Source organism: Alligator mississippiensis, chromosome 4 (genome assembly GCF_030867095.1).
Source record: "Alligator mississippiensis isolate rAllMis1 chromosome 4, rAllMis1, whole genome shotgun sequence".
NCBI classification, from domain to species: domain Eukaryota; kingdom Metazoa; phylum Chordata; order Crocodylia; family Alligatoridae; genus Alligator; species Alligator mississippiensis.
In genome coordinates this window covers 181394775-181466390 of record NC_081827.1, presented here as the reverse complement: position 1 = coordinate 181466390, position 71616 = coordinate 181394775, and the positions used below count along the sequence as shown (strand labels likewise).

General features: G+C 44.9%; 2 protein-coding genes and 1 long non-coding RNA gene across 3 annotated transcripts; 2 read left to right on the top strand and 1 right to left on the bottom strand.

Moving 5' to 3' along the window:
- Positions 1–33553: 33553 nt before the first annotated feature.
- On the top strand, positions 33554–34654 carry LOC102569844 (insulin-like growth factor-binding protein complex acid labile subunit). Its single transcript, XM_019491984.2, has one exon. It carries the CDS (start codon positions 33567–33569, stop codon positions 34632–34634), a length of 1068 nt encoding a protein of 355 aa, XP_019347529.1. The 5' UTR covers positions 33554–33566; the 3' UTR covers positions 34635–34654.
- A 7346-nt stretch (positions 34655–42000) lies between these two features.
- On the bottom strand, positions 42001–55754 carry LOC102569370 (putative methyltransferase DDB_G0268948). The gene is made up of 6 exons (XM_006260336.4): positions 55586–55754; positions 54199–54359; positions 53186–53399; positions 51909–52009; positions 45448–45585; positions 42001–43791 (listed from the first exon to the last, which is right to left on the bottom strand). Exons 1-6 carry the CDS (start codon positions 55694–55696, stop codon positions 43701–43703), a joined length of 816 nt encoding a protein of 271 aa, XP_006260398.1. The 5' UTR covers positions 55697–55754; the 3' UTR covers positions 42001–43700.
- Positions 55510–66882, top strand: LOC132250363 (uncharacterized). Its single transcript, XR_009462040.1, has 2 exons — positions 55510–55597; positions 62831–66882. It is a non-coding gene; the product is annotated as an uncharacterized LOC132250363 (long non-coding RNA).
- The last annotated feature ends 4734 nt before the right edge of the window (positions 66883–71616 follow it).

Here is a 71616-nt window from a genome sequence, read left to right as displayed (position 1 = left end):
GCAGTAGAGAAAGAGACTCACCAAACTTGGCATTTTCAAAGTGTTCTTTTATAGGGATTGGCATCCTTTGTTTCAGTGCTTTGGGGTTTTTCCATACCCAGCTTCTGTTTTTGCTGCCCATCTGGTAGAGCTGCTTCTTCTGTTATCTCCTTTGTGCCTTCCAGCTTCAAAGGGATTCTTCAGCTGTTTGTTAGTTAGTTACTGGTTGGTAACTTACATTTGGTGCCTTGTTGCTTACATAAACAGTTGAATCTTCTTCTCCAGTCTCTATGCCATTCTCTCACCATTCACCCTTTTACACACAGTCATACATAAAGGCTATGCAGAGTTCATTCACTTATGTCAAGCAGAAGGATACAAAATGGAGTTTTCAAGTTGCTCACAGGACAAGACTTACGTGGTTACATTTCACTATTATTACACTCTATGTTAACATCAGCTACATTAGTTCAGTTCATGCTACACTTTGCAGTCCAGCTCATCCTCTTCTATGCTCTCAGCGCCAGCAGGAGGGACCATAGAGGTGGCCACTGGCATGCAGGACCCTGCAGGAGCAGCCTCAGCAGTTGGGGCTGCCCTTTCCCCTGCGGTACAGAGCAGGGATCAGGATGGGGAAGACAGTGGAAAGAGCAGGAAGAGCTTTATTTTTTTTTAAACAGTACATCTCAGCACTGGTATGACTTTCTCTGGCAGGGTAATCCAAAGGTATAACATATTGTAAAACTATACACACATCTTTTTCTGGTGTAAGGGTGAAGTGTATCACCAATTTTAATCCAGAAAAAAGTGTGCAACCGGGATAAAAAGTTTGGGAAACACTGGTCTAGAAACATGAAGAAGAGAGTGCTGAATTTTGACAGCTTAACTCTACAGCAAGACACTAATCCTGCAGCAAATCCTATGGCCATGGAATAAGTGGAAATTTAGATATAATACTGAAATATCAATGAGAAAGTTTCACATACTGCTGAGTGAATTTGCCATGTTTATTAGCTAAGCATCTCCAGTATCAACAAGAAGTGTAGACGACGGGTCCAGACAGACCTTTGGGTAAATGTAATATCTTTTATTAGACCAACTAAATAGTTGCAAAAATTACTTAGGCAATCAAGTTTAATAGATCTAAGACCATAAAAGACCAGTTCTTCTAGCCTGGCCCTTTGAATAACATAAAACTAGATTTTCATTCAGTTACCCCTGTAATGAACCCAGTAACTAAAGTTTATCTTCTGGATATCTGGTCTTGAGTTGAAGTTGAATGAGATGAGTATGGTAGAAATGGGCACATGCCTCTATCCCCATTCCTTATGCAAAGAGGTGGTTAGCTGTGTTGTCTGAAGTCAGGCAGGAGGTAGGGGAAGCTAGCACCTTTGGGTGCATACACATGTACTAACTTTCTGATAAGCTGACAGTTTACTTTTTAAAGTCGATTCAACTGTCAGGGTGTACATACATATGCGGCGCAGAGTTGACTTAAATACAACACAAGATGATATACCTCTAAGCTGTATTATCTTGAATCGCATTCATTAAGTTGACTGCCACAAGATGGCTGTCACCATATCAAGGAGTTGTACATGTGTGTGGTCCAACATGGCTTAATTTAAGTTGACTTAGTTAAGTCGCCTTATTTTAAGTTGACTTGGTACATATGTATGCACCCCTTTGAGACTAACTACTTCAGAGATAGGAGCTTTCATAGGCAACAACCTACATATACAGCAATAACTTTCACAATATTCACTGTCTGCTTTTCCCTCCTAAGCAGGATATTCCAATCCCATAGTCCTGTAAAATGGGCTGTATTCTTGCAATGATCCTTGGTCCTCTCACTGCATAAGGTATAGGATTAGTCTGCTCTTGCACGGAAACCTGAGCCCATGTTTACTTTACAGCACATTTACCTTCATGGGCTTGGTGGAATCCTCTTAGCAGCTAGAGATGCCAGAGCTGGCATAAGCTGCTTGTGATTTCAAACAAAAAGGAAGCATGCTGCTGAGACGCACATTCTTTTGAGGAATGTTGAGCCCAGAAGGAAAAAAAAGTCAAGTCTGATTGGGAGAATAATTCTGCACCGGTTATTGCTTCTCATTGTCACAGCGTGTATCACAAGTCACACATCCTTCTCATAGGGCGCGTCTATCTATAATGCCACCGCTACTGTGCAATAGCAACTGTGCAGTCAGGGCACATGTAGACGTGCCCATAGTGTATGAGTAGGAGGCACTGGTTCTATTGGGGCCAAAGCAGTCTGGAACAGCTGAAAGCATTAACTAGAGGCAGCCAGTATGGCGGCCTGTGCATAATGTGGTGTGCTGCCAGGCAGGTGATCAGAAATAGAGGCTGGCTGAGCTGCAGAGCAGCACTTTGATCATTTGTTTGAGGCAAGACACTGTAGTGAATAATACCATCAGGCAGCCTTACTAATGAAAAAGGATGGCTTATTTTGATGACCCAAATGGCAAACTGAAATGAAAACTTAAAAAAAAAAATCTCATGGGATGTAATAGAAGAGCTTATCCTTGCCAAGAGAATTGCTTCCTGCACTTACACTTAACACACTGCTCTGACCATCCATGAGTTGGAGGAAAGGATTCTGACTTGCTTTGCATCCTGACTTGATACATTCTGAAGCAAGCAACATTGCCTAGTGAATTAGGTACAAGAGACAAGGGCAGTCCTGCTTTCAAGCTTCTAGAGCTGCTATTTGCCATATACCATACAAAGAATCTGTTTCTAAGGCCTTGGTCCAGTGTGGGAGAGAAGGACTACAGTGGGCAGAGGAATACAATAGCAAGTACTGACAGCAGACTCGCACTCTGGGTAATACCAGTAGCTAATTAGCCAGCTGCAGGAAAGGAATGACAGACTGTTTAATCCTTTCTGAGTTTGAAATGCATGTACAAGGCTTTTTTGTTCCTCAAGGTAGTCTGTAAATAGTAGCAGCCTTTTGGCAGACTAGGGTACTGCACCATGCAACTTTCATTGAACACAGTAAGAACGGGAAGCGATGTTCTTTTCCTTTCATTTTGATGATGCCAACTTTGTGTGTAATCTAGTACAATGCCAGGTAAAGCTTTTTGTTTGGAAGGCTGGTGTTACTTTTTACTCTGAATGGAGGAAGATCTGACTACACAACTGCAATTCAGCCCAGTAAGAATTATATGAATTAGGCATGGTTGGTTTTAGCAGGAAAACTCTGGCTTTATCTTTAGAAACAGGCCAGCCAGTAGATTTTTAACTGGAAGAGCTCATGATTTGGGCTGGTTTAAAACCCAACTTCACACTTTTTGTGAAAATCACAAAATTTAGTGATTTTAATGAAAAATGTGATTTGCAATGAAGTACCATGATATGACCACTTGCTGGGGAGTTCCCCAGCAAACAGCCTTATCACAGCATTTTGTTGTAAATCACAACATCTCCATGTACTGCCATGCAGCACCCAGTCCTTGCCTCCACCCCCACCAGCCTGTGGCAGCAGCAGGGGTGCATTGCCAGATGGGACCAGGTGGGCACTGGGAAGGAAGTGCTTGGTGTTGCCCCAGCAGGGCTCCTGTGTGGGGAGCAGAGCTGGGGCAGGGGTGGGGGCAGTGGTGTGTGAAGCTGAGGGGCAGAGCCCCCTTCCCCACATGCAAGCAATGTTGCCTGCATTACACCACCTCCTCCTCCCCCTTATCCTCTGCTTCACAGCCCTTTGTTGGTGGTGGGCACCACTGAGACACCGCCACTGTGATGCTGGGCAAGTTTGGCCAGGCTGGGGTCTGCCAGGTGTTGTGTATGCTGCCAGGTGAGTCTGCCCCTCCACACCCTGATCACTAGTATCATGGCTTGATCGTGGTTGGGGGGGCACAATCTGGGCATGAAAATTGTGGCCCCTGCCATGATATTACCAAGCTGGGCCCATGAGGGTAGGGCTAGGTTTCAGAGTGACCTAGACAAATTGGAGGATTGGGCCAAAAGGAATTTCATGAGGTTCAACAAGGACAAGTGCAAAGTCCTGCACTTAGAATGGAACAATCCCCTACATCAGTACAGGCTGGTGGCTGACTGGCTGGGCAGCAGCTCTGCAGAAAAGGACTTGGGGGTTACAGTGAATATGAGCCAACAGTGTGCCCTTGTTGCCAAGAAGGCTCATGGCATACTGAGCTGCATTGGTGGGAGTGTTGCCAGTAGGTTCAGGGGAGTGATTATTCCCCTCAATTCAGGACTGGTGAGGCCACATCTGGAGTACTGTGTTCAGATTTGGGCCCCCCGCTACAGCAAGGATGTGGACAAATTGGAGAGAGTCCAGTGGAGGGTGACAAAAATGGTGAGAGGGCCGGGGGACATGACTTTTGAAGAAAAACTGGGTGAACTGGGCTTATTTAGTCTGCAGAAGAGAAGATTGAGAGGAGATCTAATAGTAGCTTTCAGCTACCTGAAGGGGGTTCAAAATTGGATGGAGCTAAACTATTCTCAGTGGTGGCAGATGACAGAACAAGGAGCAATGGTCTCAAGTTGCAGCAAGGGAAGTTTAGGTTAGATATTAGGAAGAATTTTCTCACTAGGAGGGTAGTAAAACCCTGGAAGAGGTTACCCAGAGAGGTGGTGGAGTCTCCATCCTTGGCGGTTCTTAAGACCTGGCTAGACAAAACTTTGGCTGGGATGATCTAGTTGGGGCTGGTCCTGCTTTGAGCAGGGGGTTGGACTAGATTACCTCATGAGGTCCCTTCCAACCCTAATTGTCTATGATTTAAACCAGGTCCTTCTCATAATACATCAGTGATTGGGATCTCAGACTAGTACATGTAATGAACCCATTCTGTAATGCTTTTCAGTGATGTAACACTCACCCATGTTTATGAAAGTCTGCACTGAAAGCACTAATGGGTTAATAAACATAAAAGCAAGCTACTTCTGTCTCTGGGAAGTTGTCCCAATTTATAAAATAGCAGAGCCTGATGAACCAGACTGAGCCTTGTGAACATCAAGGGATACTAATACAAGCTCTTGCCTACCACTGTGCGTGCACAACTATTTTTCCATGAAAATGGAGCACACACAAACCTAGTAAGCTAGAAGGGAAATTTCATTTCCCTATGCCAGGGGTGTCATACACATGGCCACAGGGCTCCCAGAGGGGCCAGGAACTTGGGGGTGGGCCAGCAGGGGTGGAACCTGCAGCCAGAACCTGGGACCCCTTTAGGCATGCATGTCGGCAGTGGGGGGCTGAGTGATTCCTGTGTTAACCCCCAGAGCTCCCTAATGCCACTCAGCTCCCTGCCATAGGTGGGTCTGGACCTGGTCTGTGATCCAGGCTTGTCTTGGGGGTGAAAACCAATTTGCCACCCCTACCCTAAGCAAGTGATGGATATACAAGCAAAAACAGACAAGTTAATTATTAAAGATTTTCAGTTAAAAAATGAGATGGGGGGGGAAATCTTCCCTCTGTCCCTCTTCCCTCCATTCCCCCCTAGACAGCAGCAGACTTCCCATGGATTTCATGCTAGAGGAACATTTTGCTTAAGCTAGAGATCCAGGAGCAATTTTTGTTAATTTATGTAAGGCTCAATAATGCTGGAAAGGGGAACCTGTAGCATTGCTTTTACTGTTGTGGGCAGCCTGCGGGACATTGTTCAGCAAGAAATGCAGCTAAATACCTATTGAAATTGTAGGTGCCAAATTCATGCTAAGACATTGCTGAAGGTAGGTGGGAGGCTTGACTGCTCTTAAGTCATACTTGATGAGCCCACCATTAGGGCCTTGTTACAGGGTAATTGTGGGGGGCTCCTGGAGCTCCTAAAACCTGGATTTTCCTTACAGTAACACCTGAAACTAGTTTTAAATGCTCATTATTCAGCTCAAAATTATTCCACTGCAGGGCAGGATTCTTTTTGAACTGTGTTACCCAGTTCCTATTACACTAAGGTGTAGCCACTCTCTGGGCTACATCTTACTGTAAACACCCCAGCCGTTCCCCCTCCCCTGCCGGCCCAGATCAGACCCACTGCCCCCCTGTCCACCCTCCTCAGCATCCCAGGTGGGATTCTTACCTTTCAGTCCTCCAGTCCCCTGCTGGCCTCAGGTATGACTGCTCCAAACTCAAACTAGCACTAACACCCATCAACACTTGTGCTGCTCAGCATAAGGTATAACAAGGCCCTTAGTTCTTCTTGTTACATGACTAATAAAGAAACCAGTTTACACTTGAATGGATCCATGAGGTCCAACGTTTGAAACAAAGGTGGGCAATGAAGCAGATGCGTTACTTTCTTTTATACAGTAAATGAGTTACTTGGATAAAGGAGAACAATGGGTTTGAACTGCCCTTGGGGTGGACCTGCTACCCCTCACTGGAGCACTAGTGACAAACTTGTAACTTGTGTCATTGTAACAGCACTGCATTCAATACAGGGTTGTGTGTGTGAGATGAAACAGGTAGTGGGTAATACAGAACCCAATACTGCCGAACAATCTTCTGTGTGCACTGGGAAAGATGGGTGTTGAGTTAGAGACCTGTGCCTCTCTACTTAGTCCAAGCCTAGGGCCTTGACAGAGTGTGGCCAGCAACTACTTCTAAGGTTACCATATTTTGAAGTCCAAAAAGAGGATACCTGTCATGGGGGAAGGGGAAATATGATAGTGTGGGGGCAGTGACATCCCGGTGCCCTGCCTCTGCCCATTCTGTTGCCCTTCACTGCCAAGCCACAGTGCCTCCCTCCTTGCTGCTGCTCCTCACCCCCGACCCACCGACTCTAGCCCTACCAGTGCCTCTCACTCCCAAACCGCAGTAACCTGCCCCTCTGGGCCATGGTGGTGACCCTCACTCCCAACCCACAGTTTCCTGGCATTGCCAGTGCCCCTCACTCCCAACCTGCAGCCCCCTGCCTCCCTAGCCATGCTGAGGGGGCCCCAGCTGTCTCCATTCTGACCGGGCCAGAGCACAGTGCCTCTGATTCATGCAGGCAGTGGCAGAGTGTGTCTGGCCCCAGTGCGGGCTGGAGGAAGAAGTAGGGAGGCTTGTGGCCCTCCCACCCTGGGATGAGTCTGCCGCTTTCCCCCACTGAGGAAGCAGGCAACTCCCCCACCCCTACTGCCCTGTCGCAGCCCCCTCTCCCCTTCCCTTGACCAAATGTCCAGGTACGTCCACAGATATACCTGCCTGCAACTGTGGAGGCGCGTGCAGACCTATGTGGTGCTTCCTGCTGCCTCCAATTGCCCTCCCCCAGCTCCCACCAATGGAGCAAAGCAAAATCCTGGACATTTGATCAGATTTAAAAAACTGACCCAGATGGAAATCAGAGAGCTCAAAAAGAGGACATGTCCAGGAAAACCTGGATGTATGGTAACCCTAAGCTACTTTGAACTACTTTTCCATCTCCTGATTTTACTGGCACAATCAGTACTCCTTTGGTCTCGCCTCTTGCTATTGTGACATTGGCTGCAATGTACACTAGTTCCTCTTGTTTTCGCTTCTGCTTCAGAGGTTCCAACCCAGAGCTCCTCTCATTCTCAGAGCTTCCTTCTGAGTGCTCAGGGCTTCCTTTATTTTCTGCTAGGAGATAACCTTGCCCCTTGATTAATTTCCTGGGCAGCTCTAGTTATCATAGGATCCTTGTTTCCCTACGACTCCCATTTCACCCTTTCCCTCCTGAGAGGTTTATAAATCCTTCCCTTTGCTTTTCACATCTTACTATTCAGGGTCTCACAGGCCATATTTTGTAAATCAGTAGTAAACAATTGCACTTCATACTTCTTTAGCTTCCTCCGTCCATCACTCAAGGCATTTAGGTGCAGCTACAATACTACTAAAGTCCCCGGTGGGAGCAGAGCCCCTTGTTCTGGGCATTCTACAAATGAGGCCCTAACCCACAGGTTTGCCAGATGGGAGCCTGGGAGAAGAAAGAGATGCATTGTAACTTATGCAAATGGGATTTTATGCACTCAGCCCTATCAGTTAGTGTCCCCATTCAATATCATATTTCCTAGGGAGCCAGTACAAGTCCACAACATTAGCAGCAGCTCAGATACTGCTCTAAGTTACGTTCTTGGGGTCAATGTGGTAGAAATTCAGCTTCCTCCCCACACACCTGCTTCAGTACACCAGAGGAGTCAACCTAGACTAGGGGTAGGCAATTATTTCGGGCGGAGGGCTGCTTACTGAGTTTTGTCAAGCCATCGAGGGCCACATGACAGGCAGCCAGAGGCAGATATATATTAATTTTCTAAAATTTTTAGGGGCCCCACAGGCTGGATAGAATGGCCTGGTGGGCCACATCTGGCCTGCTGGCTGCATTTTGCCCCCCCCCCCCCGACCTAGACGGATCAACCAAATTGCGCAGAATCAGACATCAAGTCACAGAGGAGACATTTAATCCTGGAGAACCCCTGAGTTTCAGTCTAAGGAAGCCTGGGGCTGGCAGGAATCCCATACATAGAAGTGGAAGGTCAGGAAAGATCACACAGATTCATTGCTGGGCTCCAGCTTTCACTTTCATGAGGACTGCATACACTTGCCTCATTAAAGTGCATGCCATCCGTTCCCCTTGTTATGGTCTGTTCACTCATGCTGAAAAGTTCTTCTTAGACTCATGCTGAAGTTAGTGTGCTGGTGGCATGCAGTCCTCTTTGGTTATTGCTTCTGACATGATGCTACATCTGCCCATACTGCTAGTGCCATAGTGTTACTCTGTTAGGATCACAATGTTCTGCTTCTGGCAAACTGCTGCTATAAGTTCTTGGTGAAAAATATCCAATCAGCCTGTGATTTCCTTCCAGTTTTCCCCCTTTCCTCCATGTGTTTTGCCTTATTTTCAGAGCTCAAAGTACCTTGTTCTCTTCTCCTGCCTTTTCTAATTCAGTATAGATGCTCACAGGGCTAGCTTATACAAACTGGGCAGCTGGCTGGAGCAGCAGAATTGCATGGATGGTATTTCCAGAGCCGATCAGCCATCAGCAGCTGTTGATTGACTGGCACAGTTTAGCTGGGTGAATGTGGGACAGCAAAATTCATGTTACTCAGAACTGCAAAATAGCTTGGATTGGCCCTTCTACACCTCCCACACCATGCATGAGTCCAGCCAATCAGACACCAGGATTCTGCTGTGATGACAACATTCTCCTAGCTAACACCCTCTTTTACCCCTTTTGTAAGTGCAAGCTCTAAAGCAGGGGTAGGCAAAATGCTGCCCGCGGGCTGGGTGCACCTGCCAGGCCATTCTATCCGGCCTGTGGGCCCCTAATTTAGAAAATTAATAGTTATCTGCCTCTGGCTGCCTGTCATGTGGCCCTCGATGGCTTGCCAAACCTCAGTTAGCGGCCCTCCACCCGAAATAATTGCCTGCCCCTGCTTTATAGACTGTGTGAGGACATGTCTAGTTCACAAATATTCCCCCATGGTTATACAGTTGTCAGGCACTACAGATTTCATTGCTGCCCAGAAATGCAAGTTTGCTGTTAAGAATTGCTCTCTGCTTAGAAAACCACACCATGCATAGATTTGGGTAGAAGGGCAAAGACTAACACAAAATAGATGCCAACAAACCTGTGTCCATTTACTGTGCAAGCTGTTGTGCAAAACTAGAAATGAAGGTTAGGTGAAAACATGCCCCTAGAAAGTTTGGCACAAATCTACAGCTGTCCCACAAATTAAGTCTTGGGACAGATGTGGACTATTAGAATAGGCACTCATAGTGTCAGGCTACTTCTTCAAGACTGCACTGCCATCTTCTGGAAAAGAGAAGAGAATTGCAGCTTGGTTTTAGTTACTTTACAAAAAAAATGATTAATATAAATAGTTATTTTCACATTTTCATAGCATTATTTAAATCTCCAAGAGTTAACCTATGTTCTCCTGGAAAGTATTATAGCATTATCAACTCTCATTTTTTGTCATGTCTTATGCCCCAGATCTAGAAATCATGGGGAACTCTTAGCATTCATCTTATAAAGCAAATTTCTTGCTGTCATAGCAGGAGTAAAGTTTGAAATTTTGAATGCTAAAGCTTGGAAACTAAAAAGGCAATACTTAAATGAACTCTGAAACCTAAAATTGGGCATGAAACTAAGTGACTTGATTTTCAGAAAAGCTGAATATCTACAATTCCCATGACTTTTTCCAAATATTGCAACTGGTTAGCAGTGAAGGTGAGCATATGGTCTTAGGGGTTTCTTCTTCTCCATGTACATTCAGTCCTGTAGACTATGTTGTCTTTTAGAGACATAAAATATGCCAAAAGACACAAATTGAAGGGACTTTACTTACAAAGTATATGCATTACCCAGAGTGTCAGATTGACACACCTGCAGACTGAACGCCGTCTACACAGACGAAGTGTTAGACGGACAGCAGCAGGGCAGATTTCCTTATCAGCATGTTATTTCCCATCTGTCTAGGGTTCTTTCATGATATAGTTCAAATGCCATTTGGTCTCTCTTTACCTGACTGCCATGGTTTGTGCTGCTGACCAAGTGCTTGGGAAACAAGGGGCAAATAATCTATCTAGTTATAAAATGGAGTTTGATTAGTGCATGAACAAGACTATATGACATAATACCAGCAGGTTCCTTCCAGTCCTATGTCTGTTGGAGGTATCTCAAGGGAGTGATCTTTGGGGCTCAAAAGGAGTCTATCCCATTACGTAGGAAGGGAGGTAAGGGGGCAAAAAAGCCCCCTTGGCTGAACAGGGAACTCCAGGAGAGTTTGGGGGCAAAGAGATGTATAGGCAATGGAAGCTGGGAGCAGCCACCAAGGAGGAATATATTTCCCTGGCACGCTATTGCAGGGAATCAGTTAGACAGGCCAAGGGAGGGATTGAGCTCAGCTGGCTTCAACAATCAAGGACAATAAAAAGTCCTCCTTCAGGTATATAGCGGGCAAAAGGAAAGCTCAGAGCAACATAGGGCCCCTGCAGGACAAATCAGGACACTTAGAGGTTGACACGGGGAAAAAAGCAGAGCTTGTCAATGAGTTCTTTGTTTCAGTATTTCTATGTACCGACCAAGCCAATTCCCCCACCTCGATCATTGACGGATGTCCACATGGCACCAGTCCGCCTACGGTTAGTTCTGAAATAGTTAAGGAGCTCCTGGAGGAGCTGGATGGATACGAGACAGCAGGCCCGGATGACCTCCATCCGCAGCTGCTGAAAGAATTGGCGAGTGTCATAGCTGAGCTGCTGACACAGCTGTTCAAGCACTCATGGTACTCCAGCCAGGTCCCTGAGGACTGGAGAAGGGCCAATGTGGTGCACATTTTCAAGAAAGGGAGAAGGGATGAGCCAGGTAACTTTAGACCAGTCAGTCTTACCTCTATTTCTGGGAAAATGCTAGAGAAAATAATCAAAGAACACATTTGTGCAGGCCCAGCAGGGGAAACGATGCTGAGGGGAAACCAGCATGGGTTTGTCACAGGTAGATCTTGCCTGACAAACCTTGTAGCCTTCTATGACCGGGTCACACACTGCCTGGACGTGGGAGCCGAGGCTGATGTCATCTTCCTGGACTTTAGGAAGGCCTTTGACACAGTTTCACACCCTATCCTCATTGGGAAGCTAGCAGACTGCGGAGTGGATGCCTACACAGTCAGGTGGGTGGCCAACTGGCTTAGGGACCGCACCCAGAGAGTGGTGGTGGATGGTTCCTTCTTGGCCTGGAGGGAGGTGAGCAGTGGGGTCCCACAGGGTTTGGTCCTCAGACTGATATTATTCAATATCTTCATCAGCGATTTGGACGAGGGCGTGGAAAGCACCCCCTCCAAGTTCACTGATGATACCAAGTTATGGGGCAAAGTTAGTACACTGGAGGGAAGGGAGCAGATTCAGGCTGATCTGGACAGGTTGGATCAATGGGCAGAGAGAAATAGGATGCAATTTAGTAAAGATAAATGTAAGGTACTCCACCTGGGAAGGAGGAACCCCCAGCACACCTATCGGTTGGGGAGTGTCCTTCTCAGCAGCTCGGAGGCAGAGAGCGATCTTGGAGTCATAATTGACTCCAAGATGAACATGAGCCGGCAGTGTAACGAGGCCATCAACAAGGCCAATAGCACCTTGTTGTGCATTAGCAGGTGCATGACTAATAGAACAAAGGAGGCGATGCTCCCCCTCTATGCTGCACTGGTCAGGCCGCAGTTGGAGTACCTTGTCCAGTTTTGGGCACCACACTTCAAGAGGGATGCGGGGAATCTCAAGAGGGTCCAGAGGAAGGCCACTCACATGATTAGTGGCCTTCATGATAGACCCTACGGGGGGAGGTTGAGAGAGCTGAATCTCTTCAGCCTTCACAAGAAACGGCTGAGGGGAGTTCTTGTGGCCGCCTATAAATTTATTACGGGAGGTCAATGGGGAATAGGGGAAGTGCTGTTTACTAAGGCACCCCAGGGAGTGACTAGGAATAACGGGTGTAAACTAGTTGAGAGTGGATTTAGGTTAGATATTAGGAAGAAATTTTTCACAGTAAGGGTGGCCAGGATCTGAAATGGGCTTCCAAGAGGGGTGGTGCTATCACCTAGCTTGGAGGTCTTCAAGAGGAGGCTTGATAGTCACCTGGCTGGGATCATCTGACCTCGGTCCTCTTTCCTGCCAGGAGCAGGGGGTTGGACACGATGATCCATTGTGGTCCCTCCCGACTCTACAATCTATGAATCTATGAACAGTTGGAAACACTGTCTGAATATGCGGGGAAAAAAAGATCCTCCCATACCAGAAGAAATGGGGGTTGATACAGGTATGTATGGGGAAGTGACATTGGCTAAGGTAGGTGATGTACGCAAGGTCATGCTGCAAGTTTGTAGCTAAGCCAGGAAGTGACTCTAGGCCTCCTGAATCCTCATACATTGACCTACCCAGAACCCATCATTGCTGTGCTACCTACCATCTCACATGCAGCACTGCAGGAAAGAGATAGTTAGTTCCTGATCTTCAAGAATAAAATTCTTCAGAGCCTAGCCACAGCAGAGGATCCAGTCAAGCTGGTTATCAGTGCCCCACACTAATACACACCTTTGTAGCACACATGCCTTATTCACTCTGCTTATAGTCTCCATTTTGGCTAAGTGCAATGGCTGAGTGACTACAAGACTGGACCGGAAATTCAAAGGCGTTTCCCTGCACAAAATCAAATTCTTCTATGTTAAGTGACTGCTCTCTGTTCTCCACAGTGGCTGCTGCTGGTGTTCCAAAAAAACGGTCTTCCTTTTTTAAGAAGATACTGAATGCTCTGTCCAGAGTGAACTCTCTTCTCTCAAGTTGCCTGCCACATCACAGGAAATTTTGGAAGGTCACACCAGAGGTTGTACCTACATGTTAAATTGTTTCAGGAAAAATATAAACAGAGTTAGGAAAAATTGTGGTCTGATGGAGGCTGCTAATTGTACTTTGTGATCGTTTGCAACTTCATTCTCATGTAGTTAAACTCAAGAAAGAGGGCAGACACAGAAGGCAGACAGGAGGCCTATTCCACAGGGAGGAGGGAGGCTCCTTTTAGGATGCATCATTCAAGAGTTAAGGTGCACTCTCAAGCAGTTGGCTGTGCCACAGGAGGGGTGTTGGAGAGAGAGGTCCGGAGCCAGCCCAACCAGCAGGTAGTGCCACAAACTCTTTGAGATAACTTGGAGGTGCCACCTAGCAAGGGTGGGGAGTTAAAGCCAACAGATAATGCCATTTGTAGATGGCAGCAGTCTCCACCTGCAATCACAGGGTAATCAGAAAGCCCCTGGAATCGCAGGTGCCGACACGTCATTCTCAGTGCCAGTCGAGGGAACAACTTCCTGAGTCTTTTGCTGCAGTGACTGGGGGTTAACCCGAGCACTCTAAGCAGCAGAGCAGCATGGCACAGCTGTCTGAGGGGAGCAAACACCCAGGACTGAGGACCAGTCTGTCTTGGCCTGGCAGCAGGGAGAGGTGAAGGGAGCATTGGTGTCCCTGAGCCTTGCCCCACCTTGGGAGCTCAGGGCCATCAGCGAGTTACTGCACAGTAGCGTCACGGTTAGTGCCCACCCATGCTACATTGCCATAGTGATAAGCTATGTTGCTGTAGCTCATTGCTATGGTGACGTAGCCTCTCATGTAGACGTGCCCAGGGAGTGGCTGCTGGAAAGGAGAGTGAACAGGGTATGACTAGAGTTTTTTCTATTGTTTCTCTCTTACTTACAGCCTCCAGCATTTAAGGTCTAGGCAGTTGTAGTTCAGAGGCTGTACCCCTAACTCCAGTGTCTGCCACTTGGTTTTGTCATTTGGGGTACCTATAGACATGCTGCAAGGCTGCTCCAGCCCACTGTCACTAAAGCATGTGGGAGCAGACTCCAGCAGTGGCGATGCATAGGCGGTGCATGAGGGTGCACATGCACCCCCTGAGAGCGCTGGTGCACCCCCTGTCAGGCCGCGCTCCCTGTTTAGGAGATGGGCAGGGGGGCAGGCTGGAGCGCTGGTGCCCCCCCTGCGAGTGCTGGCTGGGAAGCGGAGCCATCAGCAAAAGCGGCCATGCCACTTCCAGAAGTGGCAGCAGGACTTCCGGAAGTGGCACAGCCACTTTTCACTTTTTGGTGAGTGAGATTGGCTGTGGTCTGCAAGATCGGCCATGGGGGTACCCCCCTGCCCCCCTCCGGTTGCTGACTCAAGAGGCACCAGTTGCCTGTGGACTCCAGCATCACATTTATCAGTGTCCCTACGGTGAAAAATGGTGGCAGGGGCGCTTTAACTAAAGGTCTGTCAACAAGCTGTAGCTAAAGTCCCCCCACCACCATTTTTTAGTGCGGGAACACTGATGCACATGATACTCCAGGAGTTTTAATTACAGGGGCTCTTGGAGCCATTCTAACTGAAGCATGCCCCCTCCCGGCAAATGTGTATAAACACCCTTGGTTTTGTCACTAGCACTGCTGGGCAGCTTGCACCCACCACATGGACTTGGGCAGAACTGTCCCCTCTCTGGCCAGACTAGTCTCCCATTATCCAGGATGGGGTTCTCTTGTCCTGTTCTCTCCAGCCTCGGGCATTGGGCAGTGTCAGGGATGGGATACAGGATATGCTAGACTATACGGTAAAGGGGCTGCTATGGGTAGGGGATGAGCCTGGCTGGGTGGGGCAGAAAGTGAGCTCATAGAGATGCATTAGGAGAAAATCAGGCATTGGGCCAGAGAGACCGTGACCTCATAGAGGGCTGACATCAGCCTGCAGGGCAAGTTCCAGAACCCCAGGCCAGAGGCTCAGACCTGAACAGACCTTCATGGTGGCAGGTCTCTCTGGCTGAAGCTCATGCAGATGAGGGAGAAGCTGATTCCTGTTTCTGGTCCCAGGGCCATCTCTTTTATCTGCCCATCCCTCCTGCCCCACAGGAAACTCTCAGGTTTGGGCCAAGTGGTGCAGTTAGGTCCCTCTCTCTGCCTGGACCCCAACCCTTCCTTGTGGTTAGTGAGTTTAGAGTTGTGGCCCTTCACAGTCACAGTCTGTAATTTAGGCCCAGGTCACAGGGCCCTAGCGTGTAACAACATGATGGTAACTTTGGTGTAAAAGCCAATTGTGAGCTCTGCCAAATCTCAGCCAGTTCAGGCCCCTGGGAATGTTTGGGCTTGGGGCAAAATACCCAGTTGTGCCCTTTCAGTGGGCAGGGAGCTTTGATCCCCATATTCCCCTGTAGCTCTGTCTGTCACACTGACTTGGGTGCTGCTGCATTGCAAACAAAGGGGCTGCTCCAAGTCTCAGCTACTGGGGATCAAGCACAGACTGCTGCAGCCCCAGCAAGAGCTTCTCCCACCACTCCTCTGACTTCCACAGGGGCCTTTCCTCCCTGCTCTAGTTCTTCCTTCCCTTCTCCTGCCATTTCCCTATTCCTACACCTGTTTCTGCAGGGCAGCTGAGCTGTGCCTGAAGGGATCTGGGGGGAGGCAGTAAAGGACAGGGATTTTCCTTGGGTTCCTTCCAGGGAGGGCTGAGTGAGTGGCAGAGACTCAGGGTCAGGAAGGAGAAGGGTGGGACAGAAGAAAGAGGGGGTTGAAGAAGTCAAAGGGATGAGGACTCTGTGTGTCTGCCTGACAAAGACAGTACAAGTGAGAAGTAAAGGGGGACTTTTGGGGGTGTCTTTTATTGGACTAGGTGTAAAATTTGGGAGCAATGTTAGACAAGGGCACAGAAGAAGGGCATCTGGTATCCAGAAACTTCTCTAACTAAGCAAAAAGACTGACTGGGAAAAAAACATGACAGATAAAATAGAAATTGCAGTGGGGAACGCCTTCCCACCTATACAGTTGGTCCTAGAAAAGATGTTCCTAAAATCACCTTGATCCTTGCATATTTCCCAGCCCATCATGGCTACAACAATACTCCAACCCTACTGGGAGGAAGGATGTGGCTTTTATTCAAATTAGACAGACATAGCCTATCCTGGGACAGAGCATTTGATGCCAGGAGACAATGGCCAGGTGGTTGCTTGGCACAAGGTGATTGTGATCCAATTACATTCCATACTGCCAAGAGGAGAGATTAAACCTGTAATTTTATGGCCATGACATCACATCACATGATCAGTGTTTCTAATCATTTAATCCCCTCAAGTTGAAGATAATGAAGAGTACAACTTATAGGAGGAAAACATTACAAAAAAATACAAATGGAAGTGGAGAATCCTAGAGGAATAGTTCATCATCTGGCCAAAGAGCCATGACTCCACATTCAAGAAGGAGAAATCTTTGCCTCTAAGCCCCTCTGCGTTCAGCAAGAAAGGGAGGCTGCAAATAAGGACCAAGCAGCAGTATATGGCAAGAAGAAAAGGGGGCAATAAATGGCACTTGGTAGAAATTAGGAGGAGTGGGTTCTGCCATTTGAGTTGACTCAGGAACTGACAGCAACATTGGGTTGTCTATCTCTCTGTCCACCAGTCTAGAGAGAGAGGGGAAGACAGAGAGAAAGGGGAAGCGGGGAGGTGCGGCGGGTCACAGAAATTTGCTGACGGCAGAAGAGTCGGGAGATTCATGGATATTCGGGTCTATCCCAGGATCTGGACGGGGTGCACTCTAGTGACCCCAGGGCCCTGTGCCCATTCTTTCTCCTCAACAAGTCTGACCTCTGCTTTTGGGTCCCCTCCAACTTGGTCTTCTCCCAGTTCCATTTTTCCTCATTTTTGGCTCCTTGCCAAGCACCCAAGCACTCAATTGGATATCTAACATCCTACGTCAAGGCCTTACTATAAAATGTGTGGAGAAGGTGACTTAGAACGTCTCATAAAAAAGAGAGATATGGAGCACAGTCCCCTTCCTGGCTCATAAGGGAAAGGTGCATCCTTCCACTCTCATTGCACCTTAAAGACAGGATGTGGCCTGTGTTCATTCATCAGCAATACACTTCACTGAAACAGTTTGCAAACCTCCAAGCTATAGCTCACAAATGGTTTTAGCAACTTCTTGGAATCCGTTAAAAAATACTACTAGCGCTTTAGCAAAAAGAAACCCAGGTAAAGGAAGGGGGTGGAGCAGAAATTGATTGCAGCAGAAGTGATATTAACCAACCATTTACATGTTTTTTAGGAGATTTAGCCAGAATTTACATGGAATACAAAAAACTCAAAGCTTCTTAGAAGAAAAACATCAGATGGATGGACAGCGAAAGCGACAGAACAAAAAGAAACAACATGTGCTTCATAAAGCAATGCAGGTTAGAAACAAAGCCACAGTACAATTTATATATATCAATATAAATATATATAGCATATATATATATATATAGCATAACAAGATAATCAGTAAATGGCCAGAGTCAATATTAGTCAATGCATTTGTTGGCAATTCGATCTAGAATTCCATAAAGAATTTGATGACTACAGCCCCAATCTAACAACGTGTACTTGCTTTATTTCAATAACGTCTGTGTTCCCAGGGAGCTCAAAAGGACTGCGCAAATGATTATTTCTTACTGAGTTGCATCAATGTTTGCAGGATCCGGGTATAACACAGAAGGAAACTGGACTCTGTCAGTTTTTAAACGTGATGAGCAGAGTTCTATAATGCTTGAAGGTCCTGATCTCCAGGTATTATCTCCACTGTTGTATCTGTCTTTTCACCATATTTCCATTAAAATGGTTGTGTACCTCAGGCAAAACTCTGGCTACACTGAAGTCAATGTCAAAACTCCCTTTTAATTCAATAGGGCCAAGCTTTTACCCTTACTCCCCCCAGAGTTGTTTTTTTATAACAGAGTCTGGGACACAGACTCCTAGACCTGCAAGCAGTTTACACTCAACATTTAGGACTATCCTAGAATGTATTGTTTTTCATGTCAGGTAATCAGCAGCCTAGATTTGTGCCAATTGCCAATAAAGGCACAAACAAAAAAAGATGATCCTCTCAGGTAAGAAGTCAGGGCACGGGGAGATGTCAAAAGTGGAAGCTGATGATGACAAAACTGAAAGATAAAGTGTACCCTGCCATGATGTGTATTGTTGTGCAGGAGTCACCAAGTGGCATTGTTCCACACAATCTTGCACATTATTTTCGGAAACAAGTGACCAGGATATCATGCTGGAAGATCTGTTGTATTGTGATTGGTTGTGTGACAGATACTCTTTTCTTAACACCAAGGGAAACAACAGTGACAAAACTACAGAAAGCACTACAGCCCAGTGTCTACAGATTAGTAGATAGTAGCCTTGACCCAGCTCCGCTATGTGTAAAATGGGGGGCAAACTCTTTACATCCTGCACTAAGGGGTAGGGTGTTAATTAGTAAAAGCCTGCGCAGTCCTTGAAAAACATAAAACCTGCACAGCAGACAGAGTATTTAAATACCTCATCCTGAGAAAGAGCAGGGAGCAGCACTGCCCAGGGAGAACACAGCTTTTGAGTCTTGGTGCAAGATGGAGAAAATGTCTGCAAATTAATTGATTTATTTCCGTAAGGAGAAGTGAGCTAGTTGATAAGTGCTTTCTTGGGGGAGGGTTAGAGGTGGTCCCAATGTCAGGCCTCAGCACCTGTTCAAATATGCAACATGAAAGTGAGATTTGCTGTTGTTTCCCGCTCCACATGTGGCAGTCTCTGGACATAGGGCCCATTCCACAGAGTGTGTCCAGAGGTGTATCCAACTCCTAGCCCCTGACACTTGTAATTTGTTAAACTGGCAAAATTAGGTCATCTTTAGACTCATGGGGGGGAATCCTGGCCCTGCTGAAATTGGGGACAAACCTCCTCTGGGCTTCAACATGGTCAGAGTTATCTTCCATGGTCTTCAGACTACATGCCAGCCCTTCAGAAACAAACTCAAGGAGAAGCAATGCTTATCTTAGTTTGTCTTTCACTGACCTTTCCTGAACTGGCTGTTTCTTTATTTCCTATAATTATTCTGTTTGATTTATATCCCACCCTATGCATCATGATACATGTCACTTTTCATGGGGGCCTGTTCTTGTTTATCCTAAAAGCTTGAATTGCATCTTGTAGACAGCTGTTGCCATGTACAGAAGGGAGAATGCAGGAATTAATTAACACATTTATTGTCCTTTGTCATTTGTTCCTACTACAGAAAAACAAGACCAAAGAAATGACTGATGAAGTTACAAATATAATGATGTGGTTTGTGGCCGAGGTAACACATCATATATCCAGCAATAATACAGTATGAAGAGGGGAAAAAATAGCTGAGAGAGGCATGAGAGATGAAAAGACCAATGCCAAAAAGTTTGTCTTCACAGGCAAAAAGAGACCACCCAGCAGATCACCAGGATATGAGAAGAGGGGGAGTAGAGGGAAACTAACCCCACTGTTTTCTCAACAGTCACCTGGCCTGTCTCCAGCAAGCAGCAGGCCACTGTCTCTAGCCAGAAAGTTTTGGGAAGAAAGTCTTTCAGAGGCTGAACCAGCAGTGGTAGCTCCTCATCAGGCTGACAGTATTTCTAGTTTGTGCAGGGAGAGCCTGTGCATGGGAGATCTGCTTGAGCATCCCACGCAGACTATCAAAACTGAGAAGTTTCCTTGTAGCCAACTTACCTTAAATACGAATGAACAAGAAAAGATGGCACAGTACAAAATTGTCTCTTTAAGGGAAGATAAACAAAATTGCCCTAAAACAGGCAAGTTTAGAAAATTATTTTCACAGATCAATGTCCAGGGAAGAGACTCTGAGGAACAAGTACAAAGAGAAGGGCAAATGCCAAGGCAGCTTCAGGTCCCTGAGCTTGTACAACCCACATCAGGAGACATCAGGAAACTGAGTTACTGCACAGGAGCTCTGGGGCTCAAACCATCTACATCCCCCCTGGACACACTAACCAAGCCAAAGACAGTCCGCTTCAGAATAACTCTACCCCAGATTGGCAGGCAACTTGCAAGGAAGCCCTTCTTTTCATCACTCAGAAAGATATTTCCCGAAGAGGAAGTACCACATAAGGCAGTGGCAGGGAACTCGCAGCAAGCCCCTGACAATATATGCAATTGAGCCTCAGCCCTTGCAGTCACCAACCAGTATTTATGCTGATTCTTTTTTGAAAGAAATATGTGATGAACTAATGAGCAAATTGGTCCCTTCACAAAACCTACATGCTCAGGACAGCACAATCCCTGGAAGTGATCCTTTATATATCAGCACAGATGTAGCTGATTCGGTGTTAAATGAGCTTTCCATATGTCAGGCCACAGACCTGCCACCTTCTAAAGATCAGGGTCTCTCCCCTGACATAGACACATTGATGGCCAAAATTATTCACTCCAGTTTATCTGACCTTCCACAAGAAAGTGCTTCCAAAGTCTCAGTTTATGCAAACATGAAAAGCAACAAAAGTGTGTCACCAGAGAGCGTAGGTGTTTTGATAAGGAGAGAAATTACTGATTACCAACAGGAAGATCCCTTAGCAAAAGCACCCTCTTCAGCTCCGCATATATCTCTACAACCTGGGGAAATTGATGAGAAGCTTTTCGAAGATGCTACCAAAAGCAACACCTGATGCCAAAGTTCCACACCATCTACTCTGGGGGTATGCCACAGATTTTTGGAAGATATAATCAGCAGGCTTTTATTTAACATTCTCCATGCCACCAGCAGCACATCTTCCTCTACAGGAAAGAAAAAAGAACTTGCAGAATTTGACTTAATTCACATGAAGGTAATCAGTAATGTTATGGCAAAAATCTCTGAAGATGAGAACTTTTTAGCCACCATATTGAACATCCGCATGCCAAGGAAGATATGATTTGAACAATTGCTGATTCGGTCTATAACAAGCTTTTGACAACTTTCAGTTTAAATTCAACATGCAGAATTGTTTAAGAAGTGGGTGCATGATTATTTCTGAAGCTCTTTGTGACTTGGTCTTCCAAGAGATTTTTGGGAATCCATGGCAGAACTCTTTCTGGTGAATTACCACTTCACCACTGTGCTGAACTTGACAATATTGTTGAAAATACACTAAGAGACATTACTGAGCCTTTGGATAACCCAAACAGTTTATCATCAGATCTTAGTAAAATAATTCCTCTCATCATAGAAAAACTAGCAGCAAATCTTTTGTCAACATTTTCTTCCCTCTTTCCCATTGTGAATTTGGATGCAGAAAAGACTTTGTTACTGAATGATGCAACTAGAAAAATACAACTTGCTTTGCAAGTACTCCTGTCAAAACATCAGATGAACATGAATGAACATGTCAATGAAAGAGAATTTTTATACACTGAAGACAGCCAAGCTATGGGAGACCTGCTCCATTCAGCTTGCACAAGCACTGGAGACCATGCTGATTCTGACATTTTTGTTTGCAGAGACCTAACAAATAGGAAAGATATTTTAGCTCATAGAATAGCTTCTTCAATAGCAAAAGATGTGGCCGAACCTGAATTTCAAGCCAGTTCAAAGGCGGAAACATTGCCTACTTCATCTTCAACAGCAGAAGGTGTTAGGATTGTTGAAAAACTGCCTACTGATCTTGGCATGATAAAGAAGATCCCAAAACCAACTTTAAGGACAAAGGAGATAACAGAGGAAGAAATTCTGCCAGACAGGCAACAAAAACACTCCAAGGCTAAGATAAGATGAAGACAAAAGAAGAACAACTGCAAAAACAGAAGCTGGGTTTGAAAAAACCCCAAAGCACTGAAACAAAGGATGCCAATCCCTATAAAAGAACACTTTGAAAATGCCAAGTTGGATGAGTTTCTTTCTCTACTGCTGTTTCATTGGAGCACAGATGCATCTGTTCACCCCACTCCAGCTGCTATCTTTAAATCTACTATCTTCAAATCATCATCATCTACTCAATAAGCCCACAAGCCTGATATTGAGCAACTATTGCTGTTAACTATATCTGATGTATGTGTGGATGAAATGGTTGGTTTGTGTATGTGTATGCCTGCGTGTAATGTTGTGTATGATGATTTGTTTGCGTTTGTATGAACGGTGTGCCTGAAACTCTATGTCTAACTCGTAATCAATAAACGCGGCACCTTGCCTTATCCCCCTTTATAAAGTCTCGCTCGTAATTTGAGCAATTGGCAATTTGTGTAACAACAGCAGAGGATCCAGCCAAGCTGGTTATCAGTGCTCCACACAAATACACACCTTCATAGCTCACATCGTTTATTCACTCTCCTTGTAGACTCCATTTTGGCTAAGTGCAATGGCTGGGTGACTACAAGACTGGACCGGAAATTCAAAGGCGTTTCCCTGCACAAAATCAAATTCTTCTATGTTAAGTGACTGCTCTCTGTTCTCCACAGTGGCTGCTGCTGGTGTTCCAAAAAAACGGTCTTCCTTTTTTAAGAAGATACTGAATGCTCTGTCCAGAGTGAACTCTCTTCTCTCAAGTTGCCTGACACTTCACAGGAAATTCTGGAAAGTCACACCAGAGGTTGTATCTATATGTTATATTGTTTCAGGAAAAATATAAACAGAGTTAGGAAAAAATGTGGTCTGATGGAGGCTGCTAATTGTACTTTGTGATCGTTTGCAACTTCATTCTCATGTAGTTAAACTCAAGAAAGAGGGCAGACACAGAAGGCAGACAGGAGGCCTATTTCACAGGGAGGAAGGAGACTCCATTAAGGATGCATCATTCAGGAGTTAAGGTGCACTCTCAAGCAGTTGGCTGTGCCACAGGATGGGTGTTGGAGAGAGCAGTCAGGAGCCAGCCTAACCAGCAGGTAGTGCCACAAACTCCTTGAGATAACTTAAAGGTGCCACCTAGCAAGGGTGGGGAGTTAAAGCCAACAGGTAATGCCATTTGTAGATGGCAGCAGTCTCCACCTGCAATCACAGGGTAATCAGAAGGCCGCTGGAATCGCAGGTGCCGACGTCATTCTCAGTGCCAGTCGAGGGAACAACTTCCTGACTCTTTAGCTGCAGTGACTGGGGGTTAACCCGAGCACTCTAAGCAGCAGAGCAGCATGGCACAGCTGTCTGAGGGGAGCAAACACCCAGGACTGAGGACCAGTCTGTCTTGGCCTGGCAGCAGGGAGAGGTGAAGGGAGCGTTGGTGTCCCTGAGCCTTGCCCCACCTTGGGAGCTCAGAGCCATGAGGGGATCCTTCAGACTCACTCCTATGAAGGCCTGAATCATTTCTGACCCATCTCTAATTTGTGCCACTTTTCCCTCAAGGGCTGGAATTACTCTGGTGATGGGGGAGGCGGTACTGCCAAGGTCACTGTTGCCCACCCCCAAAATTTAAAGCTTTGGGGGAAGAGCCCCAAGTTAGAGCTGGCCCCCAAATAATGAAGATTTCTTTAATAGGGCTGCCTATACACATGTTCACTGGTGGTTCAATTCTAATGCATTGGAGCAGATGTGATTTATCACGTCCGCTCCATGTTCTCATTAGAATGCTGAGGCATCGCCACCGCGTCACATATATTAAGCCGCCATGCATTTTAAAATGGCCACAGGGTGCTTTAACTAAACCACATCGAATGAAGTTTAGATAAAGCATCCCGGAGCCATTTTTAAACATGCAGGGGCTTAATGCAGTGATGGTGAGGCATTTTAATTAAAGTGGATGCCCAGGAATGACTCTAATGAAAATGCCTCCCTCTCTCACCTTTAAGCACGTGTATAGGCAGCCATGATTTCTTTAAGCCCTTGCTTTTTGATCTCCTCCCTTCATATATGAGGACAATTTCGAGGCTGCTGGCTGCCATTCAGGCAGAACAGGAAACTCTGATGCCCGCTCCCACCTGGAGCTTGCACTGCCTGCCTGACGACACAGCTTCTCCACAATGATGTTGTAGTGTAAGCCACAGGCTGTGGGCTGCTGAGGCCTCCACCAGTGAGTCTAGTTTCTGCTCTCTGCTGTTCCTCCTGCACTTCTAGCTTCAGGACTGTTTCCCATCCTTCCCCAGGCCAGAAAGGGCTCCACTGAAACCCCCCATACTCATTCTCAGGCCTCTTAGCAAGAATGGGCCAGCCTGACCTAGCGCTTACAGGATGGGAGAAGATCGGGGAGTGGTGGTGTCTGCACTGGAGTTCTCCATCATCCTTCCATGTGAGGCATGTTGGGTTACCAGAGTGAGGAGGGAGACCTGTTGCCTCCTGAGGAGCCTAGGATTACCATTCGTCTGGGTTTTCCTGGACATGTCCTCTTTTTTGGCCTCCTGTCCTTGTGTCCGGATGGCTTTTCAAAATGCAAGCAAATGTCTGGGTTTTTGCTTTGTCTCTGCTTTTCCCAGGAAGAGGCAGCTTGGATGCTTGGGGCTGGGAGCAGCAGGCAAGGTGATTGGCTGTCGGGGGTCATGTGCTCTGCACACAGACCTGGCAAGAGTGTGTGTGTATGTGTGTGTGTGCACACGGGCAGCAGGGCTGGAGGGACAGGTGTCTCTGGGTTGGTAGTGAAGAGCACCATCAGTGCCCGGGGGGCAAGGGGCTTCAGGTCGGAAGTGAGGGGCACTGGCAAAGCTGGGGGGGCAGGGGCTTAGGAGTGAGGGGCAGAGGCAGGGCACAGGCATATCAGTGCCCCCCCCCCCGCAATCATATACCCGTCTGCCTGCTGTCTCCTCCCCACAGGTGTCCTCTTTTTTTGATCCTGGAAATATGGCAACCCTAATGTCCCTGGAGAATTGGATTTTATCCCATCTCTGCCACAGAATTCCTGTGTGAGTTCTGCCAAGTTGCTTAAACCCAGCTTGTTTCCAGGTCTGCTCCCCATGTATTTCTGGCTTCTTGACTTCAGAGCAGGGGGATGATTTGCAGAAGTGCCAGCCACTTGCTACTGTAGCTAAAGTCCTTAGTGACTGTCCTACGAATGTACAAAGTGATTTATAATGTTACATATTCTGAAAAAAAAATCAGGTGCTCATTGCCAAATAGGAGGTCCCAAATTAGTTAATCTTTCAGGTCCCCATCTAAAAACAGGGATAATACTTCCTCCCTGAATCCTTACAAATCACATAGATATGATGGTGGCATGTACCATAGAAACCCCAGGAACATATTATTAAATCTGTCTTCAAAGGCAGCTTTGAATAGTGGGGAGTAAATACAGTTTGGGATTACACACTGAAGAGCAAAGAGAAAATAAAGCATTGTATAGTTTTTCATTCAGGGCATGTTGTCTAATCCGTGCACACAGTGAGGGAAGAGTCCTGTGGAAAAAGTGTGTGATGATCATTTAAATAATGATTATATTATAATGTGTATGTGCCTAGGAACAGAATTAAGACAGAATTAAATTTGCAGAGACTGGCTAACTTTGACATTTCCTAACTCTGGACTGTTTGACTATGCAGTTATGTGCTCTTAATGTAAAAACAAAGAAGCAAGCAAAAAAACCCAACTATGTGAAACTTTACATGGATATTACTGGTAGGCTTGATAACCATTGGAATCCAGTGCAGAAAGGATGAGCTGGATCAGGATGGAGGAAAAGGAGAGAATTGGGACAGGGTCTTGTGAGACTAGGACCAACGTGATGCCCAGTGGGAAAAAACTGGGAGCCAGTGAGGAAAAAGGGAGGACTGGGAACAATATGGCTGGGATGGAGAAAACTACTGTGTGAGGAGGGTATGGGGAAAGCTGGGGGAATGAAAGAGACTGGGGCTGTTAAGACACTTGTGCCACTGTTAGTGTTCTCAAAGGAGTCGAAATGTTCTCATTGTGGCCTCAGGCCATCACACTTCATTGCATCCTCTTTTTGATAGTTCAAGGACCTGTCATTTTCACCTGGGCTGGCACATGAATATGACTAGGAGGACACCCAGGTTTGTGTGTTGTCTGGTGCCTCAGTGCAGAATGGCATTTTAACATCAGCGGGGAGGAGGACTTGCCATGCGGCATTTACCTAGATATGTTAAAACCTTTCCAATCTGCATTAGACGTGCTTCTCCTGCCTAGCTTAACAGCTGGGACCTCTCACAGCTGTTGCACCCAGAGAGAGTCCCTTATAGTCCAGCTCTGATGATAGCACAGAGCAAAAGGAGGCCTCCATATAGATGAACCTGTCCTCTGGCAGATCTGCGGGATCCACACAGATCCAAATTTGTGATTTTGAATGGACTATTTAAGTTCATCCTTCTTCCACACGTCATTCTTTGCGTTAGTGTCTCTAGATTAAATGTTCCACTTTAGTATTTGTGTCCAATATATTATAGTTATGGACTTGAGGAAGCTCAAAATAGTGTCTTGTTATATGTACCATTAAAATCCCTGTGGAGATGGGACTTTTTGAAAACAGAGTCTTTTACTTAAAAAAAAGAAAAGAAAAGAAATTAAAAGGGCGTGTTATCTGCAGTGTGTTACCTGATTTTTGTCATCTATCTCTAAACAGCACTGGAACTAGCTAAAAATGACTGTGTAATGATTTTAGCCCATCCCTGAAAGCAACTAAAATGCCAGACAAACTTCAAAAAGTTACTAGATGTTGCTAGGCAGTGGCACCTTTTAAAGTAATCAGAAATGTCACTGGACAATTTACCAAGTATTACGCACAGTAAGCCGATACAAGATTCTTCATACATATATTTTGTCAGCAATAACTCCCCCAAAATCACTAGGGGAACCCACAAAATCATTCAATTTAGCAACCACATCACTTTTTAATGTTTTAAATCCTGTAAATTATTGTCCTTGGTGATATCTTTTTGCAATGAATTAATTTATTTCTTGTGTAATAAAAGTGGCTTATTTGTGAGATCTACTTATGCTATCCTATGTCATGCTACACGCACCATCATTTTACTAAATAACTATGAATCCAGCCCATCATCTTCAGTGAAAAGCAATGATTAAATGGAAGCATTGATTTTTTGTGGAGCTTAGGTGCCTTAATATTTCTTTGGGATCTTGAACTGAATGTATGCTCATTATTCTGCCATGACCCTTTGTATCTGGTTTCTCTTTAAGTGAAAATAACCCAATCTTTTCATTCTTGCCACGTGTGGAATTCTTTTCATGTTATTAATCATTTTATGTTGTCTGGACCACTTCTGTATCTGTCACTCACTCGGAGGCTGAAAGGTATATGCAGCAGGTAACCTGGCTCTGTCCCCAGCGTACTACTGAGAATGTGTCGAAAGCTCTTAATCTGTAAAGTGAGAAATGTAACCAAGGCAGCTTCACATCCTAACAAGATGAATAAAACAGTTCAGATTAAGGGTGGTGTAGTGAGGCTAAATGAACCAAATTCTTTCCTGGTGTAATCTATTGTGCCTAAACTAAAGAGTATAACTGAAGTAAAGAAAGGAAAGGTAAACCTAGGAGGCTAGATAGGATGCTTTTTAATTATCCTGTTAGAGACAGGGGGGTGGTAAAGGTCTTGAACTTCAGGGCAGCACTGTGCTTTCATATAAACAATTGATGGATGTCTTGTGATTATACAACACTCTGCAGATGATGAATCCTAAGACCCAAAGTGTAGACATGGTAAGGAAAATGTGTTTTGCCAAGTCCCCATGGTGTGGCTTTTGTCTTTCAGTTAGCTTGGTGTGATCTAGTACAGTTTGCTCAGCATCACTTATTCTCAGTACAAGGGCATCCTGTGTACAGAAGGTAGTTTTGAGAAGGTATGAGGTAATATTCAGCAATAAGTCAGTGAGAACCCTAAATTAAATGCAGCTTTATGGGTAGCAACAATTCTAAATTCAGACCTGTGTCATTTATTGCTAACTTATTTCAGGACCAGAATGTGATCTATTATACATATCTATATAGGTCCCCAAGGTACTTATTTATGCCCATGTGCAGTACGGACAGCATGGAGGGTAGAAATGGGCCCTGCAGAATTACTATTTGCATGTAGATGGGTGGAAAGCAGGCATGAGTCTTTTCTCCCATGTGTGTCATTCTGCTTTGAGTTGATGTAAACTGCCAGGGTATTGTGGTTTGCTACTTCCCAGGGCAAGGGAAAAAGGAGAAGCAGCTTCTGTCTCCAATTCAAAACCTGCTTTCCAGTTCCACTGTCCTGGGGGCAGTGTAACATGCACTGTCATCTATGCCTGGTTTGTGGCAAAGCTGCTCTTTAGTCTCCAGTAATTACCTCTTACCCATGACTCTGCTCTGTATGGAGTCCACTCTTTTGGTGTTTAAATTAATTTAAATAATCTGTTGTATAAATTACTAGCAACTGTACTGCTGAGCTATGGATTTGACACACATTCCCTCCAATATTGGCTAGGAGGGAACTGTGCAATGTGCAAATATTTTGCAAAGCTAATTGTAGAGGATATTCTTTGCATTCAGAATGGTGCCAAGGACTTTACCCTGCCATTTTCACATGCCAGACACATTTCCAAAGGAGGGTTTCCAGCAATAAAGTATTTCATATCAGATGCTTTGATTCAGAAATTGCACTCAACTTTTTGCTGTGAAATAGAATCTAGCCACAATATATATGTTTATCTGCACTCCTTTGCTTTATGCTTCCTGGTACATCCTTGGCCCCTGAGTGAAATCTGTTGAAGTTAATGAGTCCCTTCCTACCATGCCCCGTCCCCCTTTTTCTCCCTCCTGCACTTCCTATCAACTTTGAATCCAGGCATGTTTTACATAATACAGACGTTTTTCAATATGAATCTGGGCATGTTTTACATAATACAGATGTTTCTCAATATGTTTCAAAGGCTTAGGAAGTCATTGTGTGTGTGCACACCAGCTATTTAGGCTTGTATTCACTTTAGCAATGTTTGCATATACACTACATTCATTTTTTAAATTAGACTGAAGTCTAGGAGCTGTTTCTGTGACCCAAATTATGAAGAAACATGTCCCGTATTGTAAGGGAGAGTGGCTAGTTGGTAGCCCTATGCATAGTTGGTACCATCTCACCTGTCTGGCAAGGAGATGAAAACTGTTTGCAGAGAAGGCAGGTGGCAAGCGTCATCTTGTTGGTTTCCTGCCTCCAGGTGTCTGAATTATTAACACTTTCCTTACTGAGCCCACCCCCTCTGCCGCATATGCACACATACATTTCAACAGGTCTCTTTGAATACAATAGCACTCAACATTTCCACCTCTGTTTATTTTCCATCACGCCCTGATAAGGGGGAAAGTCACCTGTGGAGGGCACAGTGGTCAGAGTATCAGACAGCTAGGAAGGTAAGAACACCTTCTGTTTCCAGGTTGTGGAAAAATTGGGTAGAAATGATGTCTGTCAGTAAAGGTAAATCCAGATGATGAGAACTGATCATTTTGACTGAATTCTGTGCTGTCTTAGATATGAAATATTTATTTACTTTCAGCTGATAAAATTTAATAGGTACCACAAAGCCTCAAAAGGCACTTGAAAGGAAAATGAAGTGTGTGTGTGTGTGTGTTATCTTGCAAATTATTTACAATATATAAGTGTAAATATTGGTTCTTTTCAGTTGGTGATCTACTAAGACTTATTGGAGTGACCATGCACGTATACTATTTTCTCTAAGGCTTGGGGGTTGTTTGGCTTCATGACATATATGGCTTGAAGAAACCAGATGATATTTGGACCTTTTGTACTAGGTGCTGTAGAGGCACAGAATGAGAAATAAGGAGTCTGCAGTGAGCTTGCAGTCTAATTAAGCCTATAATAGTGTCCATCTCTTTTGGTTTCTCTTTTCCAAAACCCTTTGAAATGTCAAACCTGGAAAAGAAGTTTGTCTTTCAGTTTAAAATACAGCTGGAACTTGGAGTGCTATATAAAACATCATAGCTTTAATTACTCAAAAATAGGGTAGTGCAGTTCAGTGTGGTGCTACCAGCCTGTTTCTTTATAGAGCGAAATAAGGTGAAGTGTGAAGGCTGTAAAAGAGATAATATAAAGATCAGGGGAGAACACATCAAACTAATTCTAACACCTAACAAATCCAGAGCATAAATCACTGGATATCATCTTGAAATGACTTTTTTATGGTAGGATCATCATTTAATGAGGAGGAAGACGGATCTTGCTTGCATTTCTCATTTTATTTTTAGTCTCGCTGCTAGGGAATAAGAGAGCTATAACCTTAATCCTTCTGCTTTTCCACAGATCATACAATCATAAAAATTAGATATGGAAAAGACCTATTAGGTTGTCTTGCCCTGTCCTGTCTTCTTGAGGATTCTATTCTCTGATACAAATTTAAAGCCTTGTCTGGTAAAGTCTTAAACATCTGGGGTTTCATTCAGGAGGCTATCCCATGATATAACAACATAAAGGTTTGAAGTGATTTTTTGCCTTTAGAGAATCTCTTCATGATTGTTTGGAAAATGCTTATCATAGTGTGGTAAATAATATAGAGCAAAATATTTGTTAGGAAAGTATTTAGCTGCTACTGAAAACAATGCAGCTCCAAAACTCAGAACGTCTTTCCAAAATCCCTTCTGCTTAACTCTGCAAAACCTAGTAGCTGCATTTAATCCTTCAGAGACAGCTGGATGAGACTTTGAAAATAGCAGAATAACAGTCACATATCCCATCTACTCAGGATGCCAAACAAAGCAGATGGTTTTGTGTATGAAAGATTGCGGCCGTCAAAATGGAAATGACTTGTTTGCTCAGCTCTTTAATCTATTTTTTCTTTCTGGGTTAACAGAAATAGTTTCTTTTCTGTTTTGTTTAGCAATTTCCTTCCAAACAAAACAGCATTCTTCACCCAACTGTTTATAGAGTTTTATGAAATCATTGCAAATTCACTGTGAAATCACAAATCACTGTAAATTGTGAAATATTGAGCTCTAAGCCCAGGGGATCGGATCTCATTTACAGTAAAGCCTCTTATGCTAGCAGCATAACAGCACCTTGAAATGGGCATAGAATAGCTAGCATTGCCATATTGTTAAGATTTCCTTTAAATCTAGCCAGTCCTGGGACCAGGCAGGTTGTCACAAGGCAAGAATGAAGAAGGAAAAGAAAAACTAATTGTCCTAATTATCTTTAAATGGTTCACAAGATCTCTAGGTAATCTTCTGAAACTCTGTTTGGCTTTGACTTCTCCCATCTTTACAAAAACACAGGGGAGGAGGGAAAATGAACAGTTGTTGCAAAGTGTGGAGAGATCTTCTGGTTTTAATTGCAGGTGATAAAATAGATCACAATGATTACAGCCCTGGTGTTAGCAGATATTTTAAAATTAATAATTAAATGTAAATATGATGTCTTTGCTATGTGCTAAATAATGTTTCTCTGCAGGCACACGAGGCTGTAGCTCAGCTAGACAAACACTGTTGATGTCCTGAACAAGAGGACCTCCATTTAAATTATTTCTGATAAACAGATTGCTTAGAAATCTCCTACACTGGATGGTTCCTTGCAAGAAAATTTTGACTGTAATTCAGTCTTGTAGATAATATATTGCAAAAGATGCATTTTTGGGAATAGCTGTATTGCTTATTTCAGATCCTTAAGGCTTGACTATGTTGCTTCTCAATTAGCTTGAGGAGCTGCCATGATCAAGTGACACAAAACATTTCCCCTCTGGGTTTCAACACTGCGTCTGAAGCATCACTCCATCCTAGTAACCAGGGGAGTGAGAGGAGTTTCACTTCCCTAAGCCAGAGTGGCAAGCACATTAAGTTGGAGCTGTGGCAGTCAGGCTGCCAGCCCAAAGGTGAAGCTTTTTCACAAGGGCTAGGGACAGGCATTCAAAAAGTCTGAGCCTGAATTAATTCAGTCTTTGCAGGTTAGTCTAACCTGCAAAGCTTGAACAAATTTGGAGGTAGATAGACATTCCCTTTTCATTCCAGAAATCCAAAACAGCTCAGGCTAGAAGCTGGGGGGCGCTAAAGCAGCCCTCCCTTCCCTTGCACAGAGCTGAGCTGAGGGGGGTATGACCAGGCCCCAGCAGGATGCTATGATTAGGGAGGGTTTCCCCCAGTTCTGAGCAGCCCAGCAGGGAATTTTTATCACCCCTAACTCAGTGTTTGTCAACCCATTATGAAAACAACAGAAAGACGTTACCAGCTACCTGTTGATTCTATCTTTGTCTGAGTGTGCCACAGCTTGGAGGCAGCCAGCATGTGATCTGCTACTTAATGCTGAGAGGTGTCTGTGTGGGACAGGGGAATGCCTGCTTAGCAGAGAGTGGGGAGGAGACGGGATGAGCAGAACCCAGGCAGAGCCTGCAGTCTCTGCCGCATCTGCAGCCAGGGAGCAGAGGGGAGGGGCCAGCCCTGCTGTGAAGCAGAAAGCCCCGCCCAGCCAGAGAGCATGCTGGGATGCTGGGGGAGTCTGACTTAACTTAAATCAGCAAGGGGTCTGGGACAGACATTGCATAAACTGGTTTGAGCCAAATCAGTTAAGTCTGATACTACATTCAACCAGGCTTATCTCAAACCAGTTTCAGACATTTTCAAACTGGTTTATTGGCACTGAACATCTGTTCTGTTACAGGTTTAAACCAGTTTCTGATCACTTAAACTGGTTTATGTGTAATGTCTGTAACTAGCCAAAGTGTATACCTGATTGTCCAAGACTGTTTCTCACACAGGGAACCGGAGTTCTTATGGTAACAATTGTCATCATAGTCTCTCTTTCTTAAAATGCATTTGTATTCTTTAAAAGGCACCTAAAATATATCACTGGCCTCCTGAATACATTAAATGTCCTGTTATTTTCTGTCAGCAATAGTTGTAGTGGCCACTGCAAAGAAGTCTAGTCCTTACATTTATGGAGATGTGGAGATGATCTCTGTACAATAGCAACTGGGAGGGGCCACACTGAGATAACAATTAAGAATTGTCAAAAGTACTGTTGTCTTATACTTCAATGTGGAGCAACAACTCAACTAGGCCAACTTGTTCTTACTCCCTTGTTCTCTTTGTAGCTGTTTATAGGCATTGGTGTGGGAAAAATCTTAACAAGAAGTAAAGCTAGGCGCCACTGAAAAGAGGATGGTATAAGCCAGAAATAAATTTAAACATCCCTAGCATATAACTCAGAACTAAGGATTTCTCTCTGTTTCTCCCCTTTCTTTAAGTAGAAAAGCTTAAATAGATCCCTTTTAAAACCCACTGTGTGTGGCTCTTACTGAAAAATATTTTATGTATTCATTAGCATCACTATTTTTCACCTAGTTATCAAATAGGAGTCATAAATTATATCCTATAAACAGTAATAGAAAGCTTATGCATCTGTTAGCACTGTAACTGTCCTTTTTTTTTTATTATGCTCTACACGTAGCATACATTTTTACAATAAATGTCCTCTTATTCCTCTCTCACAGTACGCAGAAGGAGGCAGATGATGCATGCTCACTACTTTATTTGGATTTGGATTCACTTTTCCTTTGGAGCCTCTGAATTTTATCACCCATGTCAAAAAATCTGCCTCTGCAAAGAAGGGGCCAAGTTTGTAAACTGCTCTGGAGCCAACGTGACTGCTGCCCTCACCTTTCCTCCTGAGACAGAGCACTTGGATTTGTCCAGCAGTAACTTGTATTCTGTCCCAAGCAAAGCTCTGGACTCACTGTGGAAGTTACAAGTTCTTCTTCTCAGTGGGAACTACATTAGCAGGATTGAAGCGAGAGCATTTAGTTCCCTAGAGAGACTCCAGAAGCTTGACATTCAAAGAAATGAGATTACAGTGCTTGGAAGCAGCTTTTCAACAGGGCTCAACTCCCTCAGAGATCTCATTTTGTCCTACAACAGGCTCCAGAAACTTTACTACAGAAACTTTCAGAACTTTGAGAACCTCCAGAAACTCAACTTCCAGAACAACAACATCTCCTCCATAGAAACAGGGGCTTTTCGGAGTCTGACCCGCTTGAGGCAGCTTCATCTTCAAAATAATCACCTCCTCAGCCTCCATAATGGGGTCTTCTCCATGCTACAGCATTTAGAGGTTTTGAACTTGGAGGGCAACAGGATAAAGACCATTGCTCCTGGGATCTTTACTTCCTTGAACAGCCTCACAGTACTTAACTTGGTACATAATGAAATAGAGCATATCCGGTTCAAAACCTTCCTAACTATCCAAACTCCTGGGACTCATATCTTGCTCTCCTTCAATCCATGGTTTTGTGACTGTGACTTGCAGAGGGTCTTTGCAAAGTTGCACAGTGTCAGGAGGCTGATCTTGGATGACTATGACAACATGACATGCATGGAACCACACGTCCTAAGAAACCTGCCCCTGTCCTCTGTGGACACTCAGCTCTGCATTGCAGAGACTGTGACGGTTCTTGTCATTACTTTCACAGTATTCATTACTGTGGTGGCTGCCATTGTGATGGCTGAACGGAACAGGAAGAAAAGGACAGGAAAGCACTGGAGTGAGGAGAGCGAAATGTCTTATGAATCACAAGACTGACCTTGTCATTGTGAGCTTTCTCCAAAGCCTATGTTACTCAGGCATGTAATGAGCATGTTTGCTCAGACTTTGCTATTATAAGAAAACACTGGAAATTTTACCATGACTCTCAGCAGCTGGTGAAATGCCTCACCTGAAAAGAAAGGAACTGTTTAGAAACACGTCTTTAGAAAGGGGTTATTGGACAGGCTGTTTCTACCTCTAGGAAGAATTTGGCATTGTTTGTTTCTTGTGAATTTAGCATATGCTCTGGTGAAGAGGATGTTTGTACTACTGTTGTGCTACTGACTGCTGTTGCTGGAGATCATCGAAACAGATTAATTTAAATATCTAATTGTTTTTCATCATTTGGGGTGTTCTCTTGTTGCTTTTGACTCAGCCTGGATGGTGAAAGCAACTTTGCATGCTTCATTTGCTGGTCCAGGTTCTCATCCCTGGTGAGGAGGGCTTGGCACAGATGGGAAAACAAAGCATGGGGATGGGAATGGAAAGCAGAAAGATCAATTCAACACATCACTGATTTGGGAACCACTCAGTACTCAGCCATTCCCTTTGCACATTCTCCTAACATCCACTGGCTACCTACCACCTTCAGTTCGACTAGTTGGGGGGTCACCAGGGAACAGAGATGTCAAATATGTCCTCTATTCCTCCACCCACGCCTCCTACCCCATCTCTAGGGAGGGATTGCTCTAGAAACAGCTGTAGAGACTATGCAGGGGAGACTGCCCACCAGTGAAGTAAGTTGGCTTTGGGTAGCTTTGATTCACCAGAGCACAACAGAATTGGCTTAAAGCAAGGAGGATCTTGTCCTTGGTTTAATCGGAGACCTTTTCTGCTTGTTCCTCTCTAGCCCGGTGATGAAGTGTCTTGGTTTCTAACAATGCAGAATAAAGATTTTTTTTTAAATCCCTGATTTTGACATTTTTAAAGTCCTAAAAACATTTATCTTCCTATTTGGCCTTGTAGATAGCCCAACCTTTTAGAAAAGCCTAACCTGAAGTGCTGGGCTGCCTTGTGGCATCCTTTTCATTTATTGCATGAAATAATTTGCCAGAATTATTTCATGCAATAAATCTTACACACTCTCAAAATGTATTTACAGCTAAGCTTAATAGGTTTTGCAACAGTGACATATTTTATAAATGTTTTATGCTGCAAATAATATATGAACTGTGTGCTAAGAAATGAATGAGCTTTCCCAAATGTTCACTTTTTTGGTGTACACTAACAGAAATGACTGATTAAGAAAATTATAGAATTAGAGCTAGGGCTTTATCTGGGACAGTTCAGCGTAATGAGGATGACTTCAGAATGGCTATGCCAGTCTACTGCAGCTGACGAACAGTATATATTCACTGAAATGTTAATTTTAATGACCAGCAGTCAAGTTACTCCTCTTCATGTGGCCTGGTTCAACTGAGAGCAGCCAGACTGTGAAACAACACTTGAGTTGCTCTGTCTACACTGGCGCTGTACTTACCTGTGACTGGCAGTAAGATTACTGAGGGAACTGGCAGGTCCCCTCAGTATCCCATGATTTTTAGTGTTGTGGTAAATAGAGTTCCTCAACAAAATCTTTCCTAGGAACAGTGAGAGAATGTGTCTGTCTTGTGTGGATACAGAGAAGAAACTGTAAGAAGGCATTTACCCTATGGAGTGCTTATGTTAGCATCATCTGTGCTAAGCTCCAGAGAGTCACCCCACACTGTTTTTCTCTTTCAGTTTTCCAAACACACTAAATTATTAAATATTTGCTAAGTGTTTCAGTATCCTTGGGGAGAAGGTATTCTACATGTGCAAAGTGTTATTGTGTTATATGATGCCACAATGGCAGTGGGAGAAAGGCAGAAGGCATGGTAGACTTGCAGCGTATGCATTTGATGAAGTAAGCCTGCTGCTTGTGAAAGCTTATGCTATCTATCTCTGATTTAGTTTAAGGCCTTGTCTTCAAGGGGGAAAATTGACTGCAATTTTCATAGAAGTTAGCTACCATATTTACTCAAATCAAAGATAACTCTGAGTTCAAGAGGACTCTCCAATAATTAGATTCCATATGTGGAAAATGTATATATTTGTTATAATTGTCCATGTATACAACCTAATTATTGGAGGATCATTTTAAATTCATCCCCCACATCACTGCAGGGGGGCAGGTGGTGTGGGGAGGTCAAGCAGCTTGCCTCCTGCTTGTGTCTGCCCCACTCCCACCTGCCTTCCCCCTCTCCCTTTATTCCCATTCCTCCTCCTCTCCAACCTGTCTCCCTCTCCCCCCAACCTTTATTCTGCACCAGCAGGCTCTGTGCAGGGTGCCTGGGGAACTGAACATGGCCCCAGCCCAGCCCCATAGCATGTGAGCTGCTATGATGCTGCTATGGGGCTGGGCTGGGACTGTGCTCAGTGCCCCAGGCACCCTGTGGACAGAGCCTGCCAGCATGGAGCAAGGGCAAAGAGGGAGAGGGACAAGCAGAGGCTGTGTATCAGGGAGTTGGGGTGGGGAAAGGGCTACATGGGGGACAGGCAGGGTGCAGAGACAATGGGGGTGGTGGTATGAAGCTATGACCCTGACCCTAGGAAGGGGCTGGAGCCTGAGCCACAGCAACCCCCTACCCCTTCTTCCCTCTGCCTTTGTACTCAATTATAAGATGAGGAGCTTTTCCCCCCATGTTAAATGGGACAAAAATATCTTCTCTTAGGATCAAGTAAATATGGGCTATTTCAGAATAACTGCCCCATATACTGTTCTTGCATAAGAGAAATGTATTCTACAATACTTATCCTGCTTTCTGAGCACGGTAATTATTTCAGAATAGTTATTTATCCCTGAATAATGTACCCCCACAGGGGAGCTATTCCAGATTGGAGTTTTGGCAGGTTCTGGGTGGAGGGAGATGTTGAGGGATCAGGGGAGGCTGGCAGGTCTGCAAGGTTGGTAGGCAGGCTAGCAGGGGCTGCCCAGTCAGGAGAGGAGAGGTCAGGGGGCTAAAAACAGCCCAGTCAGGGTTGGGGGAGTGGGAATAGTGCAGCCCTGGGGCCAGGGTGAGCCACTGGACTTTCCCAGCCCAAGGCCATGCTGTGAACATGTACAGACATGTTCCAGAGATCAAGGTAACCCTTTCTTAGATTGGGTTAACCCAATCTTGGTCTAAGTTAGCACACCTACTCAGATGAACTAATTTAGATTGGGCACACCATTTTTGGACGATTTAAGTTGTCTGCATGCCTGTACAATTAAGCATTTAGATCCCTAACCCTGGTTAGGTCAATCTAAATGTAATGAAATATGTTGCTCTGAAATAGCAGGGTCAGCCAGTTTCCTCATTTAGACATGGTGTAATTGAAATTTATTATTTTTTTTGCTACTTGGGTTCTACCATTGGCAGGAATCTTGACCTTCAGACTGAATTGACTAATAGAATCAGAAACGCAGGTAAGAATTTCAAGCTGTTGCAGAAAAGTGCGTGGAATAACAGCAAGCTGTCAGCTAAGGTGAAGGTACAAATCTATGAGACCTGTGCTCTGTTATCCCTGTTTAATGGTTCAGAAAAGTGGACTACATACGCTAGGCATATCAAGAGACTAAATAGCTTGCACATCAGATGTCTGTGTAAGATCCTGGAAATAAAATGGGAAGACAGAATATCAAACACAGAGGTACTAGAGCATGGAGGATTTACACACTTGGAAAGCACTATCAAGAAGAAAAGGTTGCAATGCATTGGCCACATCTGGAGAATGGAAGACAGTATCCCCACAAATATTTTGTATAGTGAGATTCAAGATCACTCTAGGAAGTGGAGTTGCCCTCTATGGTGGTACCATGATGTGTGAAAAAATGATATGAAATCGTTCAACACCAATGTAGAAAGCTGGGAGGAGCACACAGAATCCCATCAGATCTGGAGGGAACATCTGGCACTGGGTGCAGCTCAACATGGAGTGGCTTTGATCCAGATGATGGAAGCAAAGCAAGGGAAAAAAAAAAGCAGCATGCTGTAAATTTTTGGAGTCCAATTCGGACAACATATGGATTTGTGAAACTTGTAACAAGCTGTGCCACTAACATTGGGCTTCTCAGCTACAAATGGATCCATCAGGCATCTACCTAGACCTCTTACAGATACACTGTGATCGAGGATTGACAGTTGCCTTCTAATTGAAAATGGATAGAAAATCATCCCCACATATTAGTGATGTGTTGTAGACAAATTCTTCAGTGGAACTTGGATACCTGTTGTAAAAAATATTATCCAGGGGTATTTGTTGTAGTTGCAAAAATTATATAAGCATCCATATTTTACTTCATGTACAACACAGTTGTTCTCCTTATGAGAACAACTCTCTTTTCTTTCAGTGTTCTGCTTTTTGTTTCAACTACTGAACCTGTAAACCTATTTAGGTGCATATGCATTTTCAATGTTTTGTGGTGTAGCAGACATAATAGTTTGAATACAGGCACTCCTCACTTAACGACCGAGTTCCGTTCCTGCGACTAGGTCGTTAAGCGAATTGGTCGATAAGCGAGGAGCCGCCCCTTGATACTGCGTGCCTTGGCTTGAGACGCCGCGCTGCCGTTTCCACAATACGTTTCGTACAATACCAACTGCTCGGAGAGCTGGTCGTAAGTCCGCGCGGTCGTTAAACAGGTAGGTCGTTAAGTGAGGAGTACCTGTATACCAGATCTGACTACAATAAAGCATATGGCAAGACATACTGTCAAAAGGATTGGAGACTTAGACATTTTTACACACACTCGATCCATCTAAGCCATTCGCAGCTCCCTGCCTTCTTCATCCTACATCTATTTCCTGTGCATTCTGATGTGTGCAGACCTAGCCTTATGAATTTATCTCTTCAGCAATCCCTTGTGGTCAAGGATAATTGTCTTCCGTGATGGTTTTATCTGAGGGTCCAAAGATGGCTGATGAGGCCAATCCGGAATTGACAGACTCTGGTGGAACTTGGTCACGTGTCTCCATGGGGGGTGAGTGGCTCCAGATTCTTGATTCTGTCCACGAACCACTTTTTCTGTAGCTCCTACTTTTTCTTCTCCTGTTGTTGTTGTATGGTTTCAAATTACTGAGATCCTTGCAACAGACTTCCTCTGTTTGGGGTGGTACTGGGTAGTCTACTACGAGTTGGTGTCAATGTTGCATTTTTTCAAGTGGGCCTTGAGGACATCCTTGAAGTGCTTTCTCTGTCCTCCTCTTAAGCGTACGCCTTGACTGAGCTGGGTGAATAAAACTTGCTTCAAGAGTCTAGAGATGGACATCTGGATCACGTGGCTGGCACAGCAAAGTTGATGTTGAATGATCATTGCCTCTGCTCATGGTGTTTGATTGCGAGAGGACACTAATATTGGTGCATCTATCTTCCTATTGGATTCGAAGGATCATCTGTACAATACAGAAGACACTGACCCTTAACTCAGGAATGGCAGGTGGTCTATATTCTTTTCTTTCTGCCTTCTTGAGATTCAGTACGTCTAAGAAGCAAGCTTGTTAAGTTCTGGAACCTGGGAAATTAGATGCATTTTGTAATGCTCTGTAATTGCAATTTAAGGTTTTTCCCAAATACATGAAAGATTTGGTCCCATAAAACATGAAATAGCTACCTATTTCTATCTTGCCCTCATCCCTCCTATCACTAGAGTATTCAAACTACTTGAGTGCCTTAATGTGCTCTTATTTCCTTTTATCAACTCACAGAACGCCTTTAGAGTGTTGCAGGAAGTGATTTCTGAGCTTCTTGATATTTTTTTTAGATCTTCTGCCTGTCTTTTCCATTCAAACCTTTTTACCTCCCCCTGAGTGCACTTAGTTAAACAGCCAGGACAAGATTTATACCAGATACCTGACTCAGTGGCTTGTTTTAACTGCTTTTGTTCCTTTTCCTGGTAAATCTTCCCGTAGTGCTTTTTTCCCTTGGGTGGTGTTATTAAGAACCAGACATTTCATCTCTAAGCTTCCTCAGACAGACAGGATCCCAGGGATTATCTTCATCTAAATGGGAAGATCCACCTGCTTTGTCTATTGCATGTTGAATGACAAACTCTTGAGTTTGCTGCTTCCCTTTTATGTTTGCCATGGTTTTTATCCTTTTCAGTGTTTTGTTATGACTTACCTTTACAAAGCATTTCCCCCGAACTATGCTATTCTGAATTGTTCAGCTAGTCCATCCCACTGTGAATGGTGCTTGGGACCCTATGCATCCTGTAACCAGTCTTCCAGCCTCTCCACAATCAGTCTGTACCCATTTAATAGGGGTTATGGACTGTTTGATACTGACTACTGGTTTCCTAGCTGTCTCACCAATTTGTGGATGTATGGCCAACATGTATTAAATACATCCAAGGTTAATATTGAAACCATTCAGAACTTCAGCTAAGCAAGCCCAATTAGTTTATGAATAAAAGACAAAGAAAGGCCTATTGCCTCCTTGGAGAGCAGGGTCACCCTGTTACCTCAGGTAAGAAATCTACCAAAACATGAATGCCCACTTAATTTTAGTAAACAGATTAGCAGAAATGTTTAGGATTTTTCTAAACTTCTTTTCTAAACTATTTTGACTAACCTCTTATCATTGTTTGAAGTACAGTTCCTTGCAAAATATGGGAATATTTTTTAAAAATTGTAATGCTTAATTTTGACTTTTTCAAAATGAAAATGTTAGGGTTTGTTTGAAAGCAGTATTTTGTTTTGACATTGAAAGGTAAGATTAAAAACATGAAAATAGAATACAACGTTTCATCTCATGTTGAACAAAATATTTCAGGAAAGTGACCAAATAGCAAAACCATTCTTTTTAGAACGCTGGGACTGCTAAATAAAATACAAATGAGTTCTCCCTCTAGGGTTCATTTGAGATATTACAAAATAATTGCTGTTCTGAGATGCAAAAGTAAGATGCAAGAGAAGAAGGAACCCAAGAGAATATGTCCCATATCTGATTCTCATGGTGACTGGGAATTTGCCTCACACAAGAAGCCAGCACAGTATAGGAGGGAAGTGGTTCATAGGCCTTGTGCTGGTTTCTTTACCAAGGTATACTTCATCCTAGACATCAGATCTATGGTCTGCACATTCCATTGCCCATCTCCAGTATTGGCCAATATCATGCATCTTTCTTCAAAGTTTTTTCAGAGGTCATCATTTCATTATCCAGATCTGAACCGCACTAGCCTAACTCAGGTGGGGTGGCAGGGGCGGCTGTCCCAGGCACAAACCTGAGCAGGGGCAGAAAAATATCACTTGTTGCTGCTGTTGCACGATCACAGCAATGGCATAGCAGCTATCAGAAGTTGCTGCTGTGTTACGTTTTGACTGGACTTGTGGTTAGGAGTGTGATTAATAGATCAAGGAGACCATTCCAGTCACACTCAACATCTTTATTAGGATACGCAAGACAAAGACTTATTGGTATTAATAAAGATGATGCTTATGCAACATTGGATTTGGGAAGAACAGGTCTTATAGCCAGGCATCTTTGCTTTCCAGAGGACTCCCGCTAAGTTGTTTTTTATTCCTGAGCTTCAAAAAGGTCCAACTTGTTGCTTGCCTCAGGCCCAATATTTATAGATGGCTAATCTGATATGCTAATAATTGATCTCTGATTGGTTTTATATAAATTTGTTTCACTGGAACTTTTGGAACTTGATGGAAACATATTTTTAGGAGCCCTGGGAAAGGGGTCAAGGGATCAATTTAGCGAAAGGCTCTTTATTTTTAGATGTCTGACCCCAGTCTGTTAATCATCTGGTAATCTTTACTTTAATCAAGATCTTGTTAATCAGTTAAAAGTTATATTTTTGAGGTAGCAGAAGGATAGATTTCTTATCTTCTTTATGGCTTGCCTTTTGACCCTTGTTCAGTTATTTACTGTGGCCTGTCAAGGCTGCTTTGTTTTTTCCATTCTTAAGACTGCCTTTGTGTTTTAAATTATTTGTATATGTTAGCAAACATACATTCATACATTTGGTTACCTTAATTGTTAATGTTTGACACAGCTTCATCCAGGATAAAAAAAACTAGTGTTTTGGTCCATTTGAATCATTCTCAGGCATTTCACACACAACAATTTGAACGTAGCAGTTGCTGCCCTTTTGAAAGGGCTCCAAATGTACATGTGTCCATGCCCTCAGCTTACTGCATAACAGCTCTACAGTACTTTACTAGTCATTACCTGTACCCTGGAACAATAAGGATTGTGTTTTTATGTGCTCAGTACCCAGAGCTGGGGTCAGATACTGAAAAGTGCTCAGCAATCAGTGTGCTGAGATGTCTGGCATATTCTCATCCCTTTTTCTTGGTGCTCAACTGAGATTCATTCTTCAGAAATTATGCTCATAAGTTTTTCAACTGGCATATTCCAGACTGTGCCTACTTTTTCTGGAGCACAATTACTCTTATCTACCTTTTGAAGCTTTCTGAGGTTGAGGTCAATAGGTGAAAGATGTCTCTATTGTATCATCATCCTACAATGCTAACACTTACAGATTCCATTTATTTCTTCCCAATAATACAGCATTGCATACAACAATTTAGCGTACTGCAAGCTATTTTTATGTAGTGATATAATATTAATTTCTTGTCTTATAGACAATATGATGTTTATTCCATATGTGGAAGGGCACTAGGGGTGCCTGCCACTTTAAGAGGCCAGGCAGCCTGCAAGGCTGCTGGCAAGTGCAGGCCAGGGCTAACTGGGGGGGAGGGGAGGGGGGTCAGCTGAACCAGGGAGCCAGCAGGTATAAGTCCTGGCCCTGACCTGCTGGGAGAACACCACCTCAGCAGGATGGCTCCAGCTCCAGAAGGTTAACATGGAGGGTAACAGCAGTCTGGAGGTTTGGGGAGGAGAAGGTTCCTAGGGACCCAAGGAGGGGTCCAGAACCCAGATTGAGAAGTGAAGAGTATGGGGCCAGTGAGGGTCCAGGAGCCTAGTGAGAGGTGGACCAAGGTCATAAAAGAATCTTCTCAGGTGATAACAACAGCTTATTAATAAACATCAGTTATACAGTGTTAAAAGAGAATCTCTCTTCTGCGTACAGATCACAGCTGGACTTTCTTTTCATGGTCCCTTGTGGCCTAGAACACACACATTGCTAATCCACAACTCAACCTGGGTTTCGTTAGAGGAAACTCCCATAGTCTCCAGGAACCTGAAAGAATAAATAGAGATAGATTCACTGTCTTATAGTAAGACCTACCCCTCAGTACTGTGACATTTGGCTGTGACATCCACAGCCACACATATGCCAGCATTACCAAAAGCTTGCTACTTTTGACAGATAACTTAATTAAAAATAAACACTTGCATTACATTTTGAATATTTTCAAAATACTTTTCTACACATTATTTGTGCAAGCCAGTGACTATAATGACCACCACACAATATGCTGACTGTGGGTGCAAACTTTATGCTGCCAACACCTAAAATGGGAGTGGTTGTGTGCAAGAGTTTGTGGCTGCCCAGACCAGTGTGCAGCTATTCGCTGCTTCCAGGAGTCACGTGGAGAGCTCAATATAAATTATCTGGGGTGGAGGGAAGGGTGGACAGGATTGGGGTTTTCATAGGTTCTGGGTGGAGGGATCATAGGGGCTGGTAGGTATGCAAGGTTGATAGGCAAGGGAGGAGAGGTTGCCCAGCCAGGAGGGCTGGGGTCAGGGGGCTAAAAACAGCCCAGTCAGGGTTGGGGGAGTGGGAACAGCGCAGCCCCAGGGCTGAGGTGAGCCAGTGGACTTTCCCAGCCCAAGGTTGTACTGTGAACATGTACAGGCACATTTCATAGATCAGGTTAACCCTTTCTTAGATTGGGTTAACCTAATCTCAGTCTAAGTTAGTGCACCTACTCAAATGAACTAATTCAGATTGGGCACACCATTTTTGGGTGATTTAAAATTCTCTGCAGGCTTGTACAATTAGGCATTTAGATCAACCTAACCCAGGTTAGGTCGATCTAAAAGTAACGTCTATTAGGGCCGCGCGAAATTTTGACAGATGTTTAGAAGCTGTTTTGACATGTTTCAAGCTTGAAAAATCAAAACGAAAGGCTTCAAAACAGCTTTGAAACGAAACGAAGTAAAGTTTCAAAACATTTCGAGTTTCAAAGCCGGGCTTCCTTGCAGCTAAACAGATACTAGGGAGAGGGAGGGGGGAGAGGGGGGAAGGACTGCTCTGATACTGATGTGTGGAGATGGCCAGTGACTGTGATCCTTCCCTGAAGTCCCTTCCAATCCCTGTACTCTGGGGGAGGGACGGAAAAACAGCATAAAAAAGCTGCTCTGAACAGTTTGAGGTGCAGTTTCCCCAAACCCCTTGCACTCATCTCCTTGAAACTTGACAGGCTTTGTGGCCTCAGCAGGGGCTACCATCCCTGCTGTTTTCATCTGAATCAGGAAATAAATGACAAAGTTATAGGCATTTTTGTGATTCCCCATTATAGCCTATGGGCAAAACATTGAAACACATCGAAAGTTTCAACGAAACGAAACAGAACAGTGCTTCGAAACAGCCAAATTAAATGCTGTCCCTTCGAAACAGTCAAATGGAAGTCAAAACGAAAAGGTGCTGTTTTGCACAGCCCTAATGTCTATACTTGAGGCTACCACATGACCCAAGATGATGAAGTGTGTTGGATTTAACCCACAATTAGAATTTGAGGATCTGGTCAGCAAGTAAACGCCTGATATTACACATCCAAAACAAAGGTAACGGGTGAATCCACTGCCTCAATTACGGCCACCAGTTGTGGAATGGTTGTTAAGACATCATAGATATACCTGCATTGCGCTGACTTTCTTAAAATACTTTTACCTCTGCTCCATTTCTAGGAGAAGGGCTTTTGCTCTTTCAGGATCACTCCTCAGAAAGGTCTGATACATTGAGAAGGTCTGGAAATAACCAATTACATCAGCAACAGACACGGAAAGTTTACCAAAGATATCAGTAACTCTGGAAAACAAAAAAATATTGAAAAAGCAAGCAAACATGGTACCAGAGCATTGCTAATTTAATGCTGACAAATTAAAGCCATTAATTAAAACCATAGGCATAATATGCTTTCTTTTCTCCTTAAGGCTTTTGTTTTTGGAAAACCTCTGGTGCCTGACAGCTTCACTCTTCAGAAATTATAATCTCAAGTTCTTTAACTGGTATGATGAGACTGGTATGAACAGGTTTGATAAGATTTGGTGTTGCAAGTTCTTTGCATTGCTTTTGGCTGTTTCTGTTGTTTCAGAGTAAGCCAGATGTTCATAATGGATCTGACAAGATGGTGATCTGTCCAGCAGTCACAGGCTCCTCAGTCACAGACTTTGGACATCCAGTTGATCAGGGGCTCTAAAAATAACATAGTCAAGAAGGTACCAGTGCTTAAGGTGAGGGTGTGTATCCAGGTGGTCTTGTATTTGTCACTCTGTCTGAAGACGGTGTTTGTGATGACAAGACTGCTCTGTGCATTTGCTGAGAAAAATGCCATTGGAGTTGACTTTCCCTCCTCCTTCATTCCCTATGGTGCTACTCCAGCGTTCTAGGTCACATCCAACTCTGGCTTTGAAATCACCAAGGAGACTGATATTAATTTTACTTGCAAGCATTAGTTAGTACATGGTCAGGGTTAAAGCAAAACTGTTCTTTGACACCATTAGCATAGTGTTGGGATGTATGTGCTGATGACAGTGGCATACTAGTTGTTGCTAAGATTAAGATGGAGAGTCATAAGACAATTGTTGATACCCACAGGGAGCTGCACAAGTTGACTGAGCTGATTCTTGATGGTGAAGCTGATGCCATCAACACATCTGTCCTGGGCTGGTTTCCCCTTCCAGAAGATGTAGCCTCCGCCCTCTTCCTTTAGATCAGTGTTTCTCAACCCGTGGGTCACTACCCAAAAGCGGGTCACAAGAATATATGAAAGGGTTGTGAACAAGCTTTAAAAATGGATCAACAAACTTTAAAAATGGATTCTCCTTTAAAGGAGAAAACCATGGGAAATGGTGGCATTTCCCTTGCAAGCTGGCAGAGTTCCAGCCTGCAAGGGGCTGCTTGGGCTCTCTTCTACTTCACACAGTGGGGGGTACTGAGTCAGGACTGAGGGGCACTGGGTCAGGACTGGCCATCAATATTTACAAATAGGTTCTGGTACATAAAGGTTTTGAACCACTGCCTTAGATGACCCTCATTCAGCCATGTTGTATCTCACTAGTTCCCTGGAGATAATGGCAGTTCTTCTTTCTGGTCTTTTGTTGTCTTGGTTATCCATGAAGGTATGCATGTTCCATGTTGTGAAAATCATCGCTGTCTTTTAATGTTTATGACTGCAGAGAGTGATCTCACTGGATGTGGTTATCTAGCCAGGAGCAGATGAAACAGCTTAGATTTAGGGTACCTTTATTGGCCCCTCCCCATGCCGGGTGAGAAGAGGGGATCCTGACTAGAACGGCTCAGACATAGTAGCAGCTGCTGAATTGCACCCGTCTCTAGCCCAGGTGCAAGATAACCATCATTTTACCACTGCCTGCATGTAGATTTGTGGTTGGAGATTGCTGGATTTACTAGGCCTGTCTCTGACACCAGTAATCCAGCACTGCAGGGTTTTTGGAGGTTAGTACAGGAAAGTGTGTTATTTTCTCTGGTAGAAGCCTGTATATGACTTGGTTTAATGAGAGGAAGCTGGTGTGTGGAAGCAGCAACCACGTGATCTTGAGAAGATGGAGATCTGAGCCCAGTGGCAAGGAAGAGTCCTAGATGACAGGAGACCTCCATTTTGCTGCAGCCTTCTTCTGTCTTTACCGCTTTGAGATCCTGATATTTTCTGCCTGATCTGCCATTGAGGACTTGGATTTTGGACTGTGGCTTGTCTGGAACCTCCCCTCAGGCCTGTGAGACTGGGCAACAGCTCTAAGGATTATTAGGACATACAAACCTCTCTACCACTACAAAGTCTCAGTCCATGTAAAGGAAAGATGTCTATATAGTATCAGCATTCCACAATGCTAACTCTTATTGATCCCATTTGTTTCTTCCAAACAACAGAGGATTACACACAGCAATTTATCTCACTTCAAGCTATTTTACTTTATTTTGAACCAGGAGCTGCAGATGAATTGCTGAAGAACTAGAGAGATCAGAAGTGATATTAAGTATCATCATCACAACTGCCATACATCATCTAGTATATTCCTCTTTGCGATTCCCTCCTATGTTCCTCCCCAATTATAATTCCCCAGTCTTTACTTCCTCTCTAATCACTTCAGCACCTGGACACTTTGATATTGACCAAGACCTCATGAAGGCAGCATGATTTGCTGCTTCTTGGTGTGACAGAATTGGTGGGGAAAAAATCTGGAAAGAGCCAAAATCAAGAAAACTGGGGAGAGACCAGGTTTCAAGCATGTACCACCCCTGTCATTTAAGATCCCACCAAAAACTTTTGAGAGTTCTTCAAATGCAGGCATAGTTCCAGTGACAAAAAGATATTTCCTCAAGGAGCCTGCACCCACTTCAGGCCCCTGAAAAGGGTGGTTGGTGATACTGTGTTGCAGAAGCAGCCCATGTCATCTGCTGGTACCACTTTCTCTCTGAATGCAACAGCCCTATGGTTTGCTGTATGTCAATTGCTCTAGTCCTATAGGAACAAATATCCTAGCAGCTCTTCACACAGGTTGCTCTATTATCTGCTGATGGGGGCCATCCTGCATAAACAACTTATAGTTCCCCTGAAAGAAGTTTCTCTCTGCTTAGGCAATTCCTTCCACTAGCCTTTGTCTCTATATTTCCTATACATGTCATCTAGAGTGGGACCAACAGTTTAACAGATTCCCCTTTCAACTGGTTATAAACTGTCTTTTGTAATGGGGTCCTTACCCCACTGCTAAAAGAGGATCAGAGCTCAGGGGCGATTAGCCCTCCCCCCTGAGACAAGCTAAAACTCTGAAACAAATGGCAGCTCAACCCAGGTGCAAGCTGTGACTGACAGTCTTGGGGTGAAAGTGGAGGATCTGATTACTCTGGAAGAGAATTATAAACCACAAACCCTAAGCCAGAGGGGCAGTCTAGCTGTAGGAGCTCTGGCCCCTGCAGTTCCAGGCAAGGGCCAGGCTGGAGAGCCCAGAGGAAGGCTCTGGGCTGCAGAGGAGGTAGAGGAAACCCTGCATCCTAAACCAGGAACAGTTAAGTACCTCAGGCCCTTTGGGCAAGGGCTTCCACAGGGCAGGATTAACCCCACAAGGGGAACCTTGGGTCTGGAGCAGACACTCATGTTTTTGGTGTTCATTTATACCAGAGGATCAGGTTGTGGCTGTAGGGGTGAAGGAGGCTACTGAGAAGGGTGGCTAAGGACACCCCAGATCCTAGGCACTGTTGCTGGCAGGACTCTGGTGACAGATAGGAGAGACTTGTGGTACAAGCCCAGAGCCCCCAAGGGGCAAAGAATAGTAGAGACTAAGGGTGCAAAACTGGAGCCCGCAGAGAGCAAGACTGGGACCAAGAGCCAATGAGGGGTGAGACACAGTGAAGTCTGGGGTGCAAACACAGAACTCATGAAGAAGGACACCAGGTGCCAAGGGTCCCGTAGCCCACAAGGGCCTCAGCAGGGCCCAGGGAGCTCCAAGCTGCAAAAATGTGCCCAGAGCTGGGATCCAGGAGCTTGTGGTCCCCAAGCCAAGGGGAAAGTGGACCCCAAGACAAGTGGCTCAACTAGAGTAAAGTGGGACAAGGCCAGGGGGGGCCATGGCCCAGGCAAGGGCTCACCATCCAGAACTCTTTGTCTTCTAGCAAAAGCACACATTCAGCAGAGGTCCCCCACCCTTTCTGCCTGTTCATGTTTTCTGGTATTTTCAAGGGATCCACATCCCCACCCAGGCAGGGCCAGGGCCAGATTAACCCTTTAGTGGGCCCTAGGCAAAAAACCTCATGGGCCCCTACTTTTTCACTCAATAATTATAATATGTAAAATAAGCCCAACTAGGCCCCTTTCTCACTTAGGGCCCTAGGCATGTGCCTAGTTTGCCTATGCATTAATCTGGCCCTGCACCCAGGTGGTTTGTACTGGGAAGATGCTGGTGAAACGGGTTGGCATGAGCAGCAAAGTTTGCCTAGATAAAATTCTGTTAAGAGGTCTGTAACAGGGAGCCAGCATCTCCTGTTTCTTTAAGAAAAGAAAGCAGCAGGCTAGATTATTCTGTAGGAGACAGCTGAGGTACGGCATTTTGAGTAAGGAGCCAGAAGAAAGCCCACAGAAGGGTTATGGAGCTGACTATAACAATTTAGGAGCTAGTTGCACTGCAGTAAGCAGCAAAGGGGCACAAATCCAGGCAGCCCCAAAGACTGGGAAAGTCCCTGTGTTTGTTTGGGAAGCCACATGACCAGAAGGGGTGGTACTTTGGGGAGCATATAATGCCAGTGTCTGAGGCAAAGCAGACATTGTATGCTTGCTGTCTGTGAGGTGAGGTAATGCAGACAGAGCTTGCTGCTAGAAACAAGGAAGAGGTACCCTGTGGGCTGGAGAAACAAACCATATTCTTAGGGTAGAAGTGTGGCCACTCTTGCAGCCCCTAAGGGGGGTTAGATCTGAATTGCAACTGGCTGTTTATGCCTTGGGTTATAGTTATTTTTCCTTTGTAGTTTTTGTTCTAACCAGAAGACTGGGTTGTGGCTACAGGGGAGGTTTGGAGAACCGTAGGGCATCAGAAGGGGACCCAACACTGAGCCCTGTAAGAGTCAGGGACCCAGGGGCCGCATGTGAGAGAGAGCAGCTTTGCCACGGTCAGGGACCCCGGGGCTGAGGCCTGGGAGCCAAGGTCCAAGGTAGTGGACCTGGCATGAGGAGTGCAGCCAGAGAAAAAGGCCTGAAGCCCAGATATGGGTATTTAGGTCCGAAGGGTCAACTGTTGGGGGCCCCCTCTGAATTGCTACTGAGTAATATCTGCAAGGCATGAGCATGGCTGTGTGTGTGGCTGGAGGCCATGGTTATAGTCCCTAAGGCACAGTGAAGATCTGAAGATCAGTGGGCACATTGTGGGTCTGGTTGACCACGTTATGATACTGACAAAGCAGAGAAGCCTTGAAGTATGGTCTTAAAGCAGAAGCACTTCTGGAGAAGCAGAGGGACTCCAGGACTGAGTTGTGGGGTTAAAAAAACCCGAAGGACTGAGTTTGGGGCAGAGAAGCCCCAAGGATGGAGCCAAGAGGAAAAGCACCACAGAAGCTATTCCTGGCCTCTAGAGGCAGCCTTCCCAGTTGGCCATCGGTAACATCAAAGGCCTGGCAAGTGGGAGACGGGAGGGGAGGGAAGTTGGAAAGTGCACCAGGTGAGTCTGTGATCTGTGACCCTGTAGCAAGCTGGTCAGTCTCATCTGCCTGCCCAATAAACTTCTACTCAAGACAGTCAAAGAACTGTTGCCCAAGGCCAATGCTACCCATTTTAATATTCACTCATAGCTATCCAGGGATTTGTGGGAGACCACAATTACCAACTTCACCATACACAGACAGGACTTGACTTCCTTCTTGATTAGAAAGAGACAGAAAATGCACATTGGGGTGAGCCTACACATGCAATTAATTTGAAACAATAAACTCTGATGCATATTGCAAAGTTTACTGCTTCCGGGAACCATATTTACATGTGTGTCTGGGACTGCAGCATGTTGAGCTGGGTCGGAGCAGCCCCAGCTAGTAGGAGGTCCAGGGGGTCAGCCTGCCAGCCCGGGACTGCTCTGATCTGGCTCAAGTGTGCTGCGGAGGGGCTGGCTGGGGTGCAAGTGTGCTCCAGTGCAGGGTTATCCAGCAGGCAGCCCTTATGCTGAAGCACCCGTGTGCCCCAGCCAGCCCCATTAGCATCTATACGCGCATTGCTGCGCAGTAAAAAATCTACTGTAGAATAGTACTTGTATTTACACGTACTAACCTATGGCTGAGTGAATTAGTTTACTGTGGCCTAAGAGGGACACATGGACTTACTGTGGAGCTAATTAGGCAGCTCTGCAGTAAGTGTTTCATGTAGGCACGGCCACTGAGAACCACTGGCCAAATGCACTGGCCATGTTCACACACAGGGAGAAGCATTCCCCCTTCTTTGGCAGTGCAATTCTATTGTTTGTGTTTACAGGTGGTCAGATTAGATGAACACAGAGCTGCTTTCTGATCTCCAATCCCAATGGAGAATCAGCCATAAACTAAATGCCATGAATAAGAGAAGCCTAAAAGTTCAGAATTCCAAGTCTCATAAAGCCCACAATGCAAGGGATCCTTGCAAGTTTTCCTTATCTGCTCACCTCTTCTTGTCTTTAAAAGGCAGGGATGCATATATCTCCTTGTAACCGTCAAGGACACGGTGTACTCGTTCATCTCTATATTTAGAAAGCCTTTCGACAGCCTGTAAAGATAGAACATAAACAGTTAACATACTGGTTAAAACCTTGCTTCACTGTACTCCCTGAGCTGTGCTCCCTGATACAAGACCACTTGGCCTCAAACAAGTTAGAGCTCCATATGGGAATTATGGATTAATACAGACTTTTGAAACTTCTTATATTTGCTATACTTAAAACTCACAGAAATCATGTGCATTGGTCACAATTAAAAAATGTTTCATTGTAGATTTTAATTTTTATTTCATATCTTCACTGCAATTCATCATGGATTATTTTTTCTTGTTCTTGCATAGAAAGTTCCATGAAAAATGGCCTTTTTCAAAACTGCTTCCATCTCCCTTTGTTATTATTGGGACTAAGGCCATGGATTTCTACCACAATAGTCACTGCCTCCCATTATTTCCAAGAAGGATGATGGCTCCCAGTTTAGTCATGACAAGGATCAGGTGACACCAGCTAGTGAATTCACTAGCTTAGAGAACAATGGGAGATAGATGCCACTCTCAAAATGGCTACCTGATATACTAAGATGATGAAATAAGAATTATTATGTTAACAAGAAAAACCTACAAACACTATTGTAATTATATGATAATAGGGGTGTCATTAAAGACCAGAATTAAGATTGTTAAGGTGCCCTACTTGTGCTTTTCCTACTTGCGTGTGTGTGCGTGCGTGTGTGAGTATGTATGTGAATATATATATGGATTTCTTTTAAGTCTAATCATTACTTTGGATTTATAATATAGTCAGTAATATATTTTTGCCTTAAATTATTGATATATACCAAGCCATCACTTGGCACAAATACAGGTTTTTTTGCTACCCAGAGATTTGGTGATGGTATCACATTTTTCCCTTACAAATTTTAAGCCCTTATTCACTACTGTGCTCAGTATAATTGGGTTTAGAATTTTTGTTAATAGGCAAAGCAATTTATTCTTCTCTATTACTTTTTATAAACATAGGTGAACTAATTTTTACAGGCATCTAAACAAATAAAAAAAATCAAGTGAGCACTGGAAAATTACAGCCCCAAACACCTTTGACAATAGGGTCTTTAAATGGACTGTGTTAGGACGCTAACTTTGGGTGGTATTAATACTGCTGACACAATATTATATTCCCTCTACTGCGTGTGGAATGTCACAAGAAAGAGGACTGTTTTATTGCCCCACCTCACTGAAGATTTCGGTTAGCTTTTCAGAGCAGTCTTTATATTGCAAACGCACGTCTGAAGTATAGGTGCTGAAGGCCACGCAGCCATCGGGTCTGAGAACTCTGTCCACTTCTTTCATGAATATCTCCAGATCAAACCAGTGGGCGGCTACAAAGGCAGTGATGAGGTCCACTGAGCCATCTTCAAATGGCAGCTGCTCTGCACTGGAAACACTAGGTAGGGGAAGAGGAAAGGTACTTATTACTGGGATCACAAGGAGTCACCCACTGCTTTATTTGGCCTCATCCCAAGCCAAATGGGCCAAATGGAAGGCTGCTGGACATGTATGATAGTGATTCCTAGACAGGGTTGAGTTTCAAGCACTTGGGTGCATCTAAACGAGATGCTTAACGCGCAGTAGCCTAATAACACTGAGCAGTACTGCACCACAGTACAAACCACATTAATACGCTACTGCACAGTATTATTAGCAGGGATCCTGGTTTTCTCTGGTTTTAAAAAAAATCCCCAATTTTCTGTTTAAAAAAAAAAAAAAGTAATCCCAAATCTACATTTTTTCATGACTAAAATGAAATGGCACTATTTATATATTAGTGGTGTTTCATTTAAATCATGGAAAAATGTGGATTTCAGGTTACTTTTTTTAAACTGAAAATTGGGGATTTTTTTAAATCAGAGAAAATCAGGATCGCTGATACTGTGCAGTAGTGTCACTAAAAAGGTGTTTGCTGGCACTACTGTGCAGCAACTCTAGTTACTGTGCACTTGTTTAGTACCTGATTGTACAAATACTAAATTAAGTGCACAGTAACTACTGCACATTAATGAATATGTAGATGTGCCCTCTGAAAACTAGTCCCCATATACTAGACATCACACCCAAAAAACGTGAGGACCTCTTCTGAAACCATTGGCATGTAGCAGTCCTGTTTGTGGAGTCTTTGCTTTGTGCTGTCATCTGGATTATGACTCTGTCACCTGAAAGAGTCACTTCTTTTAAGTTACACTTACCAGTAGGAAACATTAAGGAGAGAGTTAGCTTGTTTGGCCTCTTCAATCTGTGCTTCGCTTATGTCAATCCCAATCACCTTCTCAAAGTGGGCTGCAAGCACTTGAGTGCCCTGTCCTGACCCACAGCCAATGTCCACTGCTAGTTGAACAGGGCTCGCTCTCTAAGGAGAGGAAGAAATAATGCGACTTAGCTTTTTATTCCTGAAGATCTGATAGGACAAGAGAGTGTGGTCTCCTGGCTACGTTGTTCACATTCCCAAAGTGTAGACTTTAAGAACAATGCCAAAAAATTATGAGAGTTGGCAATACTGAATCTTCATAGTTCTGGACCTGATCAAAAGCTAGCCTGTGCTGGGCAGCAACTGAAATCTTGCAAAACTCTGGAACTCCTGGTTCAGAGATGATACCTTTTATTAGACCAACTAAAAAAAAAAACCAAACAAAAAAACCGCAAAAAAATTACCCTTTTTTGCGACTTCTTGGTCTAAAAGGTATCATCTCTGAACCAAGAGTTCTAGAGCTTTGCATTTCTTTTTGTCTCAGACCAACGCAGCTACTAAATACATCCCTACTGAAATCTTAGCTTCTTTCATTCCTTGGTGCTCTCAGCACAACAGCAAGCTTTCCCTATGCCTGAAGAAGGGCTCTTGTGCCCCAAAGCTTGCAAAGAACATTTTCCAAACTATTCAGTTGGTTTAATAAAAGTTATCGCATCTACCCAAAGAAGCATCCCTATTAAAATCTATGTTACTAGATGAGGTTTTGGTTGCAGCTGTGTTGGTCTAAGGGCATAGGCAGGCAAGGTTGTTTGGGTAGATGCGATAGCTTTTATTAGACCGGCTCAGTTGGAAAAAAGGTCTTAGCAAGCTTTCGGGTGCAGTCACCCTTCATCAAGCAGGTCGGAGACATCAAGGAACGAGATGAAGCTTCTCTCATTCCTTGCAAACTCAGACCAGCAAAGTCTCCCTATCCCTGCCAAAGGGTGACTGCACCCAAAAGCTTGCCAAGACCTTTTTTCCAGCTACTCAGCCGGTCTAATAAAAGCTATCACATCTACCCAAAGCAGCTCGCCTGCACATCCTGCTAGAGGAACGCCTGAGCTTCTGGCTCTTTTCCCTGTGAGAGCTGCAGGACTCGGCAGCGCGGGAGTAAACAGCATTTCTCCTTCCCCCCGGGCGGGGCGGGGCAGGGCGGGGCGGGGCGGGGCAGGGCAGGGCAGGGCAGGGCTGGGCTGGGCTCTCCGCACTGCCGCTGCCGGCCTGGAGGCGGCGGGGACAGGGCTGCGCTTCCCCGGAGCTGCAGCTACCGCTGCCCGGGCTCAGCGAGCCCGGGGTCGGGGCGCTCTGCGGAGGGGAGCGGGAGTGCAGCCCGGCCCCTCGCCCCTCACCTTGTCCCGCAGGTAGGCGAGGAGGAGCCGCTGCAGCTCCGGCGGCGGGGCGAGGCGGTAGCGCTGGTAGCTGGCCGCGTGCGCCTTCCCCTCGAAGAGGCTGGCGGCCATGGCGGGGACGCCGCGGGCCTCACGTCAGCGCTCGCGTCTGGGCGGGAAGGAAGTTCGTGCGCTCCCTCACTACCCACCAACCCCAACCCCGCTCCGGGGCTGTCCGTCCGCGCGGGAGGCAGGGCTGCGCCGTCGCTTAGCGCTTGTATAAACGCAGGCCGCAGAGCTCCGCAGCAAGCCTGCCGTCCTTGTGTGGGGAGCAGCTGCTGCGCCGCAGCGTCTCGTGTAGACGTTGTGGGCTGGGCGGAGTTGGAGGGAGGAGCCTCGGCACTTTTGCCTGTCTTTTTATTCTCCCTTTATCTTCCGTAGCTCTCTGGAGTACACTTAAATAGCCAGGATGGGGTTTTTTCCTGCCATACCCAGCAGGATTTTTTTTCAAACCCCTTTGTTCTTTTCTTGGTTAAACCTTTTTGTAACAATATTTGTTTTTCTCGAGTGACCTTTTTTTTTTTTTTTTAATTAAGAGCCTGGCACACCATGTCTAATCTCTGCACTGCTTGTTCTGCTGCTCTGCAAGTCCTAGGTTACAGCCTCTCCCTGGTCCTTGTCGGCACTTGTTTCATTAGTTGTGATCTTTTTATAACCCATTCAGGAGTTGAGACCTGTTTGATATTGGCTGTTAGTAGCTCAACAACTGGTTGACATCTGGCCAAAAATAGTTCATGTATTCAGGGTTAATATTGAAACCATTCTGAGCTCCAGCTAGCCAAGCTCTTGGTTAGTTTATCCATAAAGTATGAAAACTGCACTTAAGAAAGACCTATGACCTCCTTGGAGAGCAGGTCACGCTGGTACTTTAGGTAAGAGATCCGCCACAAAATGAGTGTCTACCTGGTTTTAGTAATTGGATCAGCAGGAGTTTGTAGGACTCTTCTGAACTGCTTTATTTAGTTTCAGCTAACCCCTTACCCCACTTCTCCCCAAAATATAGGGTTGTTTTTTTAAAATCATAATGTTTAGTTCGGATATTTTCAAAATGGAAAGTTTGGGTTTCTTTCGGTATTCTTGTTTTGCCATTGAAAAGAAAGAAGATTAAAGAACAGGAAAATGGAATAAAATAAATCATTTCATGTTGAACACGATATTTCGGAAAACCTATTAAAGAAACAAAACTCCATTATTTTCACAGCATTGTTTGGGATTGCTAAATACAGATATACTTTACCCTCTAGTTTTCATTTGAGATACTAGAAAATAATTGCTCTTCTGAGATGCAAAAGAGCCTGAGAAAATTTGTCCCATATCTCACTCTCACTCTTGTTGCAGCGAGGGGGGGCGGGGGTGAAATTTATCCCACACAAGAAGCTGGCACAATAGAGGAGGGAAATGGTTCATGGGTGCTGTGCTGGCTACTGTATCAGGGTATAGGTTATCTATTGGGATTATATTTTCCCAAAGAAGCGTTTTCTTTTCTCAAGGGTAAAGATTTGTGTGAGTGACATCAGAAGCTGGAATGTGACCACTGAACAGCCCATGGGAACTGCCATAGGATATCAGACCTGTGGCTCATGCTTTCCATAGCTTGTTTCCAACCATGGCCAATGTCAGATTTTTTTCCTTCAGAGAATTTCCAGGCCTCCTCATTTCAGTGCCTAGATCTGCCTTCTCTGCTCCCTCAGTTTGAGGCACACTGAGCAAAAATAAATGCAACTGATAAAGCTGTACCAGTGCATTAGGAAATGGCAATCAAGTATCTTCTGTATTATTTTCTATCCTGTTCCTTATGCAGCCTACCATTGTGTTTGCTGCTTAGGTCCTCGTTCTGCATTCAGCAATGGTCTCCACTGAACATTCCCAGGAATGTCTGGGAATAGTTGAAATGATCATTTCAATGTGCATTTTTAAGTTGCTCATAACTATTTGTTCCTGTCATTCCCCCCAAATACTGAATAATTCCTCTTTTCTTTTCCTTCCTGCAACATTTTCTTCCCCTGCTTTAGCATTTTTACTGTCACCAGCACTACCACCCACCCTGATGACACCAATATAGGTACACTGCACCTCTGACCCCTTCTAGTCTCCAATTATACCTCTTGGAGCTGGGGCAGTTGCATCTCTTGTGCAGGAGCACTCAATTCTCCTATAATGACACCAACCCTTTGGCTGCTGTTTCCTGGCTGAGCATAAAGGGGTAGGTGTGACGCTGGCAAATAGACTCTGTCCCTGCTCCATGCAGTCAGCAGTCAGCCATGCCTCTGGGAAAATCCTCTTTTCTTCATTCTGCCTTCACAAAACCAAGAGTGTATCTTTTCCAGGGGGGTTGAGAATCATATGGCAACCCCTTTCCCCTCTGAGGAGTTTTTTAACCATTCTCTGCCTATAAAACAGTTGTTTTTTTTTACTTTGGCCTGGAGCCTAGAAGTATGCTGTGTTCCAGTTGCCTTCCAGGGCTTGTTGGGAAGTTTGCTTATCTGCATCAGTTGTGTTGCTTCTCTGCTTAGTTTTGCTCTCAGCCACTAATTTACATCAATGCATTCACTCAGGAAAGTCCTATAGCTCAACCTACAACAACGTAACCTCATCAAGCAAAGTTGCTAAGGGTATTACACCTTACAGTGTGGACAGGCATAGGACTTGAAATCAATGGCATTTAGAGATGCTTCCAAGAATGATGAAATAGTGTAATGGACTGTAATGTTGGATGTCATGTACTGCAGTGTGAACTAGAGTGGCCAGAAGCCTCTGGGGGACTAAAGGAGTGAACTGTAATGCCCACTACAATTCCCAGAAGGCTGCAGGGGATTGGGTGAAAGTAGAAAGCAGTGATGGAGTGCGGGATGCTGTTGCGGAGAGAGATGCATGGCCAGAGACTCAGAAGGAGCAACAGAGCCAGGACTACTAGCTGTAGAAGCAGGGATCTGATGTGGGAGCCTTGGCAGATGACAGTTAAGCATTTTTGGAACCAGAGGCTGGTTGGGAGTCTCTAGAATTGTGAAAGGGTTTAAGGTGGGGGTGGCAATTATTTGGGTCCAAGGGTCACATAGGGAGTTTTGATGACCTGTTGTGGATTGGGTCAACCCCTGCATGCAACAACTCACCAAAACTTCCTGTGGGGCTTTGGGTGGATGGGGAGCAGTGTTTGGGACTTGGACAGGCATGATTCACTCCATGCATGCCCTGCCTTGTGTCAGGGGTGGCAAAGGGGTGGATGGGGTTGAGTGGAGGGGTCTTGTGTGCATGTGAGGGGACTGCCTGGAAGACAGCCAGGGGTGAATGAAGGCCAGGGGCACATGCAGCAGAGATTGCCTGGATGGCGGCTGCCCCTGTGGCACTCCACAAGGGGCTGAGGCCTGTTTGAGGCAAGCTGTTTCTGCTCCCACCCACACCCGCCAGCCCCAGTGTGCAGCTTCTGAGGGGCTGTTCCCAATGTGACTAGCCAGTTGGTCTTGCATTGTCACTGGGAGGCAAGAGAAACAGAGCAGCACCTGGGCAGCTGCAGCCACGTCAGGAACAATCCCAACAGAAGCTGCATGCTGGCCGGGGCTGGGGCTGCCAGGGCTTTTCTGCTCCCGTTGCCTCCAGCTGTGCCTGCTACTGCTGGTGCTGCTGGTCCACTCAGCTTTTGGTGGGGCTGTTCGCAATGTGGCTGCAGCTGTTCAGGCACTGCTGTGCTTCCCCTCACCTCCAGTGGCAGCTCCTCTTCCTGCTCCTGCTCCTGCCTGGGCAGGGAGAAACTTCAGCCCAGCAGCTCCCGCTGGAGGTGAGGGGAGCATCCAGCCAGCGGCAGCTGCACTGGGATCAGCCCTGCCAGAAGCTGCATGCTGGCCAGGACGGGAAATGGCAGGAGCACAACACGGTTGCCTTGGAGGGAGCAGGTGGGGCTCAGCCCCATTTGGAGCACAATGGGGGCAGCCAGAGGCCAGTTCCAGCCAGTTGGTGGGCCAGATTTGGCCCATGGGCCATATTTTTGCCCACCCCTGCTCTAGGGACTGCTAGCATTCCTTGCCTTTTCCTCCAGGTAGGAGATGATGGCTTGCTGGATACCTTTGGGAGGAGAGAGTCTGTATTTCTGATAGCTAGCTGCATACTCTTTGCCCTCATACAGACGTGTAGCCATGTTCTGACAAACTGGCACCTAGAAGGGTTACCCAAGTTCACTTTATTACATGTGGTCAATGATTAAATTTCACTGGGAATAGAAGTTATCTGTTAAAGATTATTCACATTGGATATTTAACATCTAATACATGGAATCAGATGAACAAAGAAGACTGTATTTTCTGTTCCACACAGGTGAATGACATTTTGCTTTTCAAGTGTTTCATTCTTAGATATATATAGCAAACATAAAAGCACAATACAAATGTTTGAGGGAGGAGCTTTTTCACTTTTTTGCTAATCTTTTTCTTTTTCCCTTTTCCTTATCTTCTTTAGCTCTCTTAAGTAAACTTAGTTAAGTAGCCAGGATGGTGTTTCTGCCTGCTACATGGCACGCCCAGTGGCATTTTTTTAAAACGCCTTTGTCTTTTCTTGTTTAAATCTTTTTATAACTTTATTTGTTTTTCCCTTGAGTGATGTTTTTATTAAAAACCTGACATCATATATAACCCCTGCATTGCCTTGTCCTCCATGGCCGCGTCAACGTGAGATGTTGACTGCACAGTTGTTACTGCTCAGTCATTTAGTACTTGCATACCCAACTATTAAATGACTGCCCAGTAAACAGAGTTATTGTGCAGTGGTGTCCCTGCATGGCTTTCTGGTGACTCTGACTGTGCAGTAGCTCTTTACTACTGCGTGGTAGCATTGCATCATGGTTTGTACCATGCGACACTACTGAGCAGTACTAATGGGCAACTACACAGTAATAACAAGCTACTGCACAGTAAGCATTAGGGTTGTGTGAAGCTTTGGTAGCTGATTCAATTTGGAGGAGATTCGGCCTGATTCGGGGACTGAATCTGCGAATCTGAATCAAATTGGAAGACCAAGTAAAAGCTCTGAATCGATTCGAAGCATCCAAATTGATTTGGAAAAGATTCGGCTGATTCGGAGATTCTGCCATAGACTAAGCAAGCAGTTGGCAGCTGCCTCCAGCTGGCAAGTTTGTTTGGGCTGGGGGAGGGGGGAAGGAGGGGCTGTGGCTGTGGCTGGGACAAGCTGTCCAGCTGGGGCAAGGGGCAGGTTATTAAGGGAGGTGGGGTGCAGGATGCGGGGGCAGCTATGCTGAGACCGGGAGCTCTGCCCTGCTGCCGCCTGGAGCAAGCCGCGCCTGCATTATGCACTGGCTGGGCAAGTGGCAGTGGGGCAGGGCCCCCGCGGCTCCCCCTGCCAGGGCAGAGGCAGGCACAGCTGGAGGAGCTGCGGGAGAAGTCCCAATGGCTACCCTGCCTGGCCCCATCCCCGGCCTGGCTCAGCCTCCTGACACTTTCAAAAAAAAAAAAAAAAGCCCCACACTCACTGGCTGCAGCGGGGGCTGTGGGGTCTCCTGGCAGAGTCTCCCTGCAGAGCCTCTGCTCCCCGCTCCCCATCCCCCCGCCCAGCCCTGCCCCTGATGGCTGCCCTGCCCTGCCCTGCCCCAGCCCTCCGGCATTAAAAAAAAAAAAAAAAAAGCCCTGCACTCACTTGGTCTGGCAGTGGCAGTGGCAGTCAGAGCCTCTGAGGGCTCATGCCAGAGTCACTCGCCTGGCATCTGCGTTGCACTTGTTGCACTGTGCATGTGCAGCATGGCTCAGCAGGGTGCCGCACGCTGTCAGGGAGCTGGGGCAGCTTCATGTGTCAGCCAGAGTTCGGCACTGCTGAGCTCCAGTGGCCCCAGCTCTTGGGCAGCACGTGGTGCCCTGCCAAGCTGCGCTGCACCCACATCATGGGGCAGCTGCTGCGTGGATGCCAGGTGGGGGGGGGTCGATCCCCACTTTCCCCCACTGCTCCATGCTGTGCGGGGGGGCCCTGCCATGAGCTTCCAGAGGCCCCAATCACTGTTGCTAGAGCCGGTGAGTGTGGGGCTTTTTTTTTTAAGTGCTGGGAGGCTGGGGCTGATGGCGGATGGGGCCAGGCAGGGCAGCCATGGGGGCTTTTCCTGTGGTTCCCCCCACCCAGGGAGAGGCAGGCACAGCCAGAGGAGCCACGGTAGAACCTCCAGCCGCCCAGCTGTGCCTGCCTGTCCCCGGCCGATCCGAATCACAGAATCTCTCTGAATCAGCGCTGAATCTTCCAAAGCTGATTCTGCCGAATCGATTCAGGACAGTGATCCGAATCTCCGAATTGAATCACTGTCTGGCTGAATTGGCTGAATCACTGAAACACTGTCTGAATTGGCTGAATCTGAATCTGAATCGAATACTTCCCTATTCACACGGGCCCAGTAAGCATCTCGGGTAGATGTGGCCACAGGATCTGTAACTGCTAGATTCCAGCTTCTCCATGATCATTTTCTGTATCTGTTTAATAGTTATGATCTTTTTATAACCATTCAGTAGTTAAGACCTGTTTGATATTGGCTATCCATTGTCTCAGCAACTTGTTGACATGTGGCCAAAAAGTAGTTAGTGTATTCAGGGTTAATATAGAAAACATTCAGAACTCCAGCTAACCAAGCTCTCAGTTAGTTTACGCATAAAATACAAAAACTACACTTAAGAAAGACCTATTACCCCCTTAGAGAGCAGGTCACGCTGGTACTTTATGTAAGAGATCTGCCACAAAATGAATGTCTACCTGATTTTAGTAATCAGATCAGCAGAAGTTTGCAGGACTTTTCTAAACTGCTTTATTTAGTTATAATCAGAATTCCCCCCAAAATATGGTGGATTTTTTTTAATTGTAATGTTTAGTTTGGATATTTTCAAAACGCAAAGTTTGGGTTTTTGTTTCAGTATTTTTGTTTTGCCATTGAAAAGAAACAAGATTAAAGAACAGAAAAATGGAATAAAATATGTCATTTCATGTTGAGCACAATATTTCAGGAAACTGATTAAAGAAACAAAACTCCATTATTTTCACAGCACTGTTCGGGATCTGCTAAATACAGATATACTTCGCCCTCTAGTTTTCATTTGAGATATTACAAAATAATTGCTGTTCTGAGATGCATTTTTAAGTTGCTCATAACTACTTGTTTCTGCCATTCCCCCAAAATACTGAATATTTCCTTTTTTCTTTTCCTTCCCGCAACATTTTCTTCCCCTGCTTTAGCATTTTTACTAAGTCACCAGCACTACCAGCCACCCTGATGACACCAATATAGGCACACTGCACCTCTGGTCCCTTCTCGTCTCCAGTTATAACCCCTGGAGCTTGGGCAGTTACATCTCTTGTGCAGAAATGCTTAATTCTCTGACAATGACCCCAAGCCTTGGCTGCTCCAGGGAACTGGAGGAGTGAACTGTAATGTCCACTACAATTCCCAGAAGGCTACAGGAGATGGGTGGAAGCAGAAAAGCAGTGATGAAGCATGGGATGCCACAGTGGAAAGCAACGCATGACCAGAGGCTCAGAAGGAGCAGCAGAGTGAGGACTCAGGTGTGGGAGCCCTGGCAGGTGACAGTTAAGCACTTTTGTAACCAGAGGCTGGTTGGTAGTCTCTCCAGAGTTGTAGAAGTGTTTAAGTTTTCTCAGGTGTATAGAGTTCCCTGCATGTTACCTGTTATGGGGTGATTTCACTACAGTGCTACTGTTTATTATCTGTTACCTGGATCATAAGTGTATGTACCTTAATGTTAATGTTTATTCATCTGTATCTGTCCCTTTTCCCCTTGCCCATTGGCTTGTGACCCTAATCCCCAGCATCTCCTATATAAAAGTGGGAACTTCCCTTGCCAGCTCCCTGTGCCAGATCCTGAGGTTGGGTTTGGTAAAGTGGAACCTACATGCAGCTTGTTCTGTTCTGTGCGGCTGCATGTTTATATAGGTTGTCGACCCTCCAGCATCCCAAGGTAAAGTGTTTGTTTCTCCCCATGCCCTTCTATCACTCTGACTACTGCTCCTGTCTACCACCTTCCCCCCACCCCACTTTCCTGGCAGTCCCTGTGTGCTGGGGCTTATGGCACTTAAAGAGTTCCTCAGGGATCTGTTGCTGAGGGTGCCACTACTGCTTACATTAGTGTGCTTGGGCTGGGGCTCCTGACACTTGGGGCACTCTGGGCCCTGGGCCTCTCAGCTATCTGGACACCACTGTTACTTGCATTCTGGGTGTTCCAGGCATCTACATGACTTACACGGCTTAATTATTCCTACACCTCTCCTCCTGCCTGGGGACATAGTGCATAGTGCCCTGTTCACAGCTAAATGCAGCCAGGTGAAACAGCTTCATGTCTCCACAGGCAGCTGTTGCTAGCTGCACAGAGGCTGCACATGGATAGCAATATTCTGTCAGGGGTCTATTGCTGTGTAGAACACTGTGCATCTAGAAAAATGGAGTCACATTCAGAGCATGACTACAAGATAGGGGCTATGGCCTCTGGGAGGGTTTGGGAGGAAGAGAAGACATGCACCAGGAACCAGAGAAATTAGCTATGCTTAGGTTTAGGTTAGCTTTAGTGAGTGTTTGTGTGGATAGGGGCTAAATTAGGGACTAAAGGGGCATCTGTGAAAGGCAGGGAGGAGTGGGGACAGGGTGTGCATAGCCAGGTAGGAGCAGGAAATTGGGAGGGAGCTCTGAGAGCAACCAGAAGAGGGGTGGAAGTCCTGAGGGAGGTAGGAAGGGAGGGTCTCTGGCCAGGGTAGTGGGGAGGCGTATTATCCCAAGGCTGTGGTGCACCACTGCAGCGCTCTGTAATCCTACCTTGTGTGCACCAGGTACTGAGCCGTGAACCCTGTGCCTAAGACAGAACCTGAGGCAGATGCCACAGCCAGGCTCTTGATGTCCCAACTTCATCTTCCAGTTCTCCTTTCAGAGACATCAACTCCCAAGAACCCTATTGGCCTCACTGCTGGAGACTGACACACAGTTAGGAAACTCCTGGTCAAATCTCCCTGTTGCTGCCAGTAATCTGTCCATGGAGGCAGATTCTGTCAAGCATTGTTTGGCAAGAGTGGTAATGCATAAGGGTGCCTTATGCTGCTTGGAAACAGGCATTTTCCCCACTGCAGCTGCTGTGCACAGATCTGCTTTGTGACCTGCCTGCTAGCGCTGTATAGATGAGCAAGCCTTGCTTTCCTTCAGACACTTCCATGGCTGAGGGAAACAGGGTGTTGCAATTTGCACTCTCACCTTCAATATATTTCCAGAGACTCCTGTTGAAACTGCTTTTCTCAGACCTGCTCCTCCTTCAGCTGTTGGGGTTACCAGGCTTGCTCATGTAGCCAGCATGCCCCCTACAGCTCTCTTCCTTATGACTTCCTAGGGAGCCTGCCTCTATGGATATTGCAAACCTCTTGTGGGTATGCAGGCACATAACTGGGTCTGGACCCCTGCCACATGCCGACAGCTGGGAAAAAATAATCGAATGATTCCAAAATGGTGGAAGTCTAATTTTTTTTTCCAGGGCACATTTAGATGCCCAGGCAAGCTATCAGAATGCCATCTTGAGATTTTCATCTTTAAATAGGCAATAGTCCCACAAACACCTTTGTGATGTTGGTTATTTGATTTTGTTCCAGCTTTATCTCACCAAAGAGGATGCAAATTATGCCATTCACATTGCCAAGATCATGATAGAGCCTTCTAAAGGTGAGAACATCAATTATACAGTATTAAAAGAGAAACTCTCTTCTGTCTACACGCTGGCCTGAGACCCTCCCTTCCTACCTCCCTCAGGACTTCTACCCCTCTTCTAGTTGCTCTCAGAGCTCCCTTCCAATTTCTTGCCTTGGGACAGCTAGACATTCCTGTCATTGTCCCTTAGAATAGAGACATTCCTTATTCATAACTCTAGCTGGGTTTTATTAGAGGAAATGCCCATAGTCTCCAGGAACCTGAAATAATAAATAGGGATAGATTTACTCTATTATTGTATAGGCCACAAGTGGCTAACCTGTGGCAATTGAGACACAAGTGACATGAGCCGCCTTTGTGTGTGGTATGTGGCAGATTGGAATGGGCACAGGGAGGACCGTGGTATACAGGGCAGAGATCAGAGTAACAGATTAGGCAGGCAAAGGAGACTGGAGTGATACTCAGAGGGAAGGTGTGGGGTTTACCTTACAGCATGTCTGAAAGGTTGCCCCCCTCCCCAAGTACAAAGGTGCAGTTAGATGCAAAGGTACCATCTACAGCAAAATATGTGGCTGCATTAAAAAAAGGCTTGCTACTTTTGTCAATTGATTAAAAAGAAACAAACTCGACTTACATTTTGACCATTTTAAACCCAGTATTGTACACACTAAGTACCACACAAATTGCTGATTACATGTGCAGTTCCTTATGGCATTACTGTGTAGGTAAGCACAGGATGATGCTGCCACCTGGCCCAAGTTGTTGTAGTACATTGGATTTAACCTACAGTTAGAAGTCCAAGCTCTCCATATTTTACTAATAATTTACCAATATGAGCATTAAACTTGAGGCTGTCTCCTATAAAAGTAAGATCAAGTGGCAAAAGGAGAAGTTTAGCTGAGTTACCTGAAGTCTGACAAAATCTAGATGGAGACATCCAGGTAGAAGTACTGACCCATGTCCTCAGTGGATTTGAACTGGTAGAGCCTTACTGAAATAATAGTGCTTTTAGGTGGTTGATAAGTTGGCTCAGGACTATCCAGCTTGCAGCCCACAGCTCATGGGGGGTTAACATCCAGCCTGCAATGCTGGGAGAGCTGCCAGGGTGGAATATCTGTGTAGCATGGTGCAATGGGAGAACCTACAGAGAGCTGAAGACAAGGCAGGGCGCTGTGCCACATAGGTCGGGGTGCCCACCCTCTCCACATGTGCTGTGCAGCCTGGGGGGCCAGTGGCCCCAGTTAGTGCAGCCCACATGGTATGCAGCTCTCAGGCACTTTGAAGTTGTACAACTCTGATGTGGCCAATAAGTAAATGACTGATAATACACATCTGCAACAAGGTTACAGAGGTGAACATGTCTGCACAAATTGCCCCAGTTGTTGAAGGTATATGAATGAGGTCTGAACAACCCTGCATCATGCTGACTTTCTTAAAAGACTGTTACACCAGCAACCAACATGGGGGTTTTATCAAAGGTGTCAGTGACTCTGGAAGAGAGTGGGAAAAGAAACAAACATTGCAAAACTAAGCCCTGATGATAATGTAGTTCTGCTAATTTCAAGTCAACCAATTAAAACTTCAGACATGATGTGCTATCTTTGCTCCTTGCCTTTTTTTGTTTTTGTAGAGACCCTCTGATATTTTGAGCCAGGAGTCACAGATGAATTGCCAAAGAACCAGAGAGACCAAACAACACTGTAAACAGAGGAGGGAATGAGAACAAGTTATATCAAGATAAGACATGAGGAGACAACACAGAGGCAATACTCAGTAGCACTCCTATGGCTTTTGCAAGTCATCAGTGGATGCATCTAAATGTACAATTAATGCAAAGTGATAAACTCCAGAGCATTTTAAGCTGGAGTCCACTGCTTCCGGGCACAGCATTTACATGTGTGCCTGGGACAGCAGCAGTTTGTGTTGAGGCACCCAGGCTGTCAGCAGGCTCAGGGGGTCAGCCCTGGGCTCCAGGTGATGGCATCAGGTAGTGAAGGGGCTGACTGGGGCATGAGAGTGCTGAACATGTGGAGCCGTGTGGCGAGGTGGCAAGCAGAGGTCTAGTCCCCTGCTGCCTGGGCTGACCAGGTGCAATTTCCATCCACGGTCACCATCTACATGAGCATTTGATAGCAGTTAATTACTCTGCTGTAAGATAGTACTGTCTCCAACAGTAATATCTTATGGAAGAGTTAATTAGTTTATTGCACCCTAATACCAGCGCACCTATAGACAATGATGCTTTACTAGGAAGCTAATTAGTCAACTCTACAGTAAAGCACACGTGTAGATGCACCCGGTACCTAGTAGATTCCTCTTTCCCACTCCCTTGTATGTTCTTCCCTAATTATAATTTCCCAGTCTTTGCTATGTCTCTAATCAATTCCAGCCCCCAACACAAGTAGTCGAAAGCCCCCAACCCCCTGCATGTACATGGGCATTTGTAGAACTGATACAAGATCCATGGTCTATACAGAGAAGTTGCTGGCAAAAGGCTTTGATACATCATCTAGAAGAATAAGCAGCACAGCTTGCCTAGCTAAAATTCTGTCAAGGGGTCACAGGTCCTAGTCTCATTGGCCTGCCTGGTAACCTTCTTAGGCAAAAGAGCTTTGACCATCTTGAAGCCATCTTCCTACCAGTTGCAATATTCACTCATAGTAACAAGAGATATTTTTGAGAGTCAGCAATTATCAATTCCAGCAGGCCCAGGCAAGAGCTGGCTTGCTTTCTGATTAGAAACAGCCAGAAGACGCACACTGGCCATGTCCACACGAAACGCTGATAGTGCAGTTCTTACTGCGCAGTCATTTAGTACTTGTTTATATAATTTAGTAAATGACTGTGCAGTAACCCAAGTTACTGTGCAGTAGCTCCATCAAACGGCTTTTTTGTGATGCTGACTGCATAGTAGCCTGAGACTACTGCACAGTAGTGCCACATCATGGTTGATGCCATGTGATGCTACCACACAGTAGTCTCAGGCTACTGTCCATTCAGCATCTGGTGTAGACATGGTCACTGAGAACCGTTAACCATTTGACTATATATTGTGTCCATGTTCACACAGGGAAAAGCACTCCCTCTTTTGGCAGTGCAATTCTATTGCCTGTGTTTACAAGTGGCCAGATTAGATGATTGCAGGGCTGCCTTCTGACCCCAAACTCCAAGGAACAACTGTAGAACTCAGCTGTAATTCAGAATTACGGGGCTCATGCAGCCCACAATGCAAGAAAAGAAGTAACATTTAGTTTTCCTTGTCTTCTCAGCACTTCTTGTCTTTAAAAATCAGGGATTCAAATATCTCCTTGTAACCTTCAATGACATGGTGTATTCATTCATCTCCATATTTATGAAGCCCTTCCAAGGACTGTGAAAACAGAACACACTGTTTAAAATACTATTTAAAGTCTTGATTACCTGTTCTACCTAAGCTGTGCTCCCTGCTCCAAGGCTGCTGGATTTCACAGCAAGTTAGAGTGCCATCAGTGAATGTAGGAGTAATACAGGCTCTTGAGACTTTTTATGCTTGCTATATTTAAACCTGACAGATATCTTGTGTGTTAGTCACAATTGTAGAGTTTCTTTGTAGATTTAATAATTATATCCCTTCCTCTTCTATTTTTTATCATGAAGTTTCTCCTCTTGAGGGGCTGCATTGCCCTTTTTACAGAAACTTCCATAAGAAATGGCTCTGTTTCAAAATGGCCTCTCAGTGGGACCAAGACCATGGACTAAAGTCAATTAAGAAGCCTTCAGTCAAAATGGTCATCGCCTCCAATTATTCCTAAGGAGAGTCATGGTGGCTCCCTCTGTGCTCAAGATAAAGAGGAAGTAAATGGTGACAGTAACTCTTTTCGTGAAGCCAGTATACACACTCCCCCAGAGAAAGATGGGCAATAGATGCCACACTCAAAATGACTACCTGAGATAAGGAGAAGAAATAAAATGAACATTTCTTTAATAAGAAGAAACCATAAACACGATAATGCCTTAATTGTAATTATATGATTTTGACTGTGTCAGTAAAAGGCAGAAGTATGGCTGTTCAGATGCCCTACCTGTGCTTTTCCTAACTTAATATGTATGGCTAGAGGTACTTAGCTGTGTTAGCCTGAGGTTAAGCAAAAGGTCAGGCAGGGTGGCACCTTATAGATTAATTTGTTCAGAGAGGCATGATCTTCCATAGTACATTCATAGCATCTGGCAAAGTAGTCTGTAGCTAATGCCCCCCAAGGAGTTAGTCCGTAAGGTGCCACCCTGCCTTACCCTTTTAATACATTTTGACATCTTTTAAGTCCACTCATAACTCTAAATTTCCTGGATTTGTAATACTTGATTTAAGGATATTTATAATATTTTCTTAGGTATAGATTTTGTGATAGTATCTCTCTAACTGTGCCCCAGCTTTCCTAAAGGTCTCACTTCACTCACCACTGTTTTTTCAGGGCCTCATCCAAACCCACTGAGGGTCAATTAAAAAGAAAACCCACTTCAAATCAAGCATGGATAATATCACTTCCTTTTATATCACAGTCTGCCTATTACAGCAACTTTCATCAGCAATAGCTGAGTTCCATATATAATTATGTTGAGAGAAACTTAAACTTAAGTTTTTCATATTGATTATCCTGAACCATTGGTGGCATAAGCATTGCCTGGCACAGGAACGCTGATACATGTGATGCTGGAGTCTGCTGGAGCACGGTAATTACACCGCAACAGCAGGCTCGATTAATCAAGTCTGCTCTGATGTGCTGCAATTACCACGCATCAGAGCAGCCTTGATGTACGTGTATAGGCACCCTTTATTTTTAGTAAGTTTTTTTTCCCAGTGGTTCCCAGGGAATGTGAGGTTTTTGTGGTGACCTTTTTTCATGATTTTCATGAAAATCGTGAATTGAGTAGATCCCTACTTACGTTCCATTGCAATCTCAAAGGTCTGCTGAGAGCAACCTTCTGCAAATACCATCAGTTTGCCAAGTTCATTTGCTAAAAACATGTGGGAGGTTGTTCTTGCTAGTCACATCTCAGCTCTACAAGGCTCCTTTGAGCCCATTAGAGTTTGAGTGAAGACATTTTCAAGAACTGTTGTAAGACCTCTTTATATGGGCAGACCTAAGTTTTGGAGCACAGTTTGTAGAGTTTGTTGTTTTCCACATACTATTCTATTTTAATAGGTAATCTGTTTTTATCATTTATATTGTTTTCTATTGTCAGTTCCACTGGGCCTTTTCTGAGGAAGGCAGGATAGAAATCTAATAATTAAATAACCGTATTCCCACAGACATAGTGAACGCTATGGGAAGTTTAGAATGACACACATTAGCCAAAGTTACATTTACCTGATTTTCCAAAGTTACATTTACCAGATTTGATCCATTGGCCCAGATGTGGTGTAAAAGCCAGAAGGAATACTCTCTGCTCCTTAAAGTCAGTATATCATCACTGACTGCCGTGTAACTAGAACAACTGAGGATTTGGCTTAAAGACTAGATGTTAAGTACTATCCCTCATCCTATTTACAATATGTATGTGAGAGAGATTGAGATGGGAAGGGCTATGGAAATAAATTTTCAAAATGTAATATTCCAAATTAATATTATAAAAGCTAAGCAGTACCAGCTACTGTTTTTAGCAATGGTTCATAATCCTTGGGAATCAAACGTGAAGGCACTGAAATGAACACGGAAGAAGAGTAAAATACATAATAGTTGTTGCAGAAGGGGTTAGGACTCAGTCCAGTTGGTGTAAACCCTTTGTTCCCATAAAGAAACAAACAAACCCCAAGTCTGTGCCCCACAGCTTCATGGTGGAATTATGCATAAGTACATTTTCACAGCAGGTTTCCTTTCTGGCCCCTGATGCAAAGACAATGGACATCAGTGTAAAGATCCCTATTGATTTCAATAAGCCTTATACCAGTTCCCACTGATCATTCCAGTTAAACCTACCTATGAAGTAATTCTTGGTTTTGCAAGTTACATACAACGATGGCTGTAAGTAGTATAGGGTATAAACACTACCCTTCTGTATGACTGACTCACTTATCCCATTGTGTTCCACATTATTATGGACTTCTTTTCAAAGAAAGCCTGTAAGCTTGCTTGACAACACTTACACAACCAAAATCACTGTGTTGCATCAGCTGGTGACTTGTTTTTCAGTTGCACCCCATTTTTTGAGCAAAATTATAGAGGCAGGGTTGCAGGCACTGTAAAATATGATCCTATATGCATCTCTCAAGTTTTCCTCTGTTCTACCTCAGACTGAAACCCAGCTTGACCTGGGCTTATAGTCTAATAACCCACTGACCTAGTGTGCT

Bases quoted from the DNA above. Each gene is read 5' to 3' on its own strand.
- LOC102569370 (XM_006260336.4), bottom strand. From the start codon at position 55,696: ATGGCCGCCAGCCTCTTCGAGGGGAAGGCGCACGCGGCCAGCTACCAG. The intron at 45,586-51,908 runs GTGAGCAGATAA...TTTGTTTTCCAG, and splicing joins CCTTTTAAAGACAAGAAGAG to AGTTACTGATATCTTTGGTA. The intron at 43,792-45,447 runs GTAAAAGTATTT...TTATTCTTTCAG, and splicing joins CTCCTAGAAATGGAGCAGAG to GTTCCTGGAGACTATGGGAG.
- LOC102569844 (XM_019491984.2), top strand. From the start codon at position 33,567: ATGATGCATGCTCACTACTTTATTTGGATTTGGATTCACTTTTCCTTT.